This window comes from Bidens hawaiensis, unplaced genomic scaffold (assembly GCF_021521415.1).
Source record: "Bidens hawaiensis isolate Kalapana, Puna unplaced genomic scaffold, B.hawaiensis_p1.1 tig00032179_1, whole genome shotgun sequence".
NCBI lineage: Eukaryota > Viridiplantae > Streptophyta > Magnoliopsida > Asterales > Asteraceae > Bidens > Bidens hawaiensis.
In genome coordinates this window covers 106,161-178,249 of record NW_027495477.1, presented here as the reverse complement: position 1 = coordinate 178,249, position 72,089 = coordinate 106,161, and the positions used below count along the sequence as shown (strand labels likewise).

Genomic DNA, 72,089 nt, shown 5'->3' with positions numbered 1-72,089 from the left:
TCAATTCTGACCAACCTTTAATACTTGCGAAAAGAATTAAGTTTTCAACAGAAGTACGTAGACATGGCGAAGTCTAGTACAATAGGGATCGGGATTGATTACTCAACAAGTTGCAAAACCGCGTTGAAATGGGCGATCGATCATCTTATTGATTCTGGAGACACCATCGTTCTCCTCATTGTGTTGTCGTCGAAGTCTGATTCTGTCGATAGTGCTGGATCACGTAAGTTGTTCCGTTTTGTTTCTTTACCTTGTATGTTTATTGGGCTCCTAGCTTCTCGTTAAGAGTTTCCTGTTTTAGTTTTTCTTTAATCTTGGCCGTTCCAAAAAAAATGTAATTTAATTTATTAATTTTTCTGTACGTCAGTTCCAACTTCCAATAGTTTTATTGATTAACGATTGTGATAAATAATGGATATTCAGGTTTGATACAATTCGGTGAGCATGCCCTCCACTGTAAGGAATTGCCGGGATTCAAGTATCGTCATGACTGGGTTAGAGATGTGTTATGGGATGTGCTTAGACGTGCCGGGATCTCAGCCAAAAAAGAGGCACCTGTTAACTTTTTGACTGATCCGCGTGAGGGAAGATCTACCCTGCGTCCTGCGGATGTTCTTGTGTTTGGCTGGGCAGGGGGTAAGCATGCGTGTGTTGACCTCACTGGGGTGTCCCCGTTGGTGGGGCTGAGAGACAGTGGCTTCGTACCGGGACAGACGGTTTTGAGAGCGGAGTCTAGGAAGGTTGTTAAGCATGAGACATCGTGTTTGGAGAATCAACACGTGTTCATTCCATTTGCCTTCGACACTTTTGGATCCCTAGCTCCCGAGGCGGTTCGCTTCTTGGAGCGGGTGCAGAAGGTGGTCCACAGTGACTCGCAGAGCCCGAGGAACCAAGGATTTATATTTAGTAGATTAGGCTTTGCGATTCAAAAGGGGATAGCGGCGCAGCTTGTTGCTCGCTTACCCATTATCCAGATGTAGTTCGGTTTGTGTTATATATAAAAAGTGGAGTTCAATGATATCCACGTGTGCAGGAAATATGGTGTGACCCTCGATTCCGAGCTTTTTAATGTGCTTGAACTTGTTTCCACGGCTAAAAAGGTAAACATAATCTCCATTGAAACATAGTATCTGTCGAGTTTAAGAATTTGTTTATTAATTACTTATTTTGGTTTCAATTTTGATAATCGGTGCATCCTACTATTTTATTTTTATGAGCTCATAGGACCGGTCAATATCATGTTTACACCTCATGCGATTATGGTAACATGATATAGTATCTATCGGGTTGCGGTTTATTCGATTAGAATATGTTTTGGTAATTTAAAAATGAATTCAGGTGGTTTAAAACTGAAAACCTAATTCAAATTCAGTTCGATTTCGACAATCACTTTTTTTTTCTTATGTTACAGTTTTAACTTACTTTTTATTTTTTAATTATTTATTATTGAAACGAGTTGGGATAAATAAGATTCCATTAAAATTGTAATAGGAGAGTAAATGATAAAAATTAAATAACCATTATTTGTTATGCTAGTTATTCGGTTTGAACAAATTTTAGCTCTTGATAAGCTGAACCAAAAACCGAATTTATAATTCGGTTTGGTATTCGATATGTTTTAGTTTACTAGATCAATGGAATCATGTTTCGAACATGAGACATCTTCTAAAGGTGAATCAAGTGCTTATCAATTATCATTGTATATGAACCATATGTGATTATTTTTAAGGAGGGGGGTTTTATTGGTTTACTTACCAGTTACATTATTATTCTATTTGTAATTTATTATTAACAATGTTTATTTGATTTGGGCCCAAAGGCTAATGTGGTGGCAAAGATTTATTGGGGCGATCCGAAGGAGAAATTGTGTGAAGCTGTAATTCATCTCAAGCTTGACGCTATTGTGATCGGTGGCAGAGGGCAGTGTGAGTCAACTACCACAATAAGGTAATTACGATTCTCAGTATCGACAATCTAAAATTTTATTATCGTTATTAGAATATCACGAAAATGACCATTTTTAATACCAATAATATTAGTTGTTCACGTTTTTCATTATATACACACACATGCATAAGTTACATATTCCAAGAACGAAAGAACAAAATATGTGTGTATATCACTTATGTGATCATGAGATACACAACATCTCAACCCTAAAATCTAAAATCTCCCTAATCTTACACTTACAAGGATTTAAATCTACTAACTCATTTTTAAAGGAGCAAATACCATACCAATAAACCACTAAGTTATGAGTCACCTCTTAGCCCTTGTATGTGCTATGTGCTTTATCTTATCGAATCAACATAACTTTCATTAATATCATATGATATGCCCCCAGTAATACTCGTATATTTTGATACACATTCTTTAGTTTGCTGACCATAACTCACGTAAACATTCGCATTTCTACTTCATAATGGTATTATTATTATTTTCGAACTTTATATGTGTTACAGGGCTTTACTTGGGAGCACAAGCAGCCATGTGGTGCGTGACGCCAGATGTCCCGTCACCGTTGTAAAGTAGACACCAAATGCCATTGGAATCTTGACACACTAAAACTACCTTAATGTATGTGTTACTTGTTATTTCGTGCGATAAACATGGGACCACAGTGCCACGTGAAGGAATTGAGAATAAAATTTACACAACTTGCTTGCTTTTTAGCGGCAACTTCATAAAATAATAATTAAGTTTCAAAAGTGTTTTAATTAGATAACTCAACTTTAAAAAGTGTTTCAACTAAGTCACTTGTAAGGCCAAAAAATGTGGCTTGCGATATCAAATTACGAAAATCATTAATTATATTATGGTCAAAAAAATAATTAAAGCCAACGAGAAAATCGGACACAAAACGAGAGCTTCGGGAACACGCGTTTAGCTTCAACGGGAGGGGATCTTCTAGATATGTTTAGCTATAAATAGGGAATATTGTTGTTCTTTATTTGAGTGTGTTATGCACGTATGTAAATCACCACCCAAGGGGAGCTCACCTTGGGTGGGTCGGTTCTAGTTTAATGTTATTAATCTTTTACTGATTAGGGAGTCGTTCACTATACTTATTATCTTTATATTTTTGTTCGATCGTTTGATTTACCGCACCCGTCTCGACACGTTTATCGAGAGCAAAACCGTTCGGTGGTCGTTATGGGACCTACATCACTCAACTTTCATATTTTTATTAAATTAAAGGTTTTAACATGTGTTTTTAGCATTTTGCTTTTTTGTTTCACATAAGAAATCTTTTTATCTTTTTTTTATGTTGACGTTGAGTGGCGACGTGAATTTTATTTTTTATTTTTGAATATTTATACAATTAATGTTTTTTAAAATTTTTTAAATTAAACTATATATATTGCAAATTCCGACCCCCACATCTTATCCTCCATTTCTTTCTTAATGCGCAAAAATATTGGTGTGACTCAATTTGATGATTTAGTGACCTGATTTAAGGAAAATATGCATATGTGACCAAATTGAAGTACTTTTGAAAGTTGGTTATTATTTTATGAGATATTCCCTTTTGTATTAATATTTTAAAACGATAGCCTATACTATGTTATTTAATATTTACTTGTGTGTTGTGACGCGCTGGTGTGTTTGTATGTGAAGACTGTATGGATATACGTTTACTTTTCTAGTCCGTGACACACGATTAGAATCAACTAGTGTTCACACCTGCGCGTTGCGGCGGGGGAGTAAAGCGGTTTATTATACACCGGCTTCACTTCAAATTATTAAGTCATCACCACCACTATCGCCTTCAGTCACCATCTATTCTCCTGTGGCCAATAACATTTATGAACCATTAAGAAAACTCAGGCGTTGCAGCAAGGTTATGAACCAAGCCAAGGAGCACCAATGCCACACCACTGCCATCGAACGCCAACACTGGAAAGGTTGTGTAAAAAAAGAAATAATAAACAAAAAAGTAAACCGAACGAAAAGTAGACGTATAACGTTGAACCACGTACACGAAATGTAAAACATTGGAAAATGACGAAGTTGATATAGAACCTGCACGTTGTGACATAGTTGAACCACACACGCACGTTGCTCCATGTTACTCGCAAAAATTAGACCGAAATGTAAAATGAAAATTTTGTTAAAGATGAATAGTATATGGAACCAAAGTTGACAGTAAAAGAGTATTGATGTTAAATGATAGAAAATGTAAAATTATGAAGGTTAAAAATTAATAAAAATTAAATAAATAAAACTCCTACATGGTTAAAACCATTTAAGGCAATGTTACAATTAACTATGCGCAACATCTCTCACAATCTATAATATATATAAACGAAAACATAAAAATCTTACGTGTCGCGATGTGGTCGTTCCCCCTTTTTTTGGAGTCACCAGATTTGCTTGATTTTCAAATGAAGGTTTCTCATGTATTTGACCCGAATTAATGGGTATGGGTCTTACCAAACCCAGGTATTCCTTAAACGGGTTATAACATCTTATTAAATTAAAATTATTCTCACCAAATTATTGATGTAAAAAATCCTATAAAATAGGATATACTAAAAATTAATATCTTATTTATTTTTTAAAAGATATATATATTATTTAATTTAGAAAACCAATTTTACAGTAAAAAAAACGGGTATTGGGTCTCATCAAACCATAAGTATATTATTAACTTTCATAAAATATTATTTATAATTAAAAAAACCAATTTTATAGTAAAAAAAATAAACGGGTCTTAGGTCTCATCAAAACCATATAGCTTTTAAACCGAGTTATAACATCTCATTTATTTGTAAAACAATTTATCATCAAAGCATAAGTATATTTTTAACTTTCATACAATAAAAAAAATATAAATTCAAAAAATAAATAAATATTAAAACAAACAATATAAAACATCCCCCGTAATACGGGGGGATAAAAACTAGTTATATATATATATATAGGGTGGTTAATGTACACTAATAGGTTATCATACATTACATACGAGACAATCTGGAACGTTCAAAAGGAGGTGGTGGCATAATTGTAATTAACTTGCAATTGACAATAAACCGGTTATCAAAAGGGCAATTCCATCCAAAAAATATAGCAGTTTAACCTCCACCTTCGCGAATCAGTTTCCCCAAATTCACTCCCCAAATCCATTTTCATAAAACCCTCGAGATTCCGTTTTCGCAATTGACCGATTATTTCGAAAGATCCGTGAATCAAAAAACAATGGAACTAAATGCGAGCTCGGCAGGAAATCCTAATTCAACTAAGCTTGTGGTTAAGAATAAAGAACGAAGGTCAAAAGCAATTAACGACCGACATCAGAACGTGCAAAAATCTGGTAATATATCTTCCATTTTGGTAACCTAGAACGTATATTTGAAGTAGGTATGAATTTGTTAGTTGTTAGTTATATGTTACAATAAACAAAAATTATCATAAAACTGTTACTGAGACTTGTTGAAATGAAGCAGAACGTGTTTATGTTAAAATTTGTTATTAAAAAAAATGTTGGGTTAATAAAAAAAATTTACAGAAATTATGAGAACGTTTAAAAAAATTTAGGTATTAGATAGTGTATTGGTTAACACTGGTCATAATTTTGTGTATGAAGATGTCGAAATAAAAGAGGAATGAAGATGCAATTGAGGAAAAACAGCACGAACCTGCAAATAAGAAAGCGAAAACTAAACAAGCTGAAGATAGAAATTCCGACTCCGACTTTGAAACACCAATCAAATCCTTGAAATGTAAAAAGAAAAAGGTCGATAACAAGCAAGATGAAAAAAAGAAAAAAAAGGGAAAAGAAAGAGTATTACAATTCTGATTCAGATTTTGAGACACCAAGGAAAAAAGCCAAGAATCAAAAACCTCAAACAACACGTTGTAGAAAACGTTTTCAAGAATATATAGATAGAAAACTTTGGATGAGGTGTGCACCTGGAAATATCTATGAAGCAATTAAAGTGATGAAAGAAAAAGAAAAAAAATGGATTGAAGAAATGGGATTTGGGTCATTGTTAAAAATGAAGATTACCACAATTACTGGTCGACTGGCATATTGGTTGGTTATGAACTATGATCCTGATTTAAATGAACTGAATATGGGAAACCGTATTGTTAAGATAACACCACAATTAGTTCATGAGGCTTTTGGGATACCAATTGGTGGAGTAACAGTGGTAGAAAAAAACAGACCAAGAGTAGGCTCAAGCATTTGTGCAGATATGTTTAGAAACCAATTTAAGCAATCAAGGATAAGTATACAAAATGTGTTGGATAGAATGAAAAAACATAATGGAAAAAGAGAAGAGTTCAAACTGAATTTCCTTGTGTTGTTTAACACATGCATTGGGTTGATAACGAAATCTACAACAGTGAATTTAATGTTTGTCACATCGATTGATGACTTTTCAAGAATCTCAAAAACAAATTGGTGCAGCTACATGATTCATAATTTGAATAGATCAAAAAACGACTGGAAAGGTATAAAAGAAAACGGAAAACAAGAACAATTCAATGGTCCAGCAACATTGCTTGCAGTGATTTACACACACGAGTATCAGAAACGTCATGGATCATTTGAGAAACCAATCAGAAGCCCAGCAATTAGCTACATAACCTCAGCAACTCTTATGAGCATGGATAGCTACTTGTATAATAATGGTCCATTATCTGATGCCGAGGAAGACAACGAAGACTCATGTAAGTACCTATTAATTTCTAATGTTAGAAATATAATTATTGATACTATAAAAAATTATTTTATATTTGAAATTACCTAAAATAGTGAATGATGGTCCTTCAAAAATTAAACCAACTGAAAGGATAAGGTACTGATGATAACTGGAGCTTGCAATGAGAAAGAAATAATCAATGAACAAGTGAGTGAAGGTAAAACAAGCCATGATCAATTGGTGGGAAAAAATGCAACTGATGTGGATAATGTTCTGATGATCATTGATGCTGGAAAGGAGAATGAAAAATTTGAAAATGATCATCGATTGGCTTTGCTGTTCAAAAGGGGGTTGCAGCGCAGCTTGTTGCCCGTTTGCCTGCCACTTTATTGTAATCGTTTTATAGTAAATTATATAAAACTTCGATTGTGATGGATTCAGAAAGAATCATGGTAAGTAACTATTACTTTCTAATGTTAAAAATAGCACTACTGATGCAAAACTTAATTTTTTTAATTTGAAAAAAATACCAAAACAGTTGATGATGTTCCTTCAAATATTGAACAAATTGAAAAAGATAAGGTTCTGCTGATCACTGGAACTTGCACCGAAAAAGAAATTAACAATCATCAAGTGACTGAACATGCAACAAGAGTGGAAGATCATCAAGATGAAGAAGAAAAAAATGAAATTGCGAACAAAGAACAAAATGAAAAAAATGTTGAAGAAAATTTGATGATGCCTATAGGGACAGCAACTCAAGAAATAATAGACTACTACTCTACCCCTCCACAGTTGTCTGGATTGTCTGCATATATACCTAAAGAAATTTTCACCGAAGAGGAACAGGTAAAAGTTCTAAAGCATACAAAACATTTCTCTTATAAAAAAAATTATTAACTAAAATATATATTACAGAATTGGAACAAAGAAATGGACACAAAATTAGAGGAATTTGATAAAATTGTCTCTCAAATCGATGAGTTGGTAAAAAGAGGTAAAGAAAGACATGGAACAAACATATGGTTATTTGACAGGAGTTGTGCTTGGGAAGCTAAATTCAATCATAACCATTGTTCCAAAAAAACACCATTTGGATCTCAATCTGAAGGAGGAGGCCTAAATGAATTAGGTAAACACCATTTGTTTCCCTTAATTGTGTATACTACAATACCTAACCCCTGTATAAATTATAGTTGCAGTAGTTGATCTTTCAATAAGTCAAAGCAACTGTGGTGTGGATTCATTGGATGCCAACAAGGGAGACAAAGAAGTGGATAATCAGAACAAAGGTAAAAACATCTTGAATACACGTTCTCATACGTTTTAGAGTTAGAAAACTTTGGTATTTATTAAGTATTTTAAACGACATAAGCTGATGTGAGCCAAGAACATGAAAATCCAAAAACCTTAGCCAATGAGGTAGAAAATGATGTTGGCAACGTAGTTGAGGACAATGAAGTTGCTGTGAGACAAGACAATGAGGAGCAAAAAGATGTAGCAAATCAGTGGGAAGAAGAAAATGAGAAACAGCAACATACAGGTAAAAAATTACATTTGGTTTATACGTTCTCAAACGTTTTAACATTTAATTTTTAATATTTTTTATTATATAAACAGATGATGTAACCAAAGATGATAATGATGCTGTGATAAAACAAGATGTAAGCCAAGAAGATAAGAATCAGGGTAATGAAGTGGCACAAAATGTTGTAATCAAGGTAAAAACAAAATCTGCTATTAAAATGGTGTTTCTTATACGTTCTGCTCATCAACTTTTTGTCTTTATTATGTATAAAAAACCATGTGCCACGAAAATAAGACGTAAGACAAGACCATGAACAACCAAAAAATGTTGAGAATCAAGTTGGAGTAAACAACGAACAAAAAGAAGGTAACAAAAAAACATCTCAATTGTAGGTTCTTATACATTCTATTACAGTATATCTCAAATTTTTTTATTTATTATGTATTTAAAAAAACAAATATAATGTGAGCAAAGTAGATGTGAGAACCCAACTGGGAGTATCCAACGAGACAGAAAATAAACAAGAAGATATGAATCCAAAAAGCTTAACAAAAAAAGTAGAAAAGGTCATTGAGAATCAAATGGGAGTAACCAAAGAGCAAGGAAAAACACAAGGTAAAAATAAAAGACTTTCTAGTATATTAATTTTCGTTACTAAATCTTGTTTAATTTGATATTAGAAAATCTTTCAAACACAAAAAAGTTGTTTGAAGATAATGAGACACAGGATGGCTCTGCAGATGAGGGAGATCAAACTCAAGGTAACAAGGCATTTAAGAACGACGATGGTATGATACAAACTGCTGATATAATTCAAGGTAAGTTTTTATTTTAAACTATTGATTATGTTAAAGTAAAAGTGAAAAATCATTACCATAAAATTGTAGTGACAGAACTTGAAGAAAAAAATGAAGAAAAGAGATGCAGTCAAGGTGCAAAAACCCAAGACTTTGCTGAAAGACAAACAGGAGAACCCATTCGAGGTAATCAATTTAAACACTTTGTATTTTTAAAAACATTTTTTGTTATTTTGATAATATACAAACAAAAAAAAATTAAAAACAAAAAATGGTATGCAGTTACAGAAGTGGAAGAATTAAATGCAGAAATTTGTGAGAGAACAAATACCAACGACTCTACTCAAGGTATTAACAAAAAAGTTTTATATATACAAAGAACACACACAAAAAAATTATATATTATAACTTAGTTGTACTATAGGGCTGGTTGATGTTAATGTTGAAGAAGACTATGAATACGACAGTGAAGACTTGGATTCAGTGATAAGGAACACTTTTTTTCAATCAAACAACACAATGTAGAACTCCTAAGTCTAAATCAAAAAAATTGACCCTTGTTACTACATCTCCCACACCAGCTGCAATTAATCAAAAAATTAATAAACTACAACGAGAAGAAAGAGAAAAAAGACTAGCACCAGCCTTGAAATCACCTTACCTGAACCGGGAAATTGGAATGACTGAAAAAATAACAACTGATGAGCGGATTGTTTCACGATTTGTTATTTCTGATCTTTCTGATGAGCATAAATTTGAAGTGATTTACAAGTCAGAATTCGTCACTGCTTTCAAATTTGTGTTTGAATGCTTTTGTCCGGATATATACATCTCGGCTGGAGCTATGGACATTTACACCGAATTGTTGAATCATGAAGAGAAAAAGAGAGATGAAAAATTATCCCCGTTAAGATTTTTTGCTACGTCAACGCTTATAGTAAGTATTACTCTTTAATTTTATATATGCTACAAAATATATATAAATATTAATCTTATCAAAATTTGTTGTTGATACATGAAGCCAAGCATTTACTATTTAAAGGAAACTGACGTCAGCAATTATAAAATACTGGAAGTTTTCACAGACAACCTTGACAAGATATTGGCTTTACATAAATAAAAGTCTCTCGACCCAGTTACGCTGTTTGTTGTGCCAATAATTTTTTAAGACCATTTCTATGTGGTTGTTTTCATTTTGAAAACAGATACAATCGTGCTGATTGACAACATGGCAAACGGTGATATATCAAAAAATGCTACCTTTAAAACAGCTCAAGAAAAAAAACAGATGCTACAAAATAAGCTATGGAAGTAAGATACAAGGGTGTCCCAGAAAAACTGGTAAACATTTAAACATTCAAATAAACTGATTAAATTAGTATATTAAAAAAATAATAAAATACGTTGTTTGCCCGCAGAGGGATGTTTTTTGCATGTACTTGTTGAGAAAGAAGCACTCGATTGCACCAAGGTTGGAAATATCACAAATCAAGAGGCTGCAAATGGATTGGAGAACAAAAAACAACGTACTCGATTGTGGTGTGTTCACTATAAGACACGTGGAAACTTACAAAGGGAAGTATCCATGGACATCCGGATTTTATAAAGAGTGTCCAAGGCATAAACGACAACTAAACGATTTGAGGGTAAAATACATGTCAAAGGTGTTACTATCCAACATCAACAAAGCCAAATCCGATTTAGTTAGACTAGCAAAGGAATTTGATGCATCATCTGACAACCAACTATTCAGTAACAACATGTTAACTGCTAAAATTGATGAGAGGCAAGACGAATAAACCAGACATATGAGAAAAAGATTGGGGAAAGCAAGTTTGACATGTTTATTATATTTTTGTATGGAAATAACTTTTTAATGAATTTGTGCTTATAACTTGGTAGTTCTAAATAACTTGGTTTAATTTGGTTTCATTATAGTTTGTTGCTTATACGTTCTATCATATTTTTTATGGAAAAGACAGTGAAATCTTGGCTTAATTAGATGAGTTTGTGATTATACGTTCAAGGGTAGAACTAAATAACTTGGCTTAATTAGATATTGCTTATACGTTCTGTCATATTTTGTATGAAAAAGACAGTGAAATCTTGGCTTAATTAGATGAGTTTGTGATTATACGTTCAAGGGTAGATCTAAATAACTTGGCTTAATTAGATGTTGCTTATACGTTCTATCATATTTTGTATGGAAAAAGACAGTGAAATCTTGGCTTAATTAGATGAGTTTGTGATTATACGTTCAAGGGTAGATCTAAATAACTTGGCTTAATTAGATTTTGCTTATACGTTCTATCATATTTTGTATGGAAATGACAATGAAATCTTGGCTTAATTAGATGAGTTTGTGATTATACGTTCTAAGGTAGATCTAAATAACTTGGCTTAATTAGATGTTGCTTATACGTTCTATCATATTTTGTATGGAAATGACAGTGAAATCTTGGCTTAATTAGATGAGTTTGTGCTTATACGTTCTAGGTAGATCTAAATAACTTGGCTTAATTATGTTGATTATACGTTCTATCATATTTTGTATGGAAATGACAGTGAAAACTTGGCTTAATTAGATGAGTTTGTGCTTATACGTTCTAGGTAGATCTAAATAACTTGGCTTAATTAGATGTTGCTTATACGTTCTAAATATATTAAAACATAGAAAGTTATCACAAAAGCTAACACATTAAACATAAAAACATATTACATAAAAAAACATAGTTTTGACAAAAAGTCACAAAACACATCACACATTAGAAAAAGAAAACATACTACAATTATTGGGTAAAAACACAGAAAACACAGCTAATCCAAATTTATTACATAATAAACTTGAGAAACTCGGTCTTCAAATCAAGAGAGCAATTGAGAAGTTTTATCGCCTTACACAGATCTTTCAACTCATCCACCTCCTTTTTCCCTGTGTCAATCAAAAGGAAAGCTCACAGATAGTTAATAGTACTACCTGGCATGTCAGCAGTCTTGATAAACTCATCATGTAAAGCAGCACGATTCTTGATATCTTCCTGGATCTGAGCTTGATTCTGTTTCAACAACAGATCCTTAGCTGATGAAGAAGATAACGATGAAGATGATGAATCCATATCTTGTGGAATGATTTTTGTGTGGTAAATTGAAAAGGAGTGGTTGAAAATAACTAGATAAAAATAAAGGTATAAGACAGTAAATGAAATTTATTGGGAACAGTAAGAATCTTTCAAAAATATCACAAATTATTTTAAAGGTACATGTTCTTACACGTTCCAAAGTCAAAAAATGACATATGCATGTAATTATGAAGTTACACGTTCTCACACGTTCTAATGAATGGCAATTTGAAAAAAAAATTGAAAGATATATGTAATTAATCCGTAATAACTTTTGTCAGATTTTAAAGTAATTATGTTACTATTACAAGTTCTAACAAGTTCCATCAAAATGTCAGTTTTGAAAAAACACTTAAACGTTCTCATACGTTCCATCAAATGCCATCTTGAGAAATAGACCAAAAATTAAAACTACTGAAATGACAGATGCTATATGTTAAAACACTAACCAGTTAATAAATTCTAAATAAAAAATAAATTAACAATTTCTTTAAATAATTTCAAATATTAACAATTTCTTTTATAATTTATCTATCTGACAAAGCTATGATTACATTAGACGTCCTTATACGTTCGAAAGATTCTCACTGTTTGAAAGCAGTGACAGATTATACTGAATTGATTAAAAATTGAAAACTTTGGTAATGTAATCATGGCTACTAAGCTATTAAATCTAACTAGATATAATTATACTGAATTCAGATAACTTGGGCTATAAAAAGAGAGCTAACACAACACACCAAAAACACAAAACAAAAAAAATTGAAAAAAAAAATGGATTCTGGAAATGTTACTGTGAAGAGCATTTTCCGATCAAGAATCAACATTGAGCTTGCTAGAGACTGTGATCGGCTACGAGTGGTTGAAGAAATTAAAGGGAGTGTGAATGATGAAGCAACAAAAAACAATTCTCTGTACCAAGAAGTTCTCAAGCACCCTGATAGCAGCTTCAACAAAGAGGCAACAACCTACCTGGAAAAGCAGGCTTCATGCTATGGTCAGCTTCATGATGTTCTGGAGAAAACAGCTCACAAGGTGAAGGTGAATAAGAGAGTCAAGCGTGAAGATGCTCAAGGGATCATTGACAACAACTAGGGTTCGGGATGACAGCTTGTGTTGTGTTGTGGTGTGGTGATGGTGTGATGTGGTGGTGTAGTAGTTTAAAATAAGTTTGTAAATAGGTTATTTTGAAAAGTCTCTAGATGTGGTCCTCTTTTGTAACCTCGGTGGAACATGGTTTAATCTATCAACGGTTTTTATTAAGTATTATTCACCCAGCTTACACGTTCCAGTATACACAAAAAAACTTATACGTTCCAGAAAAATAAAAACATAAAAAAGTTTAAAAAAAGAAAATATGAACAAAACAAGAACACTTAGAAAACTATTCTTCTCGAAGTTGAGGACAAGTTCGGTTGTTATGACCCTGTTGATGACAAACTTTGCATTCCCTATATTTTTTGCCAGATCGACTTATAGCTATCTCTTTCTGTGATTTAATCCGTGTATGCGACCCGCGACCCTTGTTTTTTATACCACTAGGCACACGAACTGTCACCTCATTTGGTTGATCATAACCTAGAATAGCATAAAACCTATCCCTTTTTGATAAATGAGTTCTTTTGTATCTTGTCTCATCAGCTTGTTTGATCATTATATTCATTTGATCCCTGACTTTGATTAACTCATCAACATCATTTACATAACTATTTATGAGATACTCTCCAGCCAATGTTATTTCCCTTGAGATCTCTTTAACTTTTAAAAACTTGTCATTACCGAAACTTGAAATAGGAGCAGTTCTAGGATTAAGACCAGCATCTCTCTTCCAACGGTCCACCATGTACTTTTTTGGAAATCTGGTAACTCTGAACAAATTTAAAATATAAAGGCTGTGACGACATAATAATCCATAATGTTCAAATCTTTTGCATTGACATGAAATAGTCGAGTCAATTCCGTCCTCACCTTCCTTCTTAAACAAAACCTGACACAAAATATATAAAAATACTTTACACATTCTGTAAAAAATCATAAATAAAAATCATTTTAAACGTTCTACAACGTTCTACCAAAAAAAATAAAAAAAAATAAAAATTTGTTTAACTATTTCATACCTCCAAACAGCCTGGGACATAAGCATTAAAGTCAAATACAGAAAACCTCACACAATCTTCTTCAGTGGATTTCAAGCATGCAACACCACTTCTAATATGATACATTTCATCTTGAAAATCATTAAAAATAGCCTTTGTATACATCAGCTCTGCTTCCTTCTCAAACGGATTTGAACTAACCGGATCTGGATGCGTGTACCTTGTATCATGATCATTTTTCCTACCATTGTGCCTTTGAATCTCCATACAATGATCAAAATGACTAAATAACTCAACTAGTGATAATTGTGAGTTAGAAACTTGACAAAAAAAATGATTTTCACTTTCTGATCTCGATGTAGTTCTCATAAGACCAGACAATGGTTCATCCATATAGTACGCGAGGATCCAATCATATCTCATTTCAAACATGTCAGACAACCATTTATTTGTTTCGAGATCATATTCCTTCATTATTAGTTTCCATTACGTCTCGAATTCAGATTGAGAAATTGCATCCGTCCAAACAATGTCACATATTTTGCGTTTGAAATCTTCATTGTTACAAAAGGCAACACCAACCTGATGTTGGAAAATTAAAAATTTGTTAAATCGGTTAATATCAGAAAACAATGGGTATATACAATCTTATACGTTCTACACTCATAACTGTTGCAGACAAAAAAAATACAAAAACTGATACATCCTAAAAAAAATGTTTATACGTTCTGACACGTTTTGTAAATATATGCAGCAATGTTTATACATTATAACACGTTCTAACACATATGCATAATGCTTTAAAATACGATAAAAATAAAGTTACCTTGTCAGCAAGTTTTTTAATAATGTGCCACATACATAACCGATGTCTCGAATTTGGTAAAACAAGGGAGATTGTTTGCTTCATTGCAGGATCTTGATCAGTAACAACCACCTTTGGGGAAATACCAAAAGAATCAAGAAAAACTTTCAAAATCCATGAATAAGATTCGATAGATTCGGACGATAATAACGCAGCACCAACAGTAACAATCCGATAGTGATTATCAATGGCAGTAAATTGTACAAAAACCATATTGTACCTGAAAAAACAAATTAATATAAAAACTAATTAAAAAAATGTGTAAAAATATAAAAAAGTAAAAAATAATTGTATCAAAATTGACATACTTGTTTGTCTTAAATGTTGCATCAAATGATATAATATCTCCAAAAGCCAAATAATTTTTCTTTGAAATATCATCAGCCCAAAACAAACGATCTAACTCACCGTTAGTATTAACTGTATACTCAAACAAATAACCATCACAACGGTTTTTCTTCCCGCTTAATCTTTGAACAACCATTTCAGCGTCATACTCGCCAATATAACAAGTTAAACTCTATTTGAAATTCTTACAATCATCTTTTGTAGCCCCAACTTCCTCAAATCCTCCATACTTTGTCCTCATAATATTAAACGCCTTAACAGGGCCCAAATTCAATGTTGACATCTCATATATAATATCTTGTTGTACATGAGTCAACTTTCTATTTGATCGAACAAAATGCATATCATTTGCATGCACCATTTCATGATTATGTCCTTTGAAAAAATCATTTATTTCAAACCCCAACCCATCAACAGATTTTAGAAAAATTTGAGCTCGACAACCACACCTAATTGTTGGTCTCTTCCTTCTTTTATAATACGGTCTGCTGGAACGATCTTTTTCAGCCATAGAATCATAATTATTTGCTGGCTTGTGACCTTTCGAACACGTAAATTATTTAGACTTTAATAAACCCTCATTCATGTACGAGCCTCCTTTACGAACACAAAAACCAGCTTTCTTTGCATATTCACAATAGAAATCATATGCATGATCAACAGATTCAAAAACCATTCCTTTTTAAGGTTTGCAAGATGCATTAACTTGAGGTATAACAAGATCTAATGAATGATCTGATAAAAGAAAATTCAATCTAATACATTCTTATACGTTCTATTATGTTCAAAATCAAAAAAACAAAAACTCATATTCACAATTTGCTATGAAAAATAATTTTCAAATACACAAAAAATAAACGTTCTTATACGTTCTAATATAAAAAAATCATTCCTACTCGCGATTTGATATTAAGACAAATAATTTTATGTCTAAATCGATTCACAAAAATTTGGCACCTATACATAAACACAAAACATCAATCATATAATATACAAAACATAAAAAAACTAAAAAAATGATCAAATTAACTTATCAGTCCATAAAACCTATAGTATACAACGAAAAAACATCAAAAAAATATCCTAATCACAAAAACTTGCCTAAAACATATACGTTCTAATGCGTTCAAAATCAAACAACAAAAAAACCTTCCCGTGAATTGCTATTACGACACATAAATCTGAAGTTAATTCGAATCACAATTACTAAACACCTATAAAAACACATAAATTCATAAAAATTCATAATCGATCGTAAAGTCATCAAAAAATTAACCTAAAAACCTAAAAAATCTAGTCGATTAAACCTATAGTGTACAGCTAAATACATAAATAATTGATTAAAACTAAAACTAAAATAAACTTACTTTGATGATCGTAATACATGACGATAAACAAATCAACGATACCGTCCAGTCAATCGAATAACAAAAATCGCCAATTCAATTATTAATTAGTTTTTGGATACGTGATCAAATTTATAATAAACGGTTTATAATACAGGCGCGATCGATTTTGAAAAGTAATGTAAAAAGACAAAAACACCCCTTATGGGTACTTAACTAATCAGATTAATTAAATTGGAAATCAACGATAGGAAATCTATCGTACGTAATGTATGATAACCAATTTTTGTATTGGATCCTTTATCTATCTATATATATATATATATATATAACATAATTACATATTATAATCTCTTTAATTCAACCAAATTTAATCATACACATTTTCAGTTCTTTGATAGTATACACAAGTACACTAGTACAAATCTATTTCTATGTGCCGAAAAGAATTTGAAGCGGTGTCAACAAAAACCGCTTCAAATGAGTTTGAAATTTATTTTTTTTTCTTTTCTTTATATTAGCGGTGGAACCCAAAAGGGTTTCTCCTAATATAGGGTGCATAGAATGGTATCGGGTTGGGCTCGGCTTGGTCTCAGGACTGCTAGGAATACTACCTCAGGTTCCTCGGACCAACAAAATTTAGCATGTTTCGAGTTTGCCACCCCAAAGCTCCCTTTTGATGATTCAACCGTCATAAGAAACTTAACCTTTTAAAGTTAGGACTTGCAAGCACACATCTACCTTTCCTCACCTAGTACTAATCAAGGCCTTTTTATATGCAACAAAATAAACGAACTAAAGAAACTAACTAGAGTTTATCACCACTAAGCTACTACCTAAAATAACATGCTTAAAACAAAACAGTTAAAGTAAATAATGCCATAAAAATTGATGCATTAGCTAGCCCACGACTCCATATTATGCATGCATGGTGGACGAGGGTTAAAGTGATTGGGCACGTATCACTAATTGCATTTACATAAAATCTTACCCTAACATAACAAAGAAGCTCCAACTTCCAAGGTGGATAACATGGTCCATATGACAATTACGTGATAGAAAAAAAAATAATATAACACGACTAGGAAATTCATAAATGGAAAGAACCTAAATTTCAAAGTTCAAACCATCGTAACTTTGCCATCATTGCCAACTAGCCTAAGCCCATAGGCCCCATGTTATTACATTAAGGTAGAGGTGCACAAATCGGGTTTTTTAAATACCCGGGTTCGGTTATAGAACCGGGTTCGGGTATGACCGGGTACGGGTATGACCGGGTACGGGTAATAGTCGGGTCGGGTTCGGGTCGGATATTGTCTCTAAAAACCATACCCTATGCATCGGGTTCGGGTCGGGTATAGAAACGGGTATTCTAAAACCGGGTATTTGAATACCCTATTATCGGATATTGGAAAAACCCTATTTACGGGTTTTTTCGGGTTTTTTTCCGGTATTTTTTTGGTATAGATTGGATTTTTTAAAAGTTTACACTTTTTAGAGATATTTTTTGGGTATTTTTAAGGTATTTTTCGGGTATACATTGGGTATTTGAAATACCCGGTTTCGGGTATTGGAAAACCCCGGTTCCGGGTTCGGGTATTACCGGGTACAAATCGGGTTTTCGGGTATTACCGGGTACAAATCGGGTCCGGTTCGGGTTCGGGTTTTAGTGCAAAAATGCATACTCTATCCGTACCCTACGGGTAGGGTTGGGTACGGGTTCGGGTATTAAAAACCCGGGTATTAGAAAAACCGGTTCCGGGTATTTATTTCGGGTCCGGTTCCGGGTTCGGATTTTTTGTGCACCTCTACATTAAGGTACCTTAGCCCATATATCAGGCCCAACTTTCTCCATTTAGATTTTAGAGAAGTACAATTTCTACTCTCCCTTTAATTTCAAATAAAAATTAGATCTTTTTCGTTTAATATAAGTTCTACGGTTCTACCCATATTTTTATATATTATTAAACATCCTCATTTGTTTTCATAACTCACGAATTAATTAAGCGAGTATAAGAATAGGTAGCCATTTATGTTCGTATATCTGGTGAAAAAATGGACTTTCTAGGATAAGTGAATCTAATACTCAAATCTGATCATATACCATTTAATAGGAGAAAGAAAAAGAAAACACATTCGTTAGGATAAATGACTGTAAAAGATAAACTCGAGTAATTGCTTTGGAACGAAGGTTGACAAGTATCATGTTCAACCCCCATCCGTGTACCGTTGACTTGCTTCAGTTTATAAAGTTGACCTGTTCAGAAGTCATACTGTGTTCATGTTGACAAACATGGGATTTTCGTATAAGGTTTGATATGACCATGTTAAAATAAGTTTAGTAAGGTTTTATAAGTGACTTAATTTCATAAAGAAGTTGCAATCTGCACAAATATTTAAGCTAAGTAACTCAAAACTTGATGGAAAACAATGATTTTAGATAACTTTAGATGACTTACAGCAAGAAACTAGTTATGCTTACAAACATCAAAAATGCAAACAGCGAAATTATATATAACAAGGTTATTGTAGTATCTATAAACGGTTAAACCCGACAGTCAAAAATCATACAGCTTCCCGTATCAAGTTGAGCAATCAAGATTAAATCAAGTACCAATTTTGATACAAACAGATTATGTTGCTGCTAAGTTTTCATAACTGGAACTTGATCTCATACTATACTCAGCGACAAGCTTTGCAAATGAGGATGATTTATCTTCCAGCAACTTTGTTGGGGAATCATATTCGTCAACCAGACCTGCATACCGAAGAAAAATAAATTACTTAGATCAAGATTTTAATCGCACAGATGACACAACATACACCGAAGTTTTTACAACAAACCTTGTTCTAGAACCAAAGCCATGTCACTATCGAGCACAGAGGTAATACGATGTGCGATCATTATTACAGTTGAGTCGGTGAAGTGTTTCCCGAGTGTTTGTTGAATCATTCCATCAGTTGCAGTGTCCACTGATGCGGTAGCCTCGTCAAGTACTAAGACTTTGGTCTTTTTGAGTAGCACACGCCCGAGACAGACCAGCTGCCTTTGACCAACGCTCCAGTTCTCTCCATTCTCGGTAACTATGAAGTTTAATTTTTAGGAAAATTTTTAAAGTTAAATATAAGAAAAAGAACTGATGCAAATACTCTGAGCCATACCTGGTGAGTCAAGCTTCCCTTCCTTACTCCTTACTTCGTCGCCAAGTTGGCACTTATCAAGAGCCTGAATTAACAAATATAGTTAAGTTAGATTATACTATTATAGCACCATAATTATAGTTTGAATACATTCAAATGGATAATTTGTAATTTAACTACCTCCCAAATCTGATCATCTGTGTACTCTTCAAGGGGATCCAAGTTGCTTCGGATAGTCCCTTCAACCATGGTTGGATCTTGAGGAATTATGCTCAATCTTGAACGAAGATCATGAAGTCCGATTGTTGAGATGTTGATCCCATCTATCAAAATCTGCCCAGCCGCGGGCTCCACAAGACGGAAGAGAGTTTGTATTAGAGTTGACTTCCCGCTGCCAGTTCTTCCTACTATTCCAGTTTTCTTTCCCCCACTGAAAGTGCACGTAATACCTCGCAACACAAGTGGCATATGTGGTGCATACCGAACCTTTCAAAAGAAAACCATTCAATTAACAATACTGAAAAATTTAAATAGCTGACAGATAAGTGTAGGATTTTAGACTTTTAAGTACCTCCAGATGCTGTATATCAACTTCACCCTGTGACGGCCACTGATCATCAGGCCTGTTTGATTCTATAACAAGAGGAGGCTCACTCGGGATCGAGGAGTACTGGAATATTCTTTCAACTGAAATAATTTTGTTTTCGAGGTTGGTTAAAGTCCATACCACCCATCCTTGTAAGGTGTTCAAAGTAAGCCCGTAAGTAGCAGCCAATCCAGCAATACTTGGATCAATGTATCCCTCCAGGATAGAAATCAAGAAAATTAGAAACACAGCAAATGTAAACGAAGACAGCATATCCAAATGTATGCCCAACCATTCCATAGCTGCGGCAGCATGAAACTTTGGCCTTAAAAAATCATCACTCAGTTTTAGATTTGTTTCCTGGAATCTGGCTTGTTGATCAAAGCTTCTAATGGTTATTGATCCCGATATTGTTTCAGAAAAATTCTGTATAACTGGACCTTTACAAACTCCAACTAGCCGGGCCATTTCTCTTGCTGATAGCAAGTAATATTGCTGTAACCATATGCACAGTCCCGCAACTGGAATGAAAATAATGATCACCTGCCAAGCACATTGTGACATAACCGCAATGATGCCAAGAAGTTGAAAGATTGCAAACACAAATGATGCAATTTGGTAAGGAATTTGCAAGTCCACCGCACTTTGGTCTGTAGATGCCTATAAATATTAAATAAAACATTAAAATCTTAATACAAACACGTATTTATTGTAGAGAAAGGACTTTTTCTTACTCTATTTAGTATTCGTCCGCTTGGAGTTGAGTCAAAGAAAGACATGGGTGACCGGAAAATGGCCAAGTGCATTTGGTGGAAGAGAATAGAGGCGGCTTTATATGCAACAGTTGCAATAAGCAAGCCTCTTGCAAGTACGCATAAAGCACATCCAGCAGCTAAAGCGACATAAACAATGATCAGTGTTGTGCCGGTAACCGGGGCTGGGTCACTTGCTGACACTGGAGATGCCCAAGCCATCCAGTAATTGCTTCCGATTTGAAGTATTTGGAAGAGGATTACTGCAAACACTACAACTGGTGCGAGTGCCCCACCGTAAGCTGTTATGTATTTCCATTAAACTGAGAGCCCGACTCTTCCTTTTTCTCGTTCTTCTTCTTGAACAAGTTGCGCCTTTGAAGCCGAGGAATCGTCTGGTTTACCGTTTTGACCATCGTTTGTAGTCTCCTTCGAGCTTTCTGTTTGTTCTTGGACAGTGGTCCCCATGGAATCAATGGCTGATAATGCTTCTTTATGTGCGCCTACAAGTTCCATAAAGTCGCTTCCAGAATTTAAAATGTCGTTATACTTTCCGGCTTGTGTGATCCTTCCATCTCTCAACACCTAATTGTAATGTTATATCAAGTGAGATAATTAATTCATATGTACAAATGAAAAAAAAAATAAAAAACTAAACTGTAAACAAGAAGGCAGTTTTCTGGTTTCGGGCCAGCAGCCAGCCTAAAATTCATCTCTAAAAGTGTATGTAAAATGGAAGCTCAAATGTGCAAACTAAATGAAGCTAAGAATTAGATAGCTAACCAGGATAAGATCTGCAGCAGGTAAGAACTCTACTTGATGTGTGATGTAAATCACCGTCTTCGAGTCCAAAAATTGCAGCATGCATTCCTGTCATTCCAAAAAATACAGAATGCATATTTAAATAATCTGATTAAAATCTTTAAATATGCTAAAAACACAAACAAAGCCACTTACTTTGAACAGATGACTTCCTGTATGAGCATCAACAGCACTAAACGGATCATCAAAAAGATAGATATCAGCATCTTGATAAAGAGCCCGAGCTATTTGTATCCTCTGCTTTTGACCCCCGCTCAGATTGATCCCTCGCTCCCCAATTACCGTTTGATCACCAAACAAAAGGATTTCAAGATCTTTCTTCAAAGAACAAGCTTCTAGAACCTTTTCATACCTCTCTCTATCCATCTCCCTACCAAACAAGATATTGTCTTCGATCTTTCCACTTTGAATCCATGGAGATTGAGCTACATATGCCTTTGATCCTTCAACTTTCACACTTCCTGATATCTTTGATATCTCACCCAAAATACAAGACAGTAAGCTCGACTTCCCTGACCCAACGGTCCCACAAACCGCAACCCGCATACCATGATTCACTCTAAGGTTTATATCTTTCAAAGTCGGGTTAGAAGATGCACTTGGATCCCAAGAAAAGTTACCATCTATGATCTCAACAGCGGTTTCAGAACTACCTTGTAAAACCCTATAAACAGCACTAGAATCGATGTCGTTGAGGCGAAGATAAGTGGCAATTCGATCAAGTGAGACTTTAGTTTGGAAAAACATTGATATCGAGTCGGGGAGATTGTAAATCGGCTCTTGAAGGATCTTGAAAGTTGCAAGTGCTGAAAGTACTTTCCCTGATTCAAGTGGGATACCAAGAAATAAACATGTTGCAAAAGTGGCCACTGCAACAACAATTGGAGCACCCCAGAAGATAAAAGAAGACATGGATAAAGTATAAATGTACTTCTTCAATGCACTTTGTTCTTCATCTCTAAGTTTGGTAATTTTGGACAAAAACTTCATTTCCCAACCTTGAAGTTTAAGAATCCTCATGTTCCTCAAGATTTCAGATGTTGACTTCATCCGTTTATCTTTGAATTTCATCAACTCATCTTGAAGCTTTTCTTGTATGCTCCAGAGTGGAAGATTGGCCAACAACACAACAATTGTGGCGATTAATGAAGCAATGAAGGCTAGTCCTAAGTTTTTATATAGAAGCCATAACGCGACCCCCACTTGAATAAGAACTAGCCAAAAATCATGCATATACCAAGCATATTCGTCTATTCTTCCCGCATCAACAACCATGAAGTTGATGATTTCGCCACTTGAGTTCCCTTGCTTTGACTGGCCGGAGATGGTCAACCCCTTTTGGTAAATCATGGCAACAATGGCAGATCGCGCTCTCATTCCAGCTTGTTGGAGCTTGAAGTACCAATGTCGTTGTGTGAAACACCCTATAACCTTGGCAACAAGGAATGCAGCCACCAAAACAAAACCTTGGTTTTTGTAATCACGTTGTCCGTTTAAGTATTGAACAAATTCTTCTATGGGGTAAGGACCGACAAAACTAGTCAACGAAGATACTAAAGCGAGTATTCCTGTGATGACGACTTCTTTCCAAATGATGTACAACAAGGCTTTCGTGAGACGGAATGAAGTGATTTGATTACTCCCATTGCTTAAAGACTCTACTTTGTTTAACAAAACAGGATAAACTTCTTTCGCACTATCTATTTTTGCAAGCTGGGGGACATCTTCAAGGTCTAATGCTTTTTTGTTGCCTTTTGCAATTAGAGAATTCATCCAAGAAAATGTAACCAAGCTAAGGAAACTTGCATTTTCGTAAGTTGATGCAACTTCAGCTCTAGACACACCAGAATTCAAAAGGGGTTCTTCAAGATTATTAGTTTGGGATTCGTCCTCGGTTTTGTGGGACAACCCCACAAAACAAAGAAACAAACCCATGATACTAGACACGGAATCAGAAACAAAGAACATAGGAATTGAATCATGGGCTCTTTTGTAGTAAACATAATCTACCACAACAGAATAACAAGAAACTGTAAAGAAAAATACCCACCAAACCCTTACGACGGCCGGGTATTTTCTAGTTATCGTCGACGAATTTGAAACAAGTGTGTGCAAATAAACGGAAACAAATAACCAAACAAGTGTTCCAAGAACAGCATGCAAAAGGGTTACAATCTTTTCATCAGTCCACCCATTTCTATACCAATAAAAATTGTTCAAGAAGCACAAAACAAGATTAAAGAGTGAAAGAACAATAGAACAAAACAAAGTTTGTTTGTAAAACAAACACTTAGAGCTTTGTTTAGGAACCAAAGTTGGATCAATCTTGAATCTTTTCCAAACCCAAGAGATTAACATGAAAATCAAGAACATAAATTGTATGGAAGCCACAAACCCATGTAGGAAAATAGGGTTTATCAAAGGGTTCATTTCAGAATAATAATAAGAATAAAACATACCGAATCTTGAAAGATGTTCTTGTGTTTCGGGGACTTTGAGGTAATCAGTTATCACTCACTCGTACGTGCAATAATGAGTCAGAAAGCAAGAGTGATGATATGGGGTTTTGGGTTTATGGGTGTGTGTTTTATAGTCGGTTTTTGAATGATGAAAGTGAAGGTTGGGAGAGTCAAATATGGGTTCTTGAAAATAAGCGTCGTAGCCAAGGATCGGGAGATGGGGACATCGTTGAAGACAATGGGGTTTTTTATTGGTGAATTAAATACTTTAAAGTTTGTAATTCGAAAGATTCTTGTGATAATATTCACTATAAGATAACAAAAAGGTGCCCAACCGCTTAATATAGTGATGATATCTTTTAGAAGTTTTCAACATGTGTTGATCAATTTGTGACATTCGCTAATTACCAGTAAGTGAGCAAACCCTAATTTGTCTTTCGGTGTATCTGTATTTTTGTTTTTAGATCGTATATTTGTAATCACTAACATCACCACCATTCTTCCCTATTCAAGTTTTCAAGTTTCTTATGATTATTAGGGTTATGATGACATGTAAGTTGCTTAATTAGGGCTTAGATAGTACCCTGCAGTGTTGAAATTGATTTAATCGGGATTACTTGAATCATATCATGCGTATGCTTCTTTTAATGTCTCCACTAAATTATCTATTTGGCTGTAAATTTGTTTACTTGATCAAACAACCATTAAGTATGTCTATGAGTATGCTAAACGATTAAGTGTGGGTTAACTTAATTTGTATGGTTTATCATATTACATAGTTGTGTCACTGTGTGGGTTATGTATGGGCCATGTGCCCTATCTGTTTGGTGAAACTGATTCACTTGGCAGACTCATGATTATATATTGGTGAGTAAATGTTGTAGATTGTAGTTGGATATATTCTTACCACTTTATGTCTTTCGCCTATAGTAAGCGTCTTTGTGTTGTAGTTAAGTTAAGCTGTTGTTTTTTGTGTTTCTAAGCTGTTTTGTCATGTATACATGGATGTGTATACATGTGCAACTATTATTCACACACGGTGACATGAGTAAGCATAAGAAACTATTACCGAGTCTAAATAAGTATGATAGCATCACATGGAATTGCATAATAGGTTTGTTTAGATGGGTCTGCCTTGGTAATCGAGTTCAAGTCTGGTGGTTTCGGGTCAGTTCAAGTATTCGATTACAGTTATAAACAACACCGAGTTAAAATATAAAGGGGGGGGGAGGATTAGGATAAATAAAAAACAACACCAAGTTATGATTACATAACATGAAATTGTATAATAGGTTTGTTTAGATGGGCCAGGCTCTTCCGGGTCGGTTTCAATAATCGACTTCGCTTAAAAATGACCACGGGTTAAATATAATTTTGATATATATATATATATCAAAATTTGGATTGAATCCTAGATAAACCACATCTTCTATGATAAATATATATACTTTCATAGTCTTGCTAAACATGCTCCAGTTTGGTGGATAGTAGCAGAATTGCAACAAATATTAAAAGTCTCGGTGCATATGATCTTGAAAACATCAAATGGAAAAGCAATCCCGCTAAAGCATGCCCAAACTGCCAATGCCATATAGACGACAACAATGATGTAAATTTCTCTAATTTCCATTCCCATATGATATCCTTTGTTGCTATGAAGAGAGGTTATGCAGGCTTCAATTAATGCATATATAGAATTTTAGTGTTTTGGTTACGGGGGCAAACATGTCTTTTTGTATAACTTGCCAAAGTTTGGTTATAGAAATCTGGGATTTAGCACATTCACGGTGCGCTATAGAGGTGGAATGGTTATTCTATTTGCTGATTATGAGGTAAAAAAAAATTAAAATTAACTGTAGTAGAAGATCTCAATTAACAATCGTATTAATTTGTTGGTAACTAAGTGTAGGGTTCTGAGGAGAAACTAAATCCGAGGTTGGAGCAAATCACCTAAAGAACCTAACAAACCAAAGTCAGAGTAAGTTTATACTTTATTCCTCATTATATTGTTAATATATCTAAAAAATGGATTGGTCAATTAATATAGGATCCATACCTGTAATGTGACTGGGTGAATAATAATTCAATTAATTGTGCGTTATAATGTTTTGAATCTAAATGGGCTTTGTTTGGTGTGTGGACAACAACCTATCCATGGGGATCACTCCGGTTCGTGTTCTACTTTTTGGTGTTCATGTTTGCCTGTTGGTTGGGGGATCGTAACAGAATGATTACTCCAGTTCAAGCAAACGGTCTCCCAAGGAACAAGTCACTTACTTTGTCGTTGATTTGAGTATTTTTATGTGATTTGTTTTCAGATCAAATTGATATAATTAAATTAATAATTGTTTTATATATGGCCTTCGTAGGACCAAGTCAAACAACCATTTGGAACAACAAGTTCATCTTCATTTAGTAAGTATACGTATTTCCTTAAAACATGTTACTATGTATTTACAAGATTAAACATTGTGTCATGGTTATCAGTTGTTCAGGTTTTGACTCATCGAGTGGAGTGAACGTCTATATTTTCACTGATATGTCCTGAGATCCTGAAAACGCAGAGGTTTGTAATATTTGATTTATGGAATCTATTGTTTTAGAATTTGATTTTGTTTATTTGAGTTATATTTTGTAATTTGATTTTGTTAATATAATTTGATTGTGTTTAGGTGAAATGGAATATAGAAATGTTAAGGAAAAAAAACTAAAAGTATCCCGCGTAACACGTGGGATAAAAACTAGTGACGTTATATTGTGTTATAATTTGTTATATCATATGTTATTATATCATATTATATTATGTAAAATAATATTGTTTATATGTTATGTTATATTTTTATGTTAAAATGATATGCTATATTATTATCATTGGTTTCCAAATATACTGTTGTAATTCTAAAAGACAAAAATAGACAGTCAACTACAAATTGTTGAAAACTCACTACAATAATGATATGAATGTATTACTACAATAATGAGAACTAACTTTTAATGTGCACTTTTAATGTGCAGGATGCTTCTTTAAGCAAATTTTAAAAAATATGCCTAATTTAAACGATTAACATATCAGGAGATTATTCAAGTTTTAATCTTTTTGACTTTTTTTTGTTAAAAACCATTTTTTTAAATAGATTTTGTATGTTATTCGAATATATATTTACTAATTTATGTCAGTATACTAAACGGTAATTTAAGAATACAATATTTAATAAATTGTCGATATATAGTAAACAATAAACCTTTCAACATGTTAATACACCATCGTTGTATGGATTTTACAGCAATTTTAAATAAATAATACACTATTAGACATGTTTGTCATTGATTTAATTAAATCTTAAAAAATTGACCGTGCATAATGCTAACAATTGGTATATGAGATAGAAAACAATATTATGTTTACTTTTATATATAGCATATGTTTAATATTTAACTTTTATAAATATTGTATTTTTGTACTTTGTCTGAATGCACATTTATCACATACAAGAAATGAACATATGTGTTCATACATTATATGTATATGTACTCGTATATAGGGGCGGCCTTATAGTTATGCGGGGTGAAGCTAGGACTTTAGGTCCTCGATAAAATAAAGCCCCGATTAAAAAGTTTAAAATTTTATATATATATACCAAAAAAGGATATTAAAATTAGTTTAATGAGAAAACACCATAAGTAGTTGTTTCAGTGGCTGAGGTACAAGGCTTCCGCCTTCAAAAGGTTTTCTAGACCCGGGTTCGATTCTATTACGATGCAAGTGTTTTTTTTAAGTTTTTTCTTTGTTCTGGTTTATTGAATGAGATTCTAATTTTTCCCTAGGCCATGTTTATACAACTTTTTTTAATTGTTGTTGGGAAATATAGAAGAGAGTTTGGTGCTTTATATATTCCTTTTATTTGTATTATATAGATCAAAGTCCTTTTCAAATCAAAATTGGAAAAAATTTTAATTTCATATATGAAACACAACAATCGTTTAATTTATAAATTCTATAATTGCATCTCTCTAACTTTCGGTAAGACCCTGATTCTTTTTTTTTTTTTTTGCTCTAGGCCCCAAAATGGTTGGGCCGCCACTGCTCGCATATACCCAAATTTTTACATTTTTAAACAGTAAAGAGATAAAATAAAAGAAAAGGTAAGGATAAATAAGTAAATCATGATTTTATTCAATTTTATCTCGATACATTGAAGTGACAATATTAGGGAGTGACCTTCTCAATATATACCATTAATTCTAAACATAATGTGGTTTTATCAATAAATATTCGTTAGATACAAATAGTAATGAATTTAAAAGATACAATATTTAAATATTGACAAATAAATAGTATTATAGAATTACTATATTTAAATAATTAAAAAAATTTGAAGGATTAAGAATTACCATATTTAAATAATTGAATTAATAATTAAGTAATTTGTGAGGATTAACGTGAGCGCGACTAGGGCTGAGCAAAGTTCGGTTCGGTTATTAGGCGAAACCGAAACCTAAGTAATCGATAATTTGAATATACAAACCGTTTGGTTTTCGGTTTTACGATTTTTCGGTTTTCTGGTTATTTTCTGTTTCGGTTCGGTTATTTCTGTTTTTTTTTTATTCTGTGCAGACATTGCAAAAAAAAATGTTTAAAAATGAAAATGCATATTTTAAGCTTGTATAATAACTTATTAGAGTACCACATATATATTGAATTCAACAAAAAAAATAACAAAAATAGACACGTGTTACGTAGCAAAGGCGATAAACATTATCCAAGTAGCAAAATGAGGACTAGACTAAATGAGGACTCACCTCATATATGAGAAGCTATGGCGACAAACATTATCCAAGTAGCAAAGGAGACTCTCGGGGTAACAACAGGAAAGACAGGTGGGCATAAGGAGCTCTCCCATTGTTAAAAAGATTGTGGAAGTAGGTTTGCCATCTTAGCTTGATGTCCTGCTCCTTGACCAGTACATGTCCATCTGTATCATTTATGAACTTCACAAGTCCTAGATCTTGCCTTCTACGCTCCCTAGCTTTGGCAATCTTAAACATAGCATGTTCCCCCCTTTTTGTTTCTAAACTTTCATACATCCGTTTATACGCCGCGTTCTTTGCTTCTGCCACTGCCTTCTTCGCCTCTCTCTTGGCCGTTTTGTAGGGCTCCCTCAATTCCACTCGCTCCTCCTCATTCGTGCACCTCATAAGCTCCCTAAAACATCTTTGTTTGTCCCTTATCTTCCTAAATGAGGACTCAACTCATATATGGGAAGCTATGGCGGCAAACATTATCCAAGTAGCAAAGGAGACTCTCGGGTAACAACAGGAAAGGCAGGTGGGCACAAGGAGTCTTGGTGGTGGAATGAGGTCGTACAAGACAAGATAAGGGACAAATAAAGATGTTTTAGGGAGCTTATGAGGTGCACGAATGAGGAGGAGCGAGTGGAATTGAGGGAGCCCTACAAAAAATCCAAGAGAGAGGCGAAGAAGGCAGTGGCAGAAGCAAAGAACGCGGCGTATAAACGGATGTATGAAAGTTTAGAAACAAAAAGGGGGAACATGCTATGTATAAGATTGCCAAAGCTAGGGAGCGTAGAAGGCAAGATCTAGGACCTGTGAAGTTCATAAAGGATACAGATGGACATGTACTGGTCAAGGAGCAGGACATCAAGCTAAGATGGCAAACCTACTTTCACAATCTTTTTAACAATGGGAGAGCTTACCAACAAGAACATGACAACACAATCTCCCAACGACAACAACCGAATAATTGTTACTGCCGACGGATAACACGAGAAGAGGTTCAGACTGCACTTAGGAGGATGGGAAGGGCTAAGGCGGTTGGCCCAGACAACATACCCATCGAGGTGTGGAAGTGTCTGGGAGAGGAAGGAGTCATGTGGTTAACTAATCTCTTCAATATTATCCTCAAATCTGGTAAGATGCCAGACCAGTGGAGGAGCAGCGTCGTAGTTCCTATCTATAAGAACAAAGGAGACGCCCAATGTTGTGGTAACTACCGAGGAATCAAATTACAAAGCCATACTATGAAGCTATGGGAAAGAGTGATTGAGGTTAGACTTAGACGGGAAACCCAAGTTACAGTGAACCAATTTGGCTTCATGTCGGGGCGTTCCACCACAGAGGCAATACACCTTGTAAGAAGATTGATGGAAAAGTATAGGGAGAAGAAACGTCACCTGCATATGGTGTTTATTGATCTTGAAAAGGCATACGACAGTGTGCCAAGACAGGTGCTTTTGGAGTGCTTGGAAGGTAGAGGAGTACCGAGGAAATATATAGAGATAATTATGGATATGTATACCAGGAGCGCAACAAGTGTGCGTGCGCCCATGGGGGATACTGAGTTCTTCCCTGTAGAGGTAGGACTTCACCAGGGGTCAGCGTTGAGTCCGTTTCTTTTTGTAGTAGTCTTGGATGAGTTGTCAAAGTCGATTTAGGGCACGCTCCCGTGGTGCATGATGTTCGCAGACAATATTGTGTTACTTGCGGAGACAAATAAGATCTAAACATGAGGTTAGAGGAGTGGCGAGCAACCTTAGAGACAAAAGGTTTAAGGATTAGTCGCTCGAAGACGGAGTACCTCCACTGTGATTTTGGGGAGGTAAATGACAATGATGACACACAGATCACCATTGAAGGGCAGGTGGTACCGCAGGTAACAAAGTTCAAGTATCTAGGATCTTTTGTGCAGAGCGATGGGGAATTAGACAGTGATGTAACTCATCGAGTCCAGGTAGGATGGTGTAGATGGAAAGCGGCCACAGGTATATTGTGCGACAAGAGTTTCCCAACTAAACTAAAGGGAAAATTTTATAGGGTCGCAGTTAGATCTGCAATGCTATATGGAACAGATTGCTGGGCCATCAAGAAGGCACAAGTGCGGAAGATGTAGGTAGCAGAAATGAGAATGCTACGATGGATGTGTGGGTACACAAGGATAGACCGAATAAGAAATGTTGTGTTTCGGGAGAGATTAGGGGTAGCGAACATATCAGACAAGATAAGAGAGTGAAGATTGAGATGGTTTGGACATGTGAAGAGAAGACATTCGACGAATCCTGATAGATCCGTAGAAAACATGACTATAGAGGGGAGGAGGGGTAGAGGACGACCTAAATTGACTTGGGATGAGAGGATTAGGCGTGATTTGATAGACCTAAACCTCTCCGAGGACATGGTTGGAGATAGGAATTCTTGAAGAAGTAGGAATAAAATTAAAGATTTTTAGGGACAAATGAGCACTTAAAGACTTTTATTTACCTTATTTTGCTCACATACTATATAGTACTATTATTATTATTTTATTATTATTATTATTATTATTATATTATTATTATTACTATTATTACTATTACTATTTCATTTACTATATTTTGCCTCATACTTATGTATTACAGAGCTGAGGGTCTCTTCTGAAAGCCACCTCTCTATCCCGTTAGATAGAGGTACGGTGTGCCTACAACCCACCTTCCCCAGACCCTACTTATAGCTTTGCTGTTGGTGGGACTTAACTGGGTATGATTGATTGATTGATTGATTGATAGAGACATGTGTTACGTAGAACTATACAAATACAAAGTTGCTAAATAGAGTTTAAGATTCAACAAAATTATTCATTAAAAAGTATTATAAGTTTAGTCTCAATCTATATTCATCACCTTATTTATCTTCAAAGGTTAGTCCATTTCTCATTATCTTGATAATCTTTATCACCATCAATCGGTCCGGTTCGGTTTTTTTAAAATGAATAACCGAACCGAAATTCGTTTTTCAAAAAACAAAAATTAGTCATCGGATAATGCTTTGGTTCGATTCGATTAATTCGATTAACATTTAGAATAATATCATAGTTCATTAGTGTTATCATATTATATAAATATAGTCCTTATATTAATAATAACATAATTGATTAACATTTAACATATAATTGCATCTTACTATACTATTAAAGTAATACAAGGTTTTCACATGGCATTTAACTAGCATGTCCACATAGGCTTCCAACTCATCAATTTTTCATTTATATAATTTTCACATGTTAATTTGAAGATTAATTTTAAACATTAACTCATAGTTTAAAAAATTTCAAAATAAATGGCAATAACATCATTTATTAACTAGGTTATTAACCCGTGTACGACACGGGTGGAAATAAAAGAATCATATAACAAACACGTGTAATTTAAAACCATAACATATGCTATATACAATATTTCTGAAATATATATTTCTTTTTAAACTATACATAAGTTAACTCTTTTTAAATCAAAAAACCTTTTGAAACGACCTCGCCCATATTAAATTTAGTTATTAATTTATAAAACTAAAATCCCTAAAAATAGAAAAGTAATTTATAATAAAACGACTGTAAGTTAGGAATATATGGTATCACCATTAAATGAAAAGTTTCATATTGTAAGAGCATATATATTAGGCATTTTGTTTTGTTTTAATTTTTAAAGTAACTAAATTTGACTTTAACATCAATGTTTGACTTATCTATTGGATAAATAATACTTACATTGGAACTAAATTTATCAACAATTATCTCCAAGTCTCCAACTCATTTGTACTTTCTAACCACTACATTGAATCCACATAGCTCACGTAAATATGTTCGTCAACACCAACAATCGATTATAATAAGAATATAATAAAAATCAAAGGGCCGCGTATACACTGGTGATGAGTCAAAAATAAATTATGACCTGTATATTTGACTTTCAAAACAAAGAAAAAGAATGTTTGTGAAAAGAATTCGCATTGAGAAAATTAATGTTTGAAAAAACATGTCATTAAACATATAACTCAAATTTTTGAGTTAACTAATTTCAAACTTCTGAAATTTGAATTACTAAGTCAACATAATAAATTGTGATTAAAAAAATTAGAAAACTCAACTCAAAATTAAGAAACAACAATTAAAATTAAAATGCTAATAAAATGTGATTATGCTAAATTAATTATCTAATATTTATAATCATAATAAGTTACCTTGTTACTCATATAATAATATGATAATTTATTTTTCTAAATTTTAATTATTAAGTCAACATAATATATTTTGAGCAAGAAAAATTGGGAAACTCATTTCAAAATTTAAAAGCAACAAATCAAATCAAATTAAATTAGAAAATTAATACATCGGAAATTTATTAAGTCAAATTATATTAAATAATTAAATTAAAGTATACACAAAAGAAAAAAAAACAACTATATATATATATATATTGGTTTAATTACATAAACAAAAGCATGCCAAAACTCTACCTGTCAAAAATGACTGGCTGCAATAGTTTTAATTTAACCAATGGCTGTCTCTAATGATCTTTTGAGAAACTCAGTCAAATGATCTTTTGAGAAACTCATATGACTCACGCAAAAAATGATACGATATTTTAGATATATGAAATCAAACAAATACGTACATTATGATGACCAGTTCTTTATAGCTTTTTCCATTGTTAGCCTCAAATTGCACTAAAAATAATTACATGGTTAGGTTCATCCTGTATTACCTAGACAATCCTTCCTGGCTATTTACAAATCGATCCCTTGGCGTCACCCTTATAATAAATATATATTATTCAAGGGAAAATGTCAAACAATAATAATAGAATTTAAGTTTAAATAATAATATCATGAGAGAAATGAACAAATGTTTCACCATCAAACCAAGCAGCTAAGAAACACGAAACCATAATCCATTTAAACAAATGTATTCAACCCTGAATCGAATTCAATTTTTTTTCTAGAATGGGAAAAAACCAAAACCACCACTGAACCCTAGAATCAATTGACTCAAACTCATTTTAGCCCATCGCCCACCCTCAACCGACCCTCCCGTTTTGCCAGCCTTACTTTAGACCCATTTGATGCAATGTAACTTGTCATTCCAATATAATCCACCAAAACTAAATAGAAACGTATGGACTCACAACTTGATTTCGATGCCTTATCTTAAAAAAAATATGCATTGTACCTGGTGAAATCTTTGTTGCTTCCGCTTAACTACTTGCATCACTTATCGAGACATTAGGTAAATTGACACCCATAATGCACAAAAAATATCTTCAATGATGTGAAATTGAATCTGCGATGTGAACTTGCAAGTTACGTTGTTAGCAAAAAAATCCTATATACCTTCACATATAAACCAACTTAAGTTGCAAATTTTGTTATACTGCAAAAAATAAAAAATAAAAACTACCCAAGTGATATGAAGTGTTGAAACCATATGATGTTCGAAAAAAATACAATTTATATATATATTAAAATCATCCTAAATGCTTAGCTTAAAAAATTATGATTGTTATCAAGCTAAAGGAGTGACGGGTAATTTCGATACTCTATATTCAATTTGGTGGTGTTGTTTTTATCTTAAATCTTAATTGATTTATTTTTTTTTTGGCTAATATAGTTACATTAATTTCTTTCATTTTTGTATTGTATCGCAAACTCTATCAAACATAAATTTTGGTGTAGCAAATGTTGGTACCATAACGATTCTTTGTTGCATCCCTCCCGCGAAGCACGGGCTCTTACGCTAGTCATACAAAGGGTCATAAAAATAAAAAGTATAAGAAGTCATAATTGATTACCATGTATTAAGTGGGATTTAAATTAAGAAAATAATTCATATTTTCTCTTTTAACATGCAAGGAAAATCTCAATTCCTCCATCATTTTAAAACGTCTATAACTTTTTTCATATGACATTTAAAAAAATCACCATAATAACAAACGTTTTTTTTTTATTTTTAATGTGAGTATGACTATTGTATAAAACTAGAGGTGGGGTGAACAGTTTTTCATATATTTAAATTTTATTTTAATGAGCTAATAACTTTGTCAAACTCTTTTCACAACTTATAAAATCAAACACAAATAATTAAAGAGTTAAAGGTTAGAGATGACACAACTTATAAAATCAAACACAAAGAATTAAAGAATTAACTAATCCACTATACATCATCTCCTTGATCCTCGATCAAGAGTTTTCTTCGCTAGTCGTCTCCCTAAAATGGTACGAATCACCAATACAATCGTCACACTTTTCAAGTGAAGTGATCACCTTCTTCACCAAGCACGCTAAGTACATAGTTTTATAATTTTTCTAATCTCACTATGTCAAGATAGTCAGTCTTCTCCTAACAACTAATTAACTTTATAAAGATTGAGTTAATAACCCAATTCAAAACAACACTATATCAAGATAGTGTGATACTCTCTCAAAAATCAACTAGATAATGAATCCTCACTTGTCAAAACATTAGAACAAACTCTAGTGTTGACCCCTCAAATTACAAGTAAGATGGTTGGATAATAGCTTTGGAAAAGCTCTTCCTTTTGCTCTACAATTTAATCTCTCCTCTAGATAACTAAAGCTTGAATAGACTTGAATAACAGAAGAGATTAACTTTGAAGCGTGTATGTAAATGTTGGTGAAGACTTAGTTTGATAAGTATTTTATTTATATCCAAGCATGTGATATTCTAAGATAGAGCCTAGGCACCCAACGTCGATCCCACGGTCGCTTCGTGGACATCCAATCCACTTCCATTGGTCTTGCCAATATGAACGTTATGTGTGGTTATTGTCTTCAATTTTGACTTCGTTAGGTTGAGCCACACATGTGAGAGGCCATACCTTTCACTTCCCATTTCTCCATGGAGTGAAAACTAAATTTTGCATAAATTTGATTAAACATGCTTTAGTGACTTCAACCAAAGATCCATGCTTTGCCATCCATGGATTTGACTTCTTCATTTGATGATGTTGTGTCTTGAAGGAAAGGATTAAATAAAAGACACACCCAAAAAGGAATAAGCCTTTTAAATAATATTTGAAAGGAGCAACTTTATAGGATAGCAACCAAGTTTTAAAAATGTTCCAATTAGGTCACTCAAATTTAAAAAGTGTTTCAATAAAGTCACTCAACTTTCATATTGTATTAAATTAAATGTTTTAACATATTTTTTAGCATGTTTTGTTTTGGTTTCAATGAGGAAATCTTTTTTATCTATTTTTTGATGTTGATGTGGAGTGCTGACGTGAATTTTTATTTTTAATATAACTAACGTTTTTTCGTTTTAGAATGTAAATACAAATATTGCAAATCATCTTGTCCTCCAATAGTTTCTTAGCGCACAAAAAATCCGATGAGACTCGATTTAAAAGTTTAATGGCCTGATTTGGAAAACAATTGCACTAGTGACCTAATTGAATAGTGAAACTTGATTATTATTATGTGATATATTCCCTATTTGAAATTCAAATATTGTATATTTTTTATAAACTTATCCAAAGTTTATAAAAACTAACACCTAACTTTAAGTTGTTAATTTATATTAAGTGGATTAATCTTGTGATATTCATCTTCATGTTGGCATAGCCTTTGTAGACATGGACTTGATATCTCACTAATCTCTGATTTTTGAGTGTGCATAATCTTGATTAGGTTTTGTGATTTTTTAATTGTGACTAATGATGATCAATGACATATAGCATCAATAATGAACTAATAATATTTTATGTCACATGGTCTAATTAAGACAGTATCAAAATATTTAGGTTAATAAAAGTTTAAACAATTGTTTCCCTACAACGTTGTTTTATAAAAACTAAAACAAAAAATATGTCATCATTTATTTCTGCTTGTCATTATTTTTTTGTTCGTCATTATGTCTTTTACTAAAACCCAAGCGTTTTCGGTTCCGAGGTTTGAGGTGATAACTTGACACGAATTCGGTCGGTTTTTATTACGTGCATTACGGTACCTGAACTTAAAAACAAAAAAAATAACTATAAAAACTAAAGTGGACCAACGACCAATTTGGGGGGGGGGGGGGTCAGTAAACTTGCGCATTTGTAAAACCCGAGCTTTGCCGGTCATGGGCTTTAAATAAGTCCGCGAGTCTGCGCGAACTCGGTCGGTTTGTTTCAGGTTTGTATGGTACCGGAACTAAACAAAAAAACTGACGTTTGGTCGGTTTACATTAAATTTATTATGATAACTTAACTAAAAAATAAAATTTACCAACTAATACGATGCCACCAAGTGACCCAGTAGACCACTTGAGGCACCAAAGTTCTTCTTTATATATAGTAATAATTTAAGCAATACTTGAATATAATTAGGGTCGGTAATTAAAACTATAAATAGGGCAACAGGTTAAAAGATTAAAAACGGGTGGGTCCGCTAGTTTTTGAGTTTAGCTTAATGAGAAGATTAGTAAGCAAATAGTCTACACGTGCACGCCTTAAAATGATGCCATATGAAAAATAGAGAGGAAATTAATAGAGTACTAAGATTTCCGTCATTTTTTTCCTTGCAAATTTAACACAACTATTCAAATTTAAGATAAATGGACTAGATTGTTTATCACACTTCGTATTTTTTGTATACTTCTTATTTTAACCTTTACCATTATATAAATACAATGCTTATATTAATCTCAAAAGCAACTAAATTATAAAATGGATATCAACTTTTTTTTTATTTGATATTTTATACTACAAAGAAAAATAAAGTTTATCAGGCCTTTAAACGAACTAAAATAACATAAATAATGGTATGTTCATGTTCGTTCATTACCATAAATAAACACGAACACTTAATTAAACAAATATTTGATGTTCATATTCATTTGTTTAAAAATATGAAAATGCTAGTGTTCGTTTATTTAACATCTAAATGAATATAATTGAACGAAGATAAACAAACATTATTGAATATATATGAGCATACTTAATGGAACACAAACAAACATAAATGAACATACTTAAATGAAGGGATATTGGTTTTTAATACTCACAACTTTAACTCATTGATCAATAACACTCCTAAGTAATGATTTGTCTCCCCCCCCCCACTCCCAACTTGTAACTTGTTTTCTTCTATCACTCCCGAACTTAACGGACCCTAACTCCGTTAGTTTTTTTTTTGTTGACGTGACATGTTTTTACTGATTTGGCATGTTATGTGGAAAATACCTTGTTTAAAAAAACCTAAAAACAACAAAAATATACATACATACATACATAGATACGTACATACATACACTACCAAATACCGTCATCATTCCATCACCACCACATCGGCCTCCAACACCGCCGGTTTCTGCCACCGCCACCGGCCTCCACTACCTTCATCATCACCGCCAAACCCTAGACTAACCCAAATTACTTTGCTAAATTCAATTATCTTGTTTACAGTTTGAATACATTATCATAGGGCTTTTGATCAGAATAAATAAACGAGTAGAATGCAATATTTATTACCTCGAATCGAGGTTCTATTGTTAACGGCGGAACTCAACGGAAAAACGTGATGGCGGCAACACTTGAAGATTACTTATTATATTAGCATGTCGGTGGTGTTTGTTTTGAGCAACATAAAAACAAAGGACAATACAAGTAATGGAGCTTCATAATAAGATTAGGGAGGCTGACGAGCTTCGCAACCAGTGCCGGTGGTGGTGAAGATAGCGAGGCTGGCGGTGGTGGTGAAGGTGGTGATAGAGGAAAGGAGTGATGGAGGTCTGTGGTGGTGGTGGTGGTGGTGGTGGTGTACACAGTGGTTATGAAACATTGGTGGTGTTTGTGTTTGCATATATATGTATACGTGTGTGTGTGTATAGTGTGTGTGTACATATAGTATTTCTTAATTTAGTTTTTTTTAAACAAGGTATTTATTATATAATATGCCAAATCAGCAAAAACATCCCACGTCACCAAAAAACTAGCGGAGTTAGGCTCCGTTAAGTTCGGGAGTGATAGAAGAAAACAAGTTACAAGTTGAGAGTGGTGGGAGATAAATCGTTAGTTGGGAGTGTTATTGTCCAATGAGTGAAAGTTGAGAGTATTAAAAACCAATATGCCTTAAATGAATACAAAGAAACATAAACAATATATATGAACAAACATAAACGAACATGAATAGACAATCATATACGAAGAATGAAACATGTGTTCATGTTCGTTTATTTACTAAATAAATGAACATAAACGAACTTTCCGCCGAACGGTTCACTAAGCGGTCAATTTGTTTAGGCCTAAATTCCATGTTTATCAAAATCAAATGTGATAATAGACATGATTTTGACACTTACAATATGAAATTACATAATAAACTATTCACTATGAAACTTAATGCAAATAGTAATGTAAATATGTAATTCATTCACCTAAAATATGAAACTTAATGCAAATAGTAATGTAAATATGTAATTCATTCACCTAAAAAAGAAACAACTTTCAATCATAAAGATTACAAATACTTCGTGGTAATATAAGTTGTATTATTATAGGTTTCGTACTTCAAATCCTTATATATGTTTTTAATCACGCATTAGTTTGATTACTATTAGGTTAAAATATTTTGTGTGTATAAGTGTATGCGAACTCAATATCGGACAACATATATAGAGAATTATTTTAAATAACGAAGTCTTTATATATATATATATATATGAATCGTATGTAAAATAGACCAGATGAAATCATTAACGTAAGGGTTGAAACATCATAGTGATTAGGATAAAATATTATAACTTGAAAAGTATGGCATGTGGGAGCATAACAACTAGTGGTTACAATTAATTAACCAGTTGCCAGTAATATCAGTTCTCACACGTTGCCATTATTGATCAGTAAATTTGATATCATTTAACACTAATGATCAATTCCAACTGATTATTGTTTCCCTTAACCCTAGAGGTGGGCATAAAACTTGGTTCCTAACCCGACCCAGACCTGGTAGACCTAACCCATAGGTACGAACAAAGTTTAAGTTTCTCAGAAAAATCATACCCAGAACTAAACCAAACCAAATCGAACACGACCCGCCGGAACTAGTTTCATATATACCCTGTCAAAACCCGGTCCCGACCCGATAAAAACCCGGCAAAACCGATCAAAAACCTGACCATACTAGGAGCTGGTTCCTATCCGGCCCGGTAATTGACTTTGTTGACCATACCTAAAACCGATTCCTACCCAGTTCCCGAATCTGGAAAAACCCCGATTTGCCCACCTCTGCCTAGCCCTGGCCATTATTTTACATGCAACTTTAAACCAGATATTCAAATCCCTAACAATTTCAGTGAACCTTCTATGAAGTAAAATAAACCAAACTACAAGTTCACTGAGGCGGCCCCCCACCATGGGCTAACGGACCCCATTGAGTTGATGTTTCTTTGGAATCACATGGACACATGGTCCAGGACTCCAGGGGCTACACCCTTTGAGATTCCATGGTGGTGTTCGTAAATCATAAGAATTGGTCAGTCAATGTTTATTTTAATATATATTCTAGTCCTAATAAGTTTAGTGGTATTAAAATAAATTAATAACACTAAGAAATCACCTATATATTGTTATTTCTTTTAAAGGATATGTTTACAATTGAGGATGAGTCTTTTCATGCCATAGTGTTGGCTGCACTTAGGCAATCCGTAGTCCAACGTCTTGTGCGGCGTTTTGGTGTATAAAGTCGGGGGCACACCCCCCCCCCCCCTCGACGTTTTGGGTTTTTTTAAGCGTTATACACATAACGCTTAAAATGACACCAAAATAAAAAAAATGAGCGTTGGGCTTGGTTACCGTTGGGGTAGCCGTTAGACTTTTAAAAAAAATTATTAAATAAATCTATACTATATTAACAAACCTAAACTTCATTTTTTTAACACATTCCTTTCTACTACTCATCTACCAAATATATTTTTAAACAATTATTTCTACTACAATACTACCAAAATGTTTCCGAATTACAACCAAAATGTTCTCGGTTTCGGTCAATTTTCCCGTCAAGGCAACGCAAACAACCAAAATCCACAACCGAACCATCTACCGCCCCGATGCCAACCGTCCCCGTCCCTCAATCCCCGTATCCGTTCGAAGCGCAAATGGTGGCGTACATGGCATTTCTAGGAGCCCCTTTATCAAATACGGTGCCCGGTTTCCAAAACCCAACCACAAACATTTTTGCCGATTCGGGTTCCCAACCCGACGAGGAGTTCGTGCCGGAGACACAACCCGTCCCGGAGACCGTCGGCGGTTCAAGCCAACGCGGACGACTGAGAAAACACGCAAAGAAGCCCGCCAGCGAAGCTCAGGTTAAAAAGACGGTGATACCGTGGAGTATCGACGAGTGCGTACTATTTTTAATTTTAATGTTGTTTTCTAATTTTATGTTTAATTATTTAAATGAATTATTATTTAAAAAAAATAAAATTAATAGTGACTGGGCGCCACGTGGAGCATAATGCCTGGGTGTGGGGCATTATGACTACACCTTGTTTTTGTATAAAGCCATAACTCTGACTGGACGTCACGTGACGTATAATGCCTTAATCACGGACTTTATGACTACTTATGGTCTTATGTCCCCGTTAAAAAATATTTCAAATGTAACATGTATGTCACAGAACTTTATCAGAATTTTTGGTTTGATAAATTGGACGTAAGACTAATGTGTGGATGTGATGAAAGTGGAATGGTGCAAAGAAAGATTTGTCACTCCATATAAAGATATGATAGAAAGAGGAAAAGTTAAGAAAATGATTTTTTAATTTTTTTTTCTCTGTTTTTTCATCGGCAATAACACTCTCTCCTTGCTACACATAATTTACCCTTAAAATCAGGTACTCTGCAAGACTTTGTCCCACAACAACTTGATTATATAGTACACCACCTTATTAACAGAGTGTATCCAAATATTTAGTTGTTTATATCATTTTAAGTAAAATTTTATTACACGTTACTTTTCATGTTATTGTGTATGCAGTATCAATAAAAAAAAAGAATTTGAATAACCACTTCATTAGATTAGGATAGTACCTTGCAAATATAATGAAAATCTAGTGAGGTATATTGTATAATTAGTACACGGTATATATGAGTACAATGAGATAAATATAAATAAATATAATCAAATACAATCTTTTAACTATGGTAACAATATAATAATCAAACTCTAATATTTTATTCAATAGCATTCTCTAATATTCTCCTGCAGTCAAAATGATATGAAATCGGACGCTCAAACTGAAACCCAAAGTTTGTGAAGATACACGATAAGTTGTCGCATAGAGCAGGACTCGATCTAAAATTACGTCTAATATTATTGTACAATATAACTATAATTCGGATAATAGAAAGCTAAAGTAGAAAATTTGAAACTTTAGATCAAAGAATACACATCACCTTTAGTTGAGGTGTGCTTTAATTTAGCGTGAATAAAAGCCACAAAGTAATCCCAATGGGGTAAAAGCCACACACTCACATGAAAGGAAACAAAAGAACAAAAGTTGCTTCCTAAAATCTGTTGCGTGTTTGCTTTTTATTAATTATATATGAAAAATAAAACTATATTGGAAAATGTCAGGTTGTTTTTATAATTAACTGAAAAACATAACATTAGTTAGTATAAATGATTAAAAGCGAGATGCAAATTCAAATAAATGTTGGGTGACTCTATAAAAGACCAATTTCATAATTTGAAAATTTCTAAACAAACAAAAATTGTCATTTAGTCATTATTTTATTTGAGGCTCTTCGTCTAGTTCAGTGTTTACTTTGACGATCAGACACTCCTATAATTGATCCACTACTCTATTGGCATATTCTGAAAAGTAAACAAAGGCAAAAGTAAGAGAGGCAAAAAAAAAAAGAGAATTTTATGTAAATTTATATTTATGCTAATATTGTAAATTAGTAACGGGCACGTATTTCATCTAGTGGTTGTGTCTACCAATTAATTAAAAGAATGTCGTTTAAATATTAATAAATAAATGTATGTTTAATAATAATGTATATTTTTTTTTACTTTTGTTAATAAGTTTATTTAAGCGTCGATAACTGAAATAATACTCACCATGTTGTGTTTCTTAATACCATCTGGTGTAGAAATTTAAGGTTAATGCTAATCATTTTTTGAAAATAAAAAAACGAGAACCATCACACAATATAATTGTTAGAACATAACAAGACTGTTTATATATTGTAATCATAGGAGAAAGTTTTGAGGGTTAGACGCTAGTGCACCCTTTTTTGGCATAAAACAAATTCTAAAATTGAAGTTGTTTAGGGAATAAAAAGTTTGTCTAAAATCATAATATCCGGGTACTTAAATTAAAGAAAAATGTCATAAATGAATAGCAACCAACTTTACTCTTAACAATTATCTGAAAAACAATAAAATCAAATTGAGATTTTTCACCGTTCATGAGTTTATTTACGGCTTGCTTGCTTGTGTGTATAGTGTAGTCAGTAGTGAATTCTCAGCCTGGTTATATTGTATTTTATGTTGTGACATGTGTTGCACATGCTCACGTATGTTTGTTCACTTGTTTTTGCATATACGAGTGTACATGTATATTTGCTCTTTATAATTGTAGACATGTACAATTTAGCTTATGTAGCAACTACTTTTTTTTAAGCAAATATAATTTTGATCAATATATATATTTTTTTAAATATGCTGTTTATACGAAGTACTTAAGTAACACCAAGGGTGGTGAGGGTGGGAGCGGGTAAATACGTGCAAGTAGGGCGGTTAGTGCGGTAACATCACCGCCACTCCAGGTAATAGAACCCGTGCACACAACAAACAAATATAGCCGTTTAACTGGCTATATTCTCATTAAATTGTAACTTTATAGGTGTCATCCTTTAGAGTAGTTCATAGTAAAACTTAGATGATAGTGAAGAATTGAAGTCATAACATTTTGTTTGTTTTTTTTTTCCCGAAAGGACCACCCTAATAAATTCATTTTAGTTTTTTTTCCCTGAATTAATCTACTGCTTTTTAAGTGCGGAAAAATTGGAGGTTGTGGACTTCTTTTCCGGGAAAGGTTGTAGGATAAGATATGCCTTTGTCAGGACTCTCCTTTCTATAAATTCTTGCTCCTTGCGCATATTTGTCCCTTTTATATTACTTTATAATAAATTACTTTTAAGAAGACTATATAATATTGACTACAATAAATTTATAAGACTATATAACACTGATTAGTCTACGAAGAATTTATAAGACCACATGATATTGACTACAAATTATATAAATGATTCATATTGTTTGACAAATTGGTTATGAACTCTTTGCCAAAGTAATTGGATTTTGAGAAATATATGAAAAAATGTTGTAACAAAAATAAATTAAAATGACTAAAAAATATGCACAGGCTAAAAATTATGTACTGATAAAATACATGCAGTGTAAAAAACTACTAGGGATATTCAAAAACCTTGTGGGTCGTAGGCTCGTAGCATGCTCAAAATTGACTCGTTTAAAAAACGTGGCAAACTCATGCAAAGGTAAGCTCTCTCTTCGGTCCCTTGTTTGGCTTGTTTAAGTTAAGCCTAATTTTTATGTTCGTTAGTTATAACTCAACTTCAATTATAGATAAGTCTGGATAGTAATTGTATAATTGCATTTCACTTTAATTTTAAAATAAATATTAATGTTCATTTACACGAGCAGGCTAGAGTGTTTTCCGAGCCAAACTCAAGCTTAAATTTATGTTTGTTAAGTAAAAATGAGCCGGGCTGAGTTGGCTTGTTTAACTTCAGGCTGCCCAAGCTGAAGTTGACTTGGTCCGCTCACAAGGTAGTTCTATTAAACATTAATATCCCAACTTATACAAGTTAAGATCGTTTATCAAATCGAAATATCTATTAAACACGTTTATAAGCATATCTTTTAGTTAAATTATCATTATTTTCTTCACAATTCACCACCCATTTGGAATTTACAATAATCTTCTTTGTTACACTATTTCATGTTCAGAACAAAATATAATGCAAATTTAAATCTATATAAACTTCGATCCTAAATGGTTCTCTAGACATTGTATATTTTATCATGTCTTTCTTGTGATATTACTCACACTTTATTTCATACTTGTATGCTCGTTATATATAATTTACTATAAAACGATTACAATAAAGTGGTAGGCAAACGGACAACAAGCTGCGCCGCGACCCCTTTTGAATAGCAAAACCAATCCTGCTAAAAACGAAGCTTTGGGACCTAGGAGCTGAAGAGGTTCCGTGTACGACACGCTGAACCCTTTTAAAAAATTAACAGACTCTAGGGCCAGAAAACCAAATGTATCAAAGGCAAATGATAGAAAGACATGCTGATTATTATTATGGTTTAACATCCCAAACTTGAGTATTATTATGGATTTGATGGTACAAATTACAATGACCACCGATGAACGTAGTGGGCCTGATGTAATTACAATGTGAAGAATGTGTAGGGTTATTGGGTAGGGCTAAGACATGGCCGTATAGGAGGGGACCAAAGGCTCGACCATCATCTAGGGCCCGTTCTTGACGAAAAATCGAAGTTTTAAGGTTATAGTTTATATATATAAACACATTAAAAGAACAATACATTAGGCCCTTTCTTTAATTGTAAGTAACTTAAGCCCATTCTTTACAACTATAATATGAGTCTAATTCATAATGGGCATTTATCAAATTTTAAGGAAATTAAGCTTAAATTTTTTTTAACATATATGGGTAAGTAATTATTCATGGCTTGAATTAACTTTAGCCCAGAATAGGAATTTGGATAATTGGATGGTTCGAAAAGTTAGAAAGCTAGGCACAAGGGTTGGCCGATTGAACTCAAAAGTATAATTTTCTGTATGTTTGTTAGCATGCATCGAACAACCTCAACAGCGACAATTCAAAATAAACTGGGCCGTTGGGGGCTGTAAATTATTATACAATTATTATCGATTTTAAAAAGAAAAAAAGATATATATAAACTTTTTATGCTCATATCGTTTAGACTTTGAGCATGCAATATTTCTGAGACGGCACTGGGCTAAGATATGTAGCCACCAAATTAAAGCATGTTCGGCCCATACATATAATGATGCAAATTGCAAAGTTATATGATAACTAGTCAAATAATATTCAAATAATCAAATATGATTTCTAGTTAAAGCTATCACCAAAAATTTTGAGGCCCATTATAATGTAGGGGCCCAGTCATAGGGCCCGATCTCATAATGGCCATTCAGTCGGACTTGGCATCGATAAATAACACAACTGGCAAATTCATATACGATCATAAGTAACAGATGAGAAAATCGTTTATTATAATTATATGATAATTCGAGAAGTTCTCTTCCTTGCGGTCTCTCTTTTTCGCTTAAATAGCGGTTTTGCCTATTCTACGGCTAATAATTTAACACATAAAATATGTTATATAAAAGATTGATTAGAAATGTGTTGTGAATTGATATTTCACAACTAAACAACAATACACATCAATATAGTATCTGATTAATTTCTATTGATTTTGTGAATGCTTTCAAATAAGAAACTTGAAATACTACAAGATAATAATGAGAGAAAGGGGACGAGAAATCAGAAACTCAGAGTAAATAGTCATACTCGTCATGCTCCATACCCTCGATTTATGATGCTTTTGTCAAACCACGGTCACTTATGGTACTGTCCATAACAGAATCTAGAAGGACTATACATTTCTAGTACAATAAAACAACAATAACATTATTTTGTTTCATAAATAATTAGTCTATAAGATTGTTCGTTCAACACAATAACTAAAGAGATAAACTCAGGGAATCATCATGTCACTTTCCAAATCTGAATTTTATTCCACGTGAATCATAGACTTGTAATTTACGAAATAATATAATATAATATAATACATTATACGAGTATAATACGGATATACAAATCTACAATGAGGACGAGTCAAAGATGTAACAGAGAAACCAAGATTTTCATAACCAAAATGATTCACACAAAGAGAGTAAGTGAGACGAAAAACTTATTATTGCAAATTATTAAATTAAGGATACACACGTGTATATACAAAATAACCTCTTTGACACAGACTCGACCCCTTTCTCTCCACGTGCGTATCCTATAGTCTACACAAATCTAACTTGCATCAGCGGTCGGCACAGATTTGTGCCGACACGTTCACACATCTACCTATTACATCTAATCAAAAACATAAACTTCATAATCAACGTTTTTAAATAATATAATCAGACCACTCATTCACATGTTGAACGTGATCCATAGTATAACTAGGAATCCTATTAAGCTTAACCGGATTTTGTTTTCCTCCAATCAACCTAGCAGGGTTTCCAACAGCAGTAGTCCTAGCCGGCACATCTTTCAACACAACCGAACCCGCCCCAATTTTCGCACCATCCCCAACCCTGATATTCCCCAAAACACAAGTCCCCGCACCAATCAAAACCCCATCCCCAATTTTCGGATGGCGGTCCCCACCACTCTTTCCAGTCCCACCCAACGTCACATTATGCAAAATGGACACATTGTTTCCAATCACCGCCGTCTCACCAATCACCACCCCGGTAGCGTGATCAAGCATAACCCCACTACCGATTTTCGCTCCCGGATGTATATCCATTGCAAACACCTCAGAAACCCTATTTTGAATCAAAAGTGCTAGAATCTTTCTATCTTGTAGCCATAACTTATGAGCTATCCTATGAGATTGGCAAGCAAGAAACCCTTTGAAATTCAAGAAACAATGCACATAACTTATACAAGCCGGGTCTCTTTCTCTTACAGCCCTTAGATCATCTTTAACAGCTTTAACAATCTCTTGATCTTCTGTTAACACTCCCACAAAAAGATCGTACAACGTCGTACTTGGTAAACTAGAATTACTCAGCTTCATTGAGATGTGATTAGCTAGAGCAGTTTCAAGTGAAGAATGAGACAAGATTAAGGTGAAATAATAATTTGACAAGATGGGTTCTTGATCAACATCTGATCTAGCTTCATCTTTCATTTTGAGCCATAGATCATCATCGTCATCATCTTGATGCTTGTGGGTAGTGATCATGGAGATGGGTTTGCAAGATAACTGATGATCAGAATAATCTGATCTGCAGAATCTGGTGAAGTTGTGACAAGATTCAAATTCAAGAACTTGTGTTCTGCATCTGTGTAAACAAGCAGTCATGTTTCTGTGTTGTGTTTGTTATTGGAGAATGAATTGGTGGATATATATAGATGTATAGATACAGATTGATTATATGAATATAAGTTTGGAGGTTGAGTGTGGGATTAATGGAAGCAACCCTTTATATACGAAACTAAGGAGTCGTGTGTGAGTTAAAGACTGGGGTTTTACCGGAAAAATATTTTATAATAAATGAAAATAATAAAAAATTGGTGGTGGGCAGAGGGTTTATCTATTCGTATGAATCGTGGGTTCATACTAACCCATGGTGTTAGTGTTTTTAGAAAAGGAGGATCTCATTGTTGATACCAGAAACCGCATACATGACTTGATGACCGGTCTATTCAGTTATTTTTTTTTACCTTTTTTGTTTCTTTTTTCAAAATCTATCTACGGTCGGCTGTACGTTTTGTTTATATTTATAGATTTATAGAGTTTTATATTTCACTAGTACTTGATGGCATATGCCGTGGTGATGTTAAAATTTTTTAAATTGTATAGCAAATAAAGAAACCAAATCGTTCGTTTTTAAGGTGTAGTTTTGTTTTATATATATTTACGCATACAAAAGTTGTGATTAATTTAATATCATGCAATGAGACGAAGGAGGAAATTGTAAATATTTTTAAAAAAATTTAGAACTTAAGTAAAGATTAGGCTAAGCTGTAAGTATGCCCTCTTAGAGTATTCGGGGTGGAGTTGGGGTTGGGTTCATTCGGCAAGCTCGGCAACAACAACGTCATTAAATCGGGTAGGGGTTTCGGGTTGGGAAAGCTGAATGTTTGATGGTGAATGTGAACATTCAACGGTCATTTGACCATTTGAATTTAAAGATACATAAATGAATATTTTTTTTTAATTATTTAAATTAACAACATTTACAACATTTTTTTACACCGCAACTAAAGTATTGTTCTCTAATTTTATTAAGTATCATATTTTTAGTACCACAAAATGGATTCAAACAAGAAAATTTCATGATCTAGAGGCGGTTCGAGCCGTTCCCAAATGAATTTTCAACAACCATTGATTCAACCTCCATATATCCCACACTATCTTACAAAATGATGATCAACATATGGAAGGAGAAGAATAGCAATAATCTGTAAAGAAAGGAAAACTTAAATCACGGGACAATCGTGTTACATGGATTTGTATTTACGATTTTAAATATATAAATTTAGTTTTACATTAAAACATGCAAGAAATAAAATGTACCTTCGTAACATGACATTCTCTTACTTGCTGATCTCTCTTTCTATAGTTCTTTATGTCTTTGTAAATCTCTAATACCCTTAACCTCTAAGAGACATGCAACAAGGGTTGCACCATTAGCAATAACATTTGTAATACTAAAATTTAAAAATGTCCATATAAATCGTGATTTATTTATAGTATAGATGATCATCATAAATCCACCCAAAAGCAAAGGCATATTCATAGTGATAGAAGGGGGGGCCAAGGCCATCATCCAACCATATTTATAGTGTAGCAAATAGTCTAATTTTCTTGTTTTAATCTAAATGTCTGCCTTCTAAAACTTCAAGCCTAAGGCTTAAACCAATTAAAATCTAATCATAATTGGTTAATTTTGATTTTTCAATATATCATGCCATCAGGAATCAACTTCTGCCTTGCAAATACCGCTTCGACTTCTCATATTTTGCCTCCAATCACACAATTTTGGTATCCGCCTAATCGAAAGTGAAAAATATACCCGTATTTGTTGTGCAATGATTATATCTTTATATTTTAAACTAGGTTAGTTACCCGTGTAGTACACGTGTTAAAATAAATAAATTTATTTAAATAATAACACAATGTTAAAATATGATAGAATAAATTACACATTACACAATGGAAATAAAAAGTTGTTAGAAATTCATAAATATCTAAATATTTCTTTGTACGCAATACTTGTAATTTTATTTGTAACTTTATTTTATATATAAAAACTTAGTAGTTTCACATTGTTTCTATTTATAACTCTAAATAATGTAACACATAACCATCATGGGTTAAAATAACTTGTTTCAAAAACAAACCAACCATCTATAATTATTGACCTTAGCTTCTATTAATCTTTAATGCAAAACAAAAATAAAGTAAAATTTTCATACTTTGAAATTAATCATTTTATCTAAAGGTGATAGAATTTTTTTTTGGAATAAAAATGTGAGTTCCAATATTACTTTTGGATATGATTTCGACTTCTATAACACGGTTATCATATTGTATTTTCACATATAGTTTAGTTTCATTGCATATACCAATTTTCTAGTTAATATTTTAAGCAACATTACTTCAACGTCGACTTTTAGGACTGATCTATAACTTGACAACCTTGGATTTTAAGGTTATTTAAAACATCAGGAAACTAATACTTTCTTGTAACGTATCATTTTATGACTGATAGAACATGGATAGCGAACGATTGCTAGTTTCTTGAGCGACCTCATTTTTCGGTGCAAGTATAACTCGCTCACTAAAGAAAACTGTATTTTTAAAATCTTCAATACTAGAAGAATATATAAAGTGTGTGCTAATGTCTAACATGTGTATTCCGAAGATCCACCTGAAAAACCAAAACATGTAGTCTAGTGTTTATATTTTTATGGATTTTTAAGATTATGAACTTAACATAAATAATGAGTTGATTAAATAGTTAACTAAAAACTTGTAAATGGCTATTTTCTTAAATCAACCCGTGGACCGAAACTCATTTTAATCATAATCTGTTTTGACGTGAACCATGTTTGATATTTTAACCGGTTAAAGAAACCTGCTCATTTAAGTTAACACAAAGACTAAGAATACATCAATAGTGAATTTGCCTTTTCAGTGTTTGAAAAAAAAGACTTGTAATTTAGTAAAATATCATATGTTTTTTGTATGTTAGAGTTTATTGAAATTTAACTATTAAATTAATCTTGCATTTTCATCCAATAATATCATTTCTTATAAAATCTTAATTAATATAATATATTTAAAATCTTAATTTTTAGAATCATTATTCAATATCAACGTGAAAAGTGATTACTTATAAAAACCTAATATTAATAACTAATATAATATATTTATATAAAACGAAAAAACATATTTATGTTGGTATCTAATTGTTTAAATCAGGAAAGAATTATTAAAAAGAGACAATGAAACCCAATATTGGTTCACAGTCAATAACATCTTCACCATCTAGAGTAACAATGAGTCGAAGAACACCATGCATTGATGGGTGCTGAGGTCCCATATTTACTATCATGAGGTCTTTTCTTGTAGATGATACAGTCATAGGTTTTTCCTGATTCATTCTTCCATGAATTGCTGAAAGCGAAAAGAAGTTCATCAAACTTTAAGCAAAGAATTCAAATTAACGAGTTTTTCTCTCTCGAATATCCAACCGCCCTATTAATTCTTTATAACGCGCTCTATTTTGTTTTGACAAATAAGCCAGCAACCGTTGACGTTTTCCCAAAATTTTCCGCAGGCCTCTCTGAGATAAATAGTCTTTTTTGTGCAATTCCAAATGTGAAGTGAGTCTCCTTATCTTATTGGTGAAACTTACTACTTGAAATTCAACAGATCCTCTGTTTTCTTTGTTTTCTTCTTGTTCTTTCAAAAGAATTGAAATAAATGAATTTATTAAAAGGTAAAAAAATGAAATACAAAATTGTTAATAGCAAAGAATTATTAAAAAGAGAAAATAAAAGATTAAAAAGTAAAAAAAATGAAATACAATATTATTAATAAGAAAGAGAAATGTCAAAGGTATTTAATATGAGAGAGATCGAGGAGGGAAAATTTTTTAAGTATCAATTTGGTGATGACATGTGATACTTAGTAAGTTTTATTTATTATATAGTATAGATATGTAAATTATTAGAGCATTCACAGCTGGTCATCTATCTTCATCTCTATAATTACACTAAATATTAGGGTTGACATGTCATGTATACCCGTACGCGATAAGACACGAACACGAAACATGTATACCTGCACACGACACGAAAACGTATTGTGTACCTGTATCCCAAACCCGAACATGAACCTATTAATACCATGTATATATGATAAGACACGAACCTGTTAATACCGGTAGTGCCGATGCAACTGCGAGGAGGCCGAACTGCTAGAGAATCTGATATGTCGAGAAGTAGACCGAAGAATTGAAGGGTTGCGACTACCAGAGATTTGGAGGGAAACCACCGGAATACCAGAGAGGGAGAATCAAAGAAGGGTTTGTACGCCGTTTTCTTATGCTGGATTGGATTGACATGCGTTATGTCCAATTGTTTGGTATATAAATTTAAGGTTAACTATTTAGGATATATTACATATTATATTATTATATATTTTTATTTATAAAAAAATTTAATCAGGTACTAACGGATACTAACAAGTAAATGGGTATTTTACCTGCGTAGACATGAAATTAACAGGTCGATTCGTGTCTACCTGTTAAGTACACGGAACATGTTAAGGCCATACACGATACCTGTTAAAGTCGTGTAAGTTAGTACATGTTTTGTATTCATGTATCATGTCTAATGTGTCAGCCCTACTAAAAATCACTACTTTTTCTCTATCGTTTTCAATTAAATAATATTTTTTATACCTTTGTCATTCCTTTTTCTTTCTCATTTAGGCTAAGGGGTATACACCGGTGGGGTTGCCCACTGGTCCTAGGCGGCAACCATGTGGTAGCCACCCCTCACCGGTCTCACTTGCAACACCCCCCCACCCCCCACCCCAACCGGTCACACGTGACCTGAGGCCACTGATGGCGCTCAGTCACGTCAGTGACCCTTTTCCTTGCTTTCATGTGGGGTCCACTGGTGGAGATTGGTGTATTTTGAATATTATATAAATTAAAATAAATAAAAATGAAGAATGGTGGAAAATGAGGGAGAGTGGTGTATTTCCTTGGTTGAAGGGTGATATAGAATGATGAGGGGAAAGCTGACGTAACGAATGAGGAGAATGAGGGATAGTGATGTATGCCCCTTAGCCTAACTCAAAACCACTTTCAACAAATATTAAAAAATTATAGAGTATGAACAGTGTTTCTCCAAATTTTCTCATGAACAATAACATTTTCTCTTTTCTCTACTCACATCCACTTACACCTATACTTTAAAACATAAACTACACACTCACAAATTTTAGAGAACTGTAACGTCCCGAAATTTCTAAGAATAATATTATATATATTATTTGTTTATGATGGAAAAGTTTACTTAAATTAGTAGAGAAATAATAAAAGATTAAGGATAGGTGGAATAGGCTAATTAGATGGAATTAAATATGGACCAAAAAGGAAAGATGGGTCTTAGGTCTATGGGCTTAAGGGAGTATAAATACCCCTTAAACCCTAATACTTTCCATTTTTATCTCTACACCATAGCCTACACCTGGAAAAACACACACGAACACCATCCTAAAACCCGAGCCAAGATCCGATGTTGAAAACCCGAGCTTGTTGGTGCTAGATCGTTGTGACGAACCAAAACAACATCAAGACTATATCGTGTTCGCAAACCTACTCGTTTAAGGCACGTTTATATCGAGAACTTGTTCGTTTAAGTTTGGATTTAGTCTAGAAATCATAGATCTGTTTTAGTATGGTAAAAACGAATCCAACGAAGCTAAACTTACTGAAACTGATTAACGTTTGATAGGTTAAATGTTAACCTAAAGAAACCCGTATTATAGATGCTTAAATCGCACCATGTAAATGCAGATATTTGGATGATTGGACCCTTTGGGTTTGTAGGCGCTGCATAGACGATTCCAGTGATACCAAAATCATGATATTTGGTTAAGAAACGAAGGAGTATTGCGGATCTAATACCTGTTGACTGTTATTTGTTCTTATCAATTTTGACTTTGACCTCTGAGTCAAAGTCTGGATAAGAACAAGGATGATTTGTTATTATTAATCAATTAGTTACGCGTTCATAACGAATGGGACTCATTCATGTGACTTGATAACGAATGAGCCTTTAATTCGTTATCTACCCATTCGTTACATTAAGATAACGAATCAGGTCACGCCAAGATAACGAATTAGGCTAACGAACTGAGATAACGAATCAGACGAATCAAGTGATTCGTTACTTTCCCAATTCGCTATGTTCAGATAACGAATCAGAATGACGAACCAGATTACGAACCAGAATAACGAATTGAGCTAACGAATCAGGAAAACGAAGCAAATAACGAATTAGACTGTGATATGATAACAAATTAGGCTTAATTCGTTATAGCAAATGAGATGACGAATTAGATAATAATTTATAATTCTAAAGAAAATTTTGTTAAGACAATAAATGTAAATAAAATTTTTCCAAGCTGACCTGGTAGCTCGACCCCAGCCAGGGGCTCTGCCCCTTGGATCCTGCTAGGGGCTGCCACCTCTAGAACCCTGCTGCCAGGGGCGCTGCCCCCGAACCCCCGTTCGTTGAGGGTTCTAATTAAACTAGAAAGACATTTTGAGTAGTGATAGTCAATTGATACATGTAATTGTTGTACAGTCAGTCGCGCACAACTCAAGAAAGGGGTAACCATTAGCGGTGAGCGTAACCGAGTTCAGGTGAGTTTCTAGCCCCACTTCCTTGTTATGTTTTCGGGGTTGTGTTCATACTCGATGTGATTAGTTAATACACTTACCTTATGTGGTAAGTGTATATGTGATAAATATGAATGATTTCTTGCCGGTACGTGAACGATCTTCGGATATTGCACGTAACGACAAAGAGTATGATTGTTAAATGAATTATGTGAAGAACGCCTAGAGTGTTCTTACGCTACGATGTAATTATTGTATATGCAAAGTAAGTGTATGCAGGTACAGGAATGGTAAATGAGTTCTACGTCAAACTTAGTAAGTCAGGATGACAAATCCCTCTAACTTCTGTTGGACATAGACTTGGCATTCGATGATGTAGATAAGGGCTGCGGGCCTTACACGTGTTATAAATGATAGATGAAAACGTAGTTAAGGACTGTGGGCCTTATACGTACTTTAGATAGGAGCCAGCATAGGAAAGGACTGCGGACCTTATACGTGTTGTAATTGTATTGTGGTGGCATAAGGGAGGACTGCGAACCTCGTACGTGCTATGAATTAGATTGCAACATAGGGAAGGACTGTGGACCTTGTACGTGTTGTTAATGTAGGATGGTATAGGGAAGGACGGCAGACCTTGCACGTACCATAAATGGTGAGCATAGGTAAGCACTGCGGACCTTTTACGTGTTCACGACCCTGAGTATAGGTATAAACGGTGGACTATAAACATACTCTCGGTGGACTGAGGTAAGTATTAGTATGTATGTGTGAATTTATGACAGAAAGGTAACTAGTTAAGTACGAATATGTATCTTCGGATATGTAAATATGTATGATATGTGTATGTATTATATGTTGTCTGATTAACTAGAACTCACTCAGCGTAGCTGACTTTTAGTATGCACGCAGGTGAACAGATTGAGGCAACTAGCTTGAGCGGGCACATGTTGGGCGAATAAGAGACTGGCATCTGAAAACTCAAGATGTTTTAATGTTAGTTAACGTTTATTTTGAAAGACCAGAATGTTTATTTAAGACAAGTTATGAATTATTATGTATGTTTTATGAAAGTTTTAATATTCCGCGAAAGTTTTATTTAACTATGATGTTTAGAACTGTGTTTATGAGTAAATCCAACGTCCAAAGTGAGGCACCGGGAACGGGGCCTTACAAGAACCTGTTGTGAATACTCTTAATACTTAGGATATGTTTGGTCGGAGGTAATTGAATGAATGGGGAATAGAATGGGAGAAGGAATGAAATAGACAAGGGAATGAAATGGATCATTACTATTATTTTGTCTTGCTTTGTTAACCTATAGGAATTAAATTAATTATTACTTTATGTTGCTTTTATCTACAAAAAATGAAGGAATAAAATAGAAATAATAAAAATACTCTTATCTCAAAATATTTTTTTTTATTGAAATAAAAAAAATTGCAATGGTGGCAGACTGGCAGTGGTGGTGGTGGTGGCGTTCAAGCGTCATGGGCGGTGATTGTGGTGATGATGGTGGTGTTGGTGTTGGGGTGGCGGTGGTCAAGTGGTGATAGTGGTAGCATTGGTGGTCAGGTGGTGAAGGCAATTGTAGGATTGCGGTGGTCAATCAGCAGTGATGACAATGGTTGTGGTGGTTACGACAACGATATTGGTGGCGACGATGACGGTGGTAGTGCTGGTGGTAAGGTGGTGCCGGATATGGTAGTGGTGGAGGCGACAGTGGTGGCGGTGACGATGGCGGTCAGTTGGTGTGGTTGGTGGTGGTAGTGGTGGTTGTTAAGCGCTGGTGTTGAAAAGAAGGGAATGAAAGGGATTTAATGTGAATGAAAGGGATTTAATGTGTAATCGGTGATTGCATTCTATTGAGCAACACGCAACAAAACATTCCATTTCATATGTCATTCTCGCATATCAAATGGCACCTTATATTTTTATATATATATATTTTAAAACCGGCTCCACTACTAATCAATAAAACGGTCGACTCACACTACGATCGGGTGATGTCGGCACAGCACAGGTGTTTCAGAATTCTTTTAGAAGTTTCTTTTGCGGCGTGTCACGTGTGTACATCCCTCATTCTAAAGTCAAAAACACAAACGTGAGTAATTTATTGTATTGATAGTTGATGTTGATTAGTTAATGAAAAACAATATGTTTTCATTATGACAATATTTGATAGTTAGTTATTATGTTATTATTACAGCATTTAATTAGACGTATATATTATTAAACATATTTGGACTAATGATGCCAATATACTAGATAACGATTTGATTTTTCAAGTGATGTGTGTTTACATTTCATAAATGACAAAAAAAAGTGTAATATATTAGTCTATCCGTAGTCGAAGCATTGAGGTCGGGCGATTTGGCCCAAATGTACGTACACACAAAATCGAGATTTGTAATTTTCAAATTGAGCATAGTATAGCTATATAAAAATACCAAATTACACACACACGAAAACTATATTGTAATTATGTATCATATGGTTACGTTGCATTATTGTGATGTATTTTTGTGTTGTAATTTTTTACTGCATTTTTATGCTATATGTTTTTGTATTGTATTTTGAGAAAACAAAAAAATGACTATTTTTATCAACAAAATATTTGCAATCTATCTTCAAACGGTGAACTAACTTGAATTTTGGATTCATTTGTAGTTTTTAGATAATTAAAGTTTATAATTGATTACGCGGTGATAGTCACTATCTTACAAGCGTATTGTGGGACCAGACATATGTAAAATTCATTGAACCGTTTACTTAAACAGCGTATTATTAATATCAAGAACAAGAATTTGGTTTGGACTTTGGATGTATAACCTATATATAAGAATAGACAAGTAATTAATTGTGTGCTATCAAACTATTATATAGGAACTAATAATTGTATACTTAATATTTTGTAATCAAATGATGCATTTTTTTACGTATCAATTGCAAACAATATGGTATTAATGTGTTGGTGGTTTATTAGCAAATATAAAGCCTTTAAATACTTTGAGTTAAGAGCAATGTTTTAAAAATTGGTTTTTTACTTGTAGCGGTTTGGGCTAGAAAATGGTATAACCGGTTGAACTGGGTTATATCGGGAGGTTCAATCGGTTGAATAGTTTACTTTATAATTTCCTATAAATGCAATTTTTTACTTTAAAAATAACCAAAAGTAAACTTATCCATAATAAAAAATAATCCAAAGTTAAATCATATTAAAAAAATATATATATATAAAAGCACTCAGTTTTAAAAAATAGTCATAAAGTTTTCACGATTTAATGTTAATTGTTAGGTTAAAGGTAATTTTGAAAAAATACGTGCCGCATATATCAAAAATTTATCTGACTTAAAACCGGTAATTTAAAAAAAACCGTCGGTTTGATGTTCTGGCATACCGGGCACAAAATACCGGTCTGTTTTCGGAAATTTGTTTTAACCGGTTCAACCGACCGGTTTAAACCTGTTTTAAAACACTGATTAAGAGAGTTTGAAAAGTCTTGAATTCAAGACCCATAAACAACAAATGTTAAAAGAAATCGCCATTAAAAAAATTGCAAACAATATGGTAAGCATATATGGAAACTAAGTGTTTTATTATTTATTGTATGTTTTTAATTTTATATAGGTTTTATTATTATCCAATTTTTTTTTTAATTTAATATTATGTATTCTGTTAATTAATGTTTGTAGTGAATTAATTTAATTTTAATTAACACTCTACTACTTATTATATGAAATGTAAAAAAAAATTGTTAAAAATAATTTGATTTATATTAAATTAATGTAAATGTATGTAATGATGTGGATGATAAGGTGAAAAAATGAGGTTGTCGAGTGAGATTTGAAATTGATGCGGTTGGAAGTTTGTAGGTTTTAGCTTTAAAGATGCTCTTCCGTGCCTCAACCGTCATTGATTTTTTATTAGATCCGATTAAGACGAACAAACCCTCCAAAAAAGAAAATTAAGATCTATTAAATCTGCTTCAAGATTATCGAATGTTGTTGTAATTGTGTGATTCTGAAAGACTTTTGAGATTAGAGCTTTACCTCCTTAGGCTATGCGTAGTGGGCAATGATTAGGGGCGACAAGGGGCGATTTCAGGGTGGAACATCACCCCCGATCGATAAATGGGGCGACCAGGGGCACTTTATTTTGTCGCCGAGTTGAGTTTGTGTGTGTAGTATACTCCATTACACACCTAAAACAAAAATACTTCATTTGCTGACTAGGCGTCAAATGGCACAAATCGTTATTTTATAGCCTTCCACTACACATAGCCTTAAAAAAAGTTGTGTGTGTTTTATCTTATTGTCGACCATAGTGTCTTTGGAAGGTAAAGGTTTTCAACAACATCTACGAGCATCCATTTAAAGTGGTGTGACAAATAAAGGTTAACTTGTTTCTATGGATAATGTGTAGAGCGCATTCTCAACGCTCCGATGGGTCTCTCGAGGGTAACTGAGATTTGTACCTGAATACGTGTTTTATTTGGGTGTTTCTTCGAGTCTAGTATTGTACATTGTGGGTTTAGTGTCTTGATTGTTCGGTTTTTTCTTTAATATATATTTATCCAGTTGTTAAAAAAGAAGAAAAAAACAAGACAAAACTAAAACAACCAACATACTACCGGTCTTGAATTCTCAACATTTTGATTATGGGATGTACCACTAAACCACCATGATGCCCCTTGAGAACCAACAAAAGCGGATCTATATATATGGTAAATGGGTGGTTCCCCGGAACCCCCTGAGTTTCGAAATAATAGTATATTTATATATTGAAATTATTAGAGGAACCATCTTATAAATTAACCACCCGAGTTTCGAAATAATGTGTATTTATATATAGAAAATATTAGAGGAACCACATAATTTACATTACAAAAGCTGGTTTAGCTGGTAAGAAGTTGGATTTGCAAACTTAAGGTCACGGGTTTGATTCCGGTTGTTAAGTGACACACATCTTGTGTCAAGTTCCATAAAGGAGGAGGGGGTGGTTAATTGTGATGGTTTTTTAATCACTTTGACCACCCAATGATGATGTGTCACATCACCCTCACCCCACCTAAATCCATCACTAGTGATGGAATTTGGTGAGGGTGGTGGTAGTGTGATTGTTTGTTCACCCCACCCAATGATGATGTGCCACTTCAAGAACCCAATGATGATGTGCTAATTAGTCAACTTCCATCGCATGTGATCACCACCACACTTTTTCACCGTCACGCGACGGCATTGTTCCACGCTATACAAAGTGTAGTGGGAGTCCCATCATGCCCCACCCAGCCCCTAATCATTTTAGCTGACATGAAAACAAATTTGAAAGCTTTGTTGGATCTAGCTAAAATCAGAAACTAAGATTGACTGATGCATACCTCTTTCATCATATTATTGACCGCCGATATCATTTTTTAATAATAAACACAAATCAATATTTTGCGCGTACTTATACTAACCGTTACAAATTAGATATCGTTATTGATTACATTTCTTTTTTTGTACATAGTGGATTAAATGTCTTGATATCGTATGGATAATATAATATTATATTACTTATAGAAATAGAATAAATCTAACTGTACTCCTAAATTGTAAGCCATATCCATCATATTGATAAACATTGTTTCGTCATTTGGATCACCGTTTCAAGATAAGTTTTACATCAGTCGACTCGTATCATTATTTTGATTAAAATATCTAAAACATCAGTTTTAAAAACATGAAGTATATTTTATTAATGATTACTGTTTTTGAGTTTTGAGTGCAATAAGTATAATGAAAAAACTTATTATAATAGAACATAATTATGATAAAAAGTAATTAAGGTAAATCCTATCCAAATGTTAGAAAAATAAATCCTTATATAGTTATATGTTAGTTTTAAAGTACAATTTATCCAAAAAAAAAAACAAAGCAAAAAGTTATATTCTATTAAATAAACCATCATGATCTAATGGTAAGGTACTTGAATGGTATTCAAATTGTTTCGAGTTCAAATCTTCCTAGGTAAACATGGACCAAGTGGTTTGAGGTGATGCTTGGGATACAAACAATTTCAGATACCCTTAATTTTTTTTTTTCTAGATTCGTCCCAAGTTTAAAATGACCATCACGTACCACTTAAAAAAGTATCATATATTAATTAAGATAATTAAAGTGATATTAATTATGTGAAGAATAATTATAGATAGCAAGTGACGTGACATAAGCGATGACGTTGAAAATGGTTTAATTATGTTGGGATTCTACAAATAAAGGCCGGCTTACGTAATCGGTGACGTAGATTTGTACTACAAGCTTCGGTCGAGGTTGTTGTGATTTGTACTACAAGCTTCGGTCTCAATAATTACTAGATTCAACGACTATTCCGCCGCCGGGCCCCTCTCACGTGCATGAAGTTTCTACTTCACTCTTATTTTTTATGAAGAGGTTATTATCTCAAATTTGACGAACCAATGATTGACTCATTTGAAATCAAAAGTTTTGTGTGTTTTCAAACCTTAAAATAGATCAAAGACTATGCAACGAGCCACAATCTCTTTTTACTAAAACAAAACACATTGCTTCATAAAATGTATTCGAGTATCGGCTAGTGATAAAGATGTCTCTGTTAGTTTTGACCGGGAAATTATGTAAAAGTGTTTAAATTTTTGTTTTAGAGAAAATATTGATCCTTTTATATATAACACAAACCGAACTATATCTGGATAATGGGTAAGCGAGCAACAAGTTGCGCCGCTATCCCCTTTTGAATCGCAAAGCCTATTCTATTAAATATAAATCCTTGGTTCCTCGGGCTCTGCGAGTCACTGTGGACCACCTTCTGCACCCGCTCCAAGAAGCGAACCGCCTCGGGAGCTAGGGATCCAAAAGTGTCAAAGGCAAATGGAATGAACACGTGCTGATTCTCCAAACACGATGTCTCATGCTTAGCAACCTTCCTAGACTCCGCTCTCAAAACCGCCTGTCCCAGTACGAAGCCACTGCCTCTCAGCCCCACCAACGGGGACACCCCAGTGAGGTCAACACACGCATGCTTACCCCCTGCCCAGCCAAACACAAGAACATCCGCAGGACGCAGGGTAGATCTTCCCTCACGCGGATTAGTCAAAAAGTTAACAGGTGCCTCTTTCTTGGCTGAGATCCCGGCACGTCTAAGCACATCCCATAACACATCTTTAACCCAGTCATGACGATACTTGAATCCCGGAAATTCCTTACAGTGGAGGGCATGCTCACCGAATCTATCCAAACAAGCTTTTTTACAAATGGGGCATAATTCATCTGGAGGGAAAAGGGGAATCATAAGCCGTTATTTAAGGATGGCTTTGTATTCAACTGCCAACATCCGTTGCCCAAGACCTTCAATGGGCACAACAGTCAAAAAATCCTGGGCATGAGCCCCCTTGAGACAAGCTAAAACTGTCATTTGTCTCGGGGTCATATCGAATCGCTCCTCCAAATCATGTACGTGTTTACCATAAAGAGCACTCGCCAAGGTTTGTTGAGGTTTCTTGGGGGCGGTCTCCTTATCAGTAAAACCGCCTATATCAAGGTTCGGGAGAGTTGTTCCAATATTACCAAGTGCAAAAGAGTAGTCAGGATCTACCCCGTAACACCAGCGTTCCGCAGGACGTGTTTAAATAAATTCGTCAAAGTCGAAAATCAGATTAGTTTGGACGAGGATGCAATCCGCACCTCATAGACCGTAACAAAACTTGTTTAAAAGTTTCTTTTGATCTTAAAGATCAAAAGTCCAATAGTTTGGCCATTATATTTACGTGCTTAGATGAATTAATTATAATCTCTTTAATATATATAAATAATTAGTCAGATGCCCGCACGATGTAGCGGAAAACAACACTTAAAAGGTTGTTGGCGAGCCAAGCCTAGCTCGAGTCGAACATCATACCGAGCCGACTCAGCTCTGCTTGAAATTAAAGATAAAATCTTAAACTCGAGTTAGCCTTGATTATTTTGATATTTATATGATTTGAGTACTTATAATCATATTTTTGTAAAACATATCAAAAGATAATAATATTTATATAAACATGAGGGGGCAAAGTTGTAACTAACCCTTAAAATAATAAATTTTGTGTAAGTTGAGGTACTATACTTGTAATTAATTTTACTTGTAAAACTAACTTGTACATTCATGCATATATCCATGCATTAATGACTTGTACAATTTAAACCGATTATCTGTTTTAAAAAAAATTATATTGACACATCAATAAAAATAAGCTCGTTAAATGGGTATGTTAAGATTTAGTTTTAATCATATTTTTGTAAAAGATATAACAAGAAAACCAAAAGGAATAAAGTTAGAGTAAAAATTGGTTAACCATGAGGGATGAAAGTTGTAATTATTTTCTTAAATTAACAAATTTGATTAAAATTAAGGTACCAAACTTGTAATATATTTGTTGAATTCAAATGAACGTGTGTTGTGTGTTGATTGTGTTTAAAAGACCATTTTGTCCTTTATTACACTTGTAATTTATGCCTTACAAATTGTAAATCCCTTAAAAAAGGTATCTTAATTTACCCTTATTTGATGTATTATATATAGTAAAGATATGTTAGAAACTGGTATATTACACGAGTAAAGTAGGTATTTATTTTAAAATGCAATAATTCTTTAATAATAGAAATCTAACGGTACCATTTAAAAGTACTATGAAATAGGATTTAATAAATCTAGAAGTAAAAATTACATTAAATTTTTGTTTTGAACGACCAACAAAAACTCATATTAACAAATTGGCAAGGAGCTAAACCACCTAATACATCCACCAAAAAAACATATACATACATAAAACTCATATGCCTCACCACCCACTTCAAACAAAAACAACAATACACAATTACAATTAAAATCTACTTCAATCCTCCCAAAGCAAGCCTCTTCTTTTGGATCTATTCCTGATCCAAAGAAGGCCTAGAGCTTTAACCTCTTCAATCAAGCTACGTGGGTGAACCAGGCCACCTTTTTTTTAGCACGTCGTTTCTCTTTTTCCAAATACACCATATAGTAACTAAACACACAACGTGAAAAGCTCTAGCTTTACCGGTAGGAAACGACGCGTACCTATGCAACTCCACCAAATCTCGGACACTAAATGCATAAATCGAAGGAGCCTTACATCATTGAGAGATTAAACACCACACAGCTTGCGAAAAGTCACATGAAATAAAAACATGGTCCACCGTCTCCATCCTCTTCCCACAAATCGAACAATCAAGTGAACTTACTAAAATGTTTCTCTTAGCCAAAGCTTCCATGGTTGGCAATCTGTTAAGGACGACTCTCCATGCCACGAAACCCACTTTCTTCGGGAGCCAATTGTTCCATTCAAAAACGTTGTCAGGCCTGGATAACGACATCTCCAACAGTAAACCTTTCAAACTTCTAACAGAAAACTCCCCTGAATGATCACCACACCAGATGCTCTTGTCCTTTCCAGGTCTAATTATCACATGTTTACAAATAGATAATAAACCTCTAAATTCCTCAAAATATGGCAGGCTTGTAGGGTCTCTTTGCCAATCCCATCTTCTGCATATTACCCCATCAATCATGTATAGACGATCAGCTACCACACACCATTTCGACTTTTCAATTGAAAACAGATTAGGGAACCGGTTACACAACGGGTAGTCGTTCACCCACATATCCAACCAAAACCAATTGGTTTCCCCATTTTTAACATTTGTTCTGAAAAGCTTGTTCAACACAAAGCCATCCGAGTTTAAATCCGGAGAGATTTTACCAATTTGTCGCCACGGGCCAGCACATGACAACTTAGTTGGGATATAACACAAAGGTTTAGCAGAATGATGAAAAGACCATATTACGTTCCACCATAGTTTTCCCTTCTCATTCTTAAACCGCCACCACCGCTTGGTTAACAGTGAAACATTTATATCCCTCAAAAACACCAAACCCGAGTCCGCCATATTCCACCGGAGCCGACACCTTCTCCCAAGCTACCCAATTCAGTTTTTCTTTCCCCTCCGACCCTCCTTAAAAAAATATCATTCATAGACGATCTAACTTTTCGATTACCCCGGGCATAGCCTTAAAAAGTGAGAAATAATACGTGGGTAGAGAATTAGGGACCGATTTCAGAATCGTTATATGTCCCTCAATAGACAGACTCTTTGCTTTCTACCTTGACAACCCTTTTCTAAACAATTCTAGCACCGGATCCCACGAGTTAATTAGTGTTAGTGCACGGTTTTGCGTCTAGAGTCTTTGTATTTATCATTAATGTTTATTTGATATTTAAATGTAATATTTAATGTTTATTTTAGACTAATTCGTTATGTATAAGTCTAGTTCGCTAGGAATGTTAGTGAACTAAGACTAGTTCGTTAAGATTAAGTCTAGTTCACTAGGAATGTTAGCGAACTAAGACATTATAATGTATTCCCTCCTGATTCGTTAGGGGGTGTTAACGAATCAGGGGGAGGTTCGTTAAGTTAACTTAGTTAACGAAGGGGATGCTGGTTCGCTAGGGGATGTTAGCGAACCAGGTCGCCTTCTATATATAGTGAACCACTGTTCACTTGTAAAATGTGGAAGTTTTGAGAGAATTAATATTATTCAGAAAGATCTAAAGTATTTTCTCTCTCTCTCTCTCAAGCTTCACGTTAAACTTATTGATAATATATATACTACATACGAATAGCAATCGAACTAAGGTATTCGAGAGTTAGATCCGTATAATTAATATTAACATTTAGATCTGGATTAGATCTGAGTCATTAGATATTGATTAGAACGAGTTTAAAACGGGATCAAACAAGTGGTATCAGAGCTTTCGGGGCTCAATTCGCTTGGTTTGATTGTTATTGTTATAGTTCTTGTGTTTATTTTCTGTTTGGATTGAGTTTGAATCAATTTGAGTTGATTTGGATTGAATCTAGATGGATTAGAGTGAATCTGTTTTGGTTAAGGTATTATTAATGTTCAATTTAGTGGAATTGGATTGTGGATTGGATTTGTGATGTTTATTGTGTTTTCGGTTTGAGTCCGTAAACAGAGGATTGGTTTTGGTTGAAATTGGTTAGTGTATTGTGGTAATTGATTACGAGATGTGTTGAGCTGAATTCGCGTTGTGATTACGAAGATTTTGGTATATTATTTGTTAGATTTGGTTGACAATTGAGGGTGTATTACGGATCTGGCATTACTAAGTTTCTGGGTTTGATCTTCATAAATCTGGAAAAACAAGTTGAATGTTTGAAGATATGAAGATGCATGCGATTCGCTATAAAATTCCAGGCGATTCGTTATGTTTTTAACTTGATTCGCTATCAGTTCTTGCCATTCGCTAATCAGTTCGCTAACTGATTCGTGTGAGTTAATCAATTCGTGATATCTAGTTCGTTAACTAGATAACTGATTCGTTTGACACGTGTTTGTCTTGGAATTTGTGTCATAACAACTTTTTGCCACGTGGCAGAAAGGAATCAAGTTTGTTACAAACGGTTGTAACAACCTGATTCGTTATAGTGTGATTCGCTAATACACTGTAGCTGATTCGCAAATTTGTCTTTAGTGATTCGCTAAGTTTATTTTGGTGATTTGTTATTATTTAATTCGTTAAGTTGACTTGGTCAATTCGTTTGATCAATTCGTTAAGTTGACTTGGTCAATTCGTTTGATCGATTCGTTAAGTAAACTTGGTCAATTCGTTTGGTCAATTCGTTAAGTTGACTTGTGATTCGTTAAACCTTCATCACATTCGTTATTTGTTTCGCCATTTGAGTGATTCGTTAACTTTATTTGTGATTCGTTAAGTTGACTCGCTAGGTTGACTTTTGATTCGCTAACACAATCACCTCATTCGTTACGACTTGATTCGTTAAGACTCAATTCGCTACACTATTCACAGTCCGTTACAACTGTTCACAGTTCGCTACAACTGTTCACAGTTCGCTATTACTGTTCACTGATTCGTTAAGATATTTCATTATTCGATTCGTTTTCAAAGATGGCTGGTATGTATGCATTGGCGTCTCAAAATATGTTGATGCAACAAATGTTGCAACTTGATACCGAGACAGTTTCACATTCTAAATGTCCAAGATTGATGAAGTTCAGTGACTTTGCCAAATGGGAACCTCGGTTTCGTGCACATTTGGGATTTGTTCATCCTGACTGCTCATATTGTCTTGATGAGGTTTATGTTGCACCAATGATTGGTGATGATACTATTGGGTAGACTCCTAAAGCTGTCTCTCAATACTCACAAGAAGAGAAGAAAGCTTTAGAAATCGAGATAAAAGCATATTCTACTTTGACTATGGCTTTACCAGAGAATATCTTTCATCAAGTTGGAAGTATCAAGAGATGTGCATCTTTGTTTCAACATCTGCGTATGAGAAGCATGGGAAACACAGCTGAGAGTAAGAAAGTGATGCTCAAGTTTCAATTTCGAAACTTTAATTTATTGAAAGGAGAAACAGTTGAAGAGATGACTACAAGATTTAGTCATTTAATTGCTGAAATGGACAAGATGAAAATGGAAATTTCTGAAAGAGATAAAATTGACACTATCAAGAGTGTACTTCCAAGTTCCTACTCAACATTTCTCATGGTTTTGAAAGAGAATGATTATTTTCTGAATGAAGATTTGACAGCACTTGAATTTCTACAAAAGATTGAAGCTAGAGAATATGATCTTAAGTGTCAAAAATCTTCCAAAGAAAATCAAGATCCGGCTTTCTATGGTGGAAGTATGCCTCTCAGTTCAACAATCTCACCAATCACTGCTTTTCTTACTCATGCCGCGAGTGAAAAAGAATCTGCTATATTTAATGATCCAAAAGTTTGTTTCTACTCTGCTGGTAATTCAGGTGGTTCTGGAAGTTCTACTAGTACCAATCCATTTGCTACACCACCTAGTGTAAATCTGAAAGAAGCTGAGCAAAATTTTGCTTTTCTGACGGCATTTATGTCTTCATATGAAAACTTGGTGAGTAGTAAAATTGCCACAAGTGAGTTAACTGATGAGGATTATGATCAGATAGATCCGGATGATCTAGAGATCATGGATTTGAAATGGAATATGGCCATGATCGTTCGTAAAGTTAAAAGATTCATGCAGAGAACTGGAAAAGATCTTCCAGCGTTAAACAAGAAGTTGGGTTTTGACAAATTAAAGGTGAAGTGTTATAATTGTCAAGAATTCGGGCATTTCGCGAAGGAATGTGATAAACCAAGAAAAGAATACACTGGACCTCGTGGTCAAAGTCAAAATGCTTCTTCACCACGAGGAAGTGATGCCGAAAAGAAACCATCTTCTTTAACAACACAAGCAATGTTAGCAGACGGAACTGATTGGTCACAACGGCTACTATGCAATGATGTTCAAGCAAATTTAGCTATGTTTGGGTTACATGAAGATTGTCAAGATGCTACTGGTAATGTGATGTCTTCAGATATTGATTCTGGATCTGATTCTAACGACTCTTGCGATAAGCCTTCTGAATCAATGTTTGCTTGCATGGCTAAGATCAATGAGGTTAGTAATTCTATTTCTTCTACTTCATTTGGTAAAGCATCATGTGTTGACTGTGAATCTAACAACTCTAAGTTAGAAGCTTTGAAAAATCAAAATGATAATTTTATAAGAGAGATTGCTTCTCTTAAGGACACTTATCGACAATCACTTGAGTCTCAAATGAAATCTCGAGAAAAGATTGAAGCATTGTCGACAAGTAATCATGATCTCAAAGCCGAGTTATCTGTGAAAATGACCATTAATGATCAAAAGTTTCAGGAAATCTTGAAACATCGTTCTAAGATAACTGAGCTTGAGAATGAGGTTCTTGAATTGAAGAACAAATTGGGTAAATTTCGAAATTCTTCATTTTTATTGAATGAAATTATTGAAGTTTCTGGAAAACAAAAAGATTCTAAGAAAGATATTGGTTTTGTTGAAATTCCACCACCATTTCACAATGATTATAAAATTAATCCTTTTGCAAGAAAAGAAGAGGATTTGATTCAAAAGGAATCTATGATTTCTAAAAAACCTAAAATGGTTAAACCTGAAATTGTCAAAACTCAAGTTGCTCTTAAAAATTCATATCCAAAGCAAAAAAGTGTTTGTTGAACACAATGACGAGGTCATTATCGAGGATGTGTTTGAACCAGAGATTATACACAAGAATAAGAACATTCCCAGTTCTAATCATATTCTATGCGAACCTCACGAATTTGAGGAAGCAGTGTATGGTTCACACAAACCTCAAGAGAAAAAGGAAAATTCAAAGAAAGTAAACTCTCTGAAGGCAAAGAAGTCAGTTAAACCAAAAATTTCTGATGAGGATTTAATGCGTTTCATTAATCCTTCTAGTTCTAAGCCATTTGCTGCTAGAGTTTTTAAGTTAAAGGGAATGGATACAATGTTCACTGAAAAAGATATTCCAATAAGTATTATCAAACCTGAACTTATTGAGAGTGTTTTTGTCAATGAAACTTCAAAAATTCAAGAACTTGAACGTGTGTATGCTCAAGCGAAAACATCAGTTCAATCTGATCCATTGACTAAGGCAAAACAATTTTTAAAACAAGCTAAGAAGATTAACTTTATTAAGTCAACTGGAACAGATACACTAAAAAGTTTTTCAAACAGTTCTAATTTAGATTTTTATTTAAAGAAGAAATCTGAATTATCTGATGAGTTTGCTAAGTGCATGACTAAAAATGTGAGTCATCATCAACCATCTATTCCAATTTCTTCTAAACATCATCATGTGGACATGCGAACTTGTTTTTTATTTGGTCAACAAGGTCATGTTGTGAGAAATTGTAATCAGCAAAACTTTCAGAATCTTCATCCTTTTATCAAGGACAAATCTAAGCCAATTCCAGTGGTCAAGGAGATTCTGAAACGACCTGTGTCGTATGCTGATGATACTCATATTTTATTCTCTGATATGAATCCTCGGAAGATGTTTTATATCAATGAGACACACGGTCAAGTGAAACCAAAATTCATTCCAACTGAACCTATATGTCAAAACAGGAATTCAAATATTGTTCAGGCAGCTTATTTAAGACGAAAGTCTAGGAAGACTGTAACTTATTCACAAGTGGCTGAACAACAATTGAAAACTGTTAAAGTTAATGATCAAAGAGAAAACCAAAAGGTGCCCAAGACTGAGGCCTGGGCTGCCTTTTTGAACTAATCACTTTTGTTTATGTGTAGGGTCCATCCAAGACCATTTCTGGTGAAAACTGGATCATGGATAGCGGATGTTCTCGTCATATCACCGGAAATCTCGACCTATTGACCAATGTAAGAAATATTCAAGGGGGTTATGTAGCGTTTGCTGGGAATTCTGGGGGCATGATCACACAAGAGGGTGATGTTTCAAATGGTCATATTACATTTGAAAAAGTAAATTATTGTGACAAGGTTGATCATAACTTATTGAGTGTATCGCAGATTTGTGATAAAAAGTACACTACAATATTTACTGACAAAGAGTGTCTTATCTTGAAACCGGGTTTTATTATTCCCGAGGACATGGTTGTCATGCGATCACCACGATCAAATGATATTTATGTCTTAAACATGAGTTCTAAGATATCAACATCGATTGAAACATGTTTTGTCTCGAAAGCAACCGAGAACGATTCAATTCTTTGGCATCGAAGAATGGGTCACATTCATGTTAGAAAGATGAATTATTTAATGGCAAATAATTTAGTTGAGGGTGTTTTGTTAAAGAACTTTAAGTTATCTGATCACTGTGTTGCATGCAAAAAGGGCAAGCAGAAGAAGAAGACACATCCTTCTAAGTTATTGAATTCCATTAATACTCCTCTTGAACGACTTCATATGGATTTGTTTGGTCCAGTGAATCGTGCGAGTATTTCTGGAGACTGGTATTGTCTTGTCGTGACAGATGATTATTCAAGATATTCATGGGTCTTATTTATGAGTTCGAAGGATCAAACACCGGTTTTGGTACAAAACCTTATTACTAAGATCGAATCACTGTATAAACAAAAGGTGAGGAGAATCCGTAGTGATAATGGTACTGAATTCAAAAACACTATTTTGGATTTCTTTTGTATTCAAAAGGGAATTCACCGAGAATATAGTGCACCTTATGTACCACAACAAAACGGTGTTGCTGAAAGGAAAAATAGAACTCTGATTGAAGCTGCACGTACAATGCTTGCTGATTCAAAGCTTCCTATTCAATTTTGGAATGAAGCAGTGAACACAACTTGCTATACGCTTAGTAGAGTTCTAACAGTGAAACGACTCAAGAAGACAAGCTACGAAATATTAAATAACAGAAAACCTAATTTAAAGTACCTGGAATCATTTGGGTGTCCGTGTACAATGTTGAAGAAGGAATTGGGTAAATTTGATGAAAAGGCTATCGAAGGATATTTCTTGGGATATGCGTCTCCAAAGAAAAGAGAATTTTATTTTACATCTGGTTGTGTTGAAGAATGGTACCATGTGGACTGTCAAAAGTACACAACTCCTCCTCAAGGGAAAGGTCCAGACTGGATGTTTGACTACGATAGTTTATTTAATTCTTTTACTCCTTCAGCTGAACACATCGATGAAGATCTAGCTAGAGCATATTTTGAAGAACATTTGAACATTCCAAGCTCTTCAAGGTCTAATGCAGTTGAAGTTCAACCAGATGCTACAACTGAAGAATCTCAAGTTGTTCCTCCAGTTGTTATTGACAGTGCTTCTACTTCTTCCGATGATGATCAAGCTGAGATTCAAGTTATTGATATTGATAGTGATAATGCTTCATCTCCCGAATTAGGTGAACATTACACTAATTTATTTGATAATGTTGTTGTGCCTGAAAATCCTACTCTTCGGATTCATGGATATCATCCACAGGACAATATCATTGGAGAACTTGATGTGGGCGTTCGTACACGTCATCAAGTTGCTTCGTCAAGCGACAATAACGTATTGTGTGCTTACACTAAT

The 72,089-nt window shown here is 33.9% G+C and overlaps 2 protein-coding genes and 3 pseudogenes across 3 annotated transcripts; 1 reads left to right on the top strand and 4 right to left on the bottom strand.

Annotated features, from left to right (window-relative positions):
- The first annotated feature begins 63 nt into the window (after positions 1-63).
- LOC143583231 (universal stress protein PHOS32-like) lies at positions 64-2,532 on the top strand. The gene is made up of 4 exons (XM_077065596.1): positions 64-223; positions 1,006-1,100; positions 1,820-1,947; positions 2,463-2,532. Exons 1-4 carry the CDS (start codon positions 64-66, stop codon positions 2,530-2,532), a joined length of 453 nt encoding a protein of 150 aa, XP_076921711.1.
- A 10,946-nt stretch (positions 2,533-13,478) lies between these two features.
- LOC143583230 (protein FAR1-RELATED SEQUENCE 5-like) lies at positions 13,479-16,079 on the bottom strand (annotated as a pseudogene).
- Positions 16,080-19,171: 3,092 nt separating this feature from the next.
- LOC143583233 (ABC transporter C family member 3-like) lies at positions 19,172-24,865 on the bottom strand (annotated as a pseudogene). The gene is made up of 8 exons (XR_013144126.1): positions 22,186-24,865; positions 22,012-22,098; positions 21,211-21,813; positions 20,462-21,136; positions 20,071-20,376; positions 19,912-19,975; positions 19,594-19,833; positions 19,172-19,507 (listed from the first exon to the last, which is right to left on the bottom strand). The product of XR_013144126.1 is annotated as an ABC transporter C family member 3-like (transcript).
- A 22,460-nt stretch (positions 24,866-47,325) lies between these two features.
- On the bottom strand, positions 47,326-48,600 carry LOC143583237 (serine acetyltransferase 1, chloroplastic pseudogene; annotated as a pseudogene).
- Positions 48,601-64,242: 15,642 nt separating this feature from the next.
- Positions 64,243-65,055, bottom strand: LOC143583229 (uncharacterized). The gene has a single exon (XM_077065594.1). It carries the CDS (start codon positions 65,053-65,055, stop codon positions 64,243-64,245), a length of 813 nt encoding a protein of 270 aa, XP_076921709.1.
- Positions 65,056-72,089: the final 7,034 nt, after the last annotated feature.

Bases quoted from the DNA above. Each gene is read 5' to 3' on its own strand.
- LOC143583231 (XM_077065596.1), top strand. From the start codon at position 64: ATGGCGAAGTCTAGTACAATAGGGATCGGGATTGATTACTCAACAAGT. The intron at 1,101-1,819 runs GTAAACATAATC...TTGGGCCCAAAG, and splicing joins TTGTTTCCACGGCTAAAAAG to GCTAATGTGGTGGCAAAGAT. The intron at 1,948-2,462 runs GTAATTACGATT...TATGTGTTACAG, and splicing joins GAGTCAACTACCACAATAAG to GGCTTTACTTGGGAGCACAA.
- LOC143583229 (XM_077065594.1), bottom strand. From the start codon at position 65,055: ATGGCGGACTCGGGTTTGGTGTTTTTGAGGGATATAAATGTTTCACTG.